Raw genomic sequence first — 72,089 nt, 5'->3', positions numbered from 1 at the left:
TGGTAATGTGGTGACCTAACAATGGTGTTTTTGTGTGACTCCTTTGACTCCAGGACAGGCCTAGTCATATTTCTAGTCTTGGATAATGAAGTTAATTAACTGGAAACAAGCATTCAAAGTCCCTTTGCTTTCTGCCTTGTTTATGTACTATTGTAATGGAGAACTGGACTAGTCAAGTCAAACTTTATAGAAGAACATAAGAACACATAAGAACGTTTATAAACGAGAGGAGGCCATTCGGCCCATCTTGCTCGTTTGGTCATTAAAACTGACTTTAAGCAAGAACTGAAATCTTTCAAACGTAATGTTGTATAAATAAAGGGCTGTTCAGACTAACATAAAATTTAATTGGATTTAGTGCACAAAAAAAAGACAAAATTGTATACAACTTTACTAATTTGTCTACAGAACTAGAACAGGCTCACCACAAGAAATACCTTGATGTTATAGACTCACTGATGTCAGTACCCAGACAGTGTGGGTATGGAATAGGTTACCAAGGTTGGGAAACCAAGCCACTTTGTTGATATAGAATTAATGGGATCCTTTAGGATCGGACTTCATGTTGTAGAAACAAATGGCTATTCAGACTACCATGAACTTTAATTAGATTAAGTCATAAAAAGTTGCTCATCTTCCATAAAAGTAGTACAATAATTTTCTAAGGCAGATGTGCATTCAGAGAAGCAATGAAAATTGTGCCATTTGTGGTTTCTCCTACACAAACAAACAATTTTCAAAATTTAATTAGCCATCCAATGGAAGGAGAGATATAACGCAGCGAGGATTTACCTTTTGGGAGGAAACTGAAATTTCAATTTACATGAATCAGACCAACTTTTACTGAAATAAAAGAAGTGTCTGAAGCCACACAAACACTTGCATTAAGAGTATTAAAACAACAGAAGGGAAGAAAACATGTATTTTGTAATTTATTAATTGAAGCATTATTTACATATTTAGAAGCATGGGTAAGCTATGGGCTACATTGATTTAACATTTTATAATAATTGATCTCAAGAATGTAAAAAATAGGAATAAGAAATGCTGTTTGATCTTTTGTTTTCTTTTTCTTTTTTGGAAGGATTTTTTGGAGGTTCTGGCGAAAATGTGATAGTGATTTCAATAAAAAATATGTATATGTATATATGCATATTTACAAATAAGTTACCTTATAGGCCTACTGCAGGCTGTTATTTATTTTATATATATATATATATATATATATATATATATATATATATATATATATATATATATATATATATATATATAATGCATTTAGGGGCCAACAATAAAGGTAACAGTTAAACAAGCACAGTTTATATTGAATGTTTGTTTTCCTATAGTATGTTAAGTTGTGTGTGAAAAAAGAACATACAAAAATCAATGGAGCATTTGCAAAACCTATTACAGAATTTGAGCATCTAATAGTGTAGCCTACTGTAAAACTTGACTAACCTCAGGGACCAGAATGGGACCAGATACATGTCCCAGATAATACAGTGTGCTAGTTTATAGAGGTAACTACTGTAAAATCAAATACTGTACCTAAAAAAAAGGTTTACATGACATATTTGAACATTTTAAAAAACGGTATTACAGTACATACACTTGGAGTACGATCCAGGTACAGTATACCCTGTAGTTCAAGGATTGTATTCATTTTAATTTTACTCTCCATTATGTAAGTATTTTACTGCAAATGTACCATACCCAAGGGAGATATGCATATTTACACAATATAGTTGATTGGAAACTTAGAAAAGAAAAACCACATGAATTAATGCCAGACTTTGGTTTTAGACAGACAAGATTTCCATAACATGTAGGTTTGTAAAGAGTATCACACTATTCATCTCAATAGGGATTTGGTTGGGACCTCACAATTATGTTGATACAGAATGCAGATATGTAGAGGGACAGGATTAGGCAAGTTTTACTGTGTATTTGGTTACTGTCTTTGAATAACTAAAATGCAATAAAAAGTACAGATATCAATGTATTTTCTTAAACGCTTTGTGCTGACTACACTTGTATTGTCTATGGTTGTGTCTAATTAAGCAATAAGTAATTGAGAGCTCAGTTAGAATGAAAACCAGAAGACACTGGTGTCCCAAGAACCGGGTTTGGGAAGCCCTACACTAGATGTTAGTTACATCTATGGGCCCTATTTTATAGCAAGAACACCACTAAACATCAAGTAAGGGGCAAAAGGCGGGTTGCTTCTCTACAGACTCAGCCTGAACAATACCACAAGTCATTCTGATTATTGCACATGTGAGGAATTTCATTGCAGACTTTGAGATGCATTCTATACCTCACAGTAGTCAGTGAACAGTAGTCCAAGTATTGTGCATATCTAACAATATAGACATACCATACGGGGGGAAAAAAATGAATGTGAACTAAGAATACATACATTTCACTTAAAAAAAAAATACAGTAAACAGTAAAGCATTTAGCAACTAGCGTATCTTTTGACAAATGGCCCTGGAGCACATCTTGAAAGCTTTGCATGGACTGGCTGGTTGCAGAGGATTTGTAGAAGTAATTAGTCATCATATGAATAAGAGGAGCTGACATGGGAATGCAGTCAGACAACAAAAGTTAGTCATGTGAACAGTTCACAGTTTGTGCTAATGGATCCCTCAGGTTTTTTAAAGGCAAGGATTAACATATGATGTGCTCAGTTACACTGCTTCTTTTTTAAAAAGAAAAAAAAACAGCAGCTAGGGAATCACATTCAAGCAATTCAAGTAATAAATCTCACATTTTATGAATGAGTGTGACAGAGACAGAATGATTCTTGGTGATAAATCTCCATCCCGACCTGTGAGGGCGCTGTGTAAAGGGAACAGAGTCCCCTGGACTGGATGGCCTGACAATTAATTCCCAGAGTTATACAGAAGTAGGTCATCTAGAAAGGGGGCAGAGCTACGATACACTAAATCATCGACCCAGAAGGGAAACGACATGGCAGCCGCGGATTGGAGGAGTGGTTGCACTAGTTAACCAAGGGGTCATGACTGACGGTACAAAAGGGGGCATAGCGAAGTGATCTGTTCCTTGTTATGGTGAAACGCTAAACCGGAAGGAGACCTGTATTGTAATCGTGAGTGTTTTGTTTGTTTTTGTCGTGTCTAAAAACTGTTTGCTTGTTGTTATTAGATGGCTAACACGATCCGGAGCTGTCACTAAAGGCCAGCACTAAACCCGGACAACACTGCACCTTATTCAAGAATAACTGTATTTACACCACAAGCACTATAGCACTCACTGTGGACTTGTGTTTGTGTTTTGTGTTACGTGTGGGTGTTTAGGAACGGGACTGTTATTATTTCAGAACTAACCCGTGGATTAAAACAGAGCAATACACACCGCTGTATTGCCTGTTAGCATTGTTATTGTTTGCTGTATTTGTGTCATCAGACCATTGGATTTACGAATAAAATATCATTGCACCTGGATTATCATTTTCTGTCTGTTCATTGATCACTGCTGTATTCCTGCACCAGCACACTGTTAACTATTATTATTATTATTATTATTATTATTATTATTATTATTATTATTATTGTTATTATTATTATTATTTAGTCATTTAGCAGGCGCTTTTATCCAAAGTGACTTACAGAAACTAGGGGGTGAAATATGCATCAACAACTGCTGCTGCAGAGTCTTTAGGTTTACTGCAGGTACTGTACTGTAACTCTTGTCAACAGTATTTCATTTTTTGGTTTTCAAAACATGCATACAGTAAATGTACACAGGGGGTATCTGGTTGGACATGGAGGAACTTCTCCAAGGAAGGTTTTAGGAATTTTAATGGAGCAAGGAGGTGGAATCTACATATATTGACTGTTTTTGTAGAACCCATTACTGTTACAAAATCTCTATGGGAAAAGTAACACATTTTTTTCATATTTTTATATTTTTTTAGACAAAGGTACTGCTAATTTGCCAAAAACAATTACCTAATTTAACCATACTATCAAGATAAGATCCAAATAACTTATTTTGTGCAGCATATTATTGTAACTATTTCAGTCCATTTAGGTAAGCATCTTCAATGCTTACTCCAAATGCATGTATTCTCTGAACTCAGAAAAAGGTTGATGTAGTTCAATCTTTCTGCATCAGAAGGAACCCCATGACTGTGGGTTTACTTTTGGAATTTTCTAGATGTTGGCATTTTGCCCCTAGCACTACCTTTACCTGGCAAACTAACAGACATGTATTGAAACAAAAAGCAACACATTTACTGTTCTATGTATACGGTACTAGCCCAGACTGGCTTAAGATGCTTCCAACTGAACGTCTTACAGAAGCAGCAGATTTTACACTCATGTGACATTGTTGAATTAACAAATTAAAGCATAGCTGGTAACCCTGAACTGCCAAGTACCTGTAAGAATTCAACAGCTTTAAATCACTGTCACATGACTGGAGGAATGAAATGTAATGCTCTCACTGTGCTCCACTCACAGACTAGCACTGCATTTGCGATCAGCTGCGGGGCAGGCAGCGATTGGATAAACTATGGCACCGGGCTGATCCTGAGGAGAAGTTCTCGTAGGACAAAGGGGACGCAGATACGTGAGTACAGCCCCTTACGCTAGAGTGACTAACGCGCCGGAGCAGTGTGTTTTTGCAGAGGACGAGTAAGGGGGAGCTGCAGCCGCAGAGCCAGCAAACACCCTGGAGCACTACTCTCACAGCACTGCACAGATAAGCACCAGCACCTCGGGACTGGGAGAGCAGTTTCGTGCATCAGAATAATAAACGTGAATTGTGTATAATCTGTTTAGGACTGTAACCCGTCGTGTACCCCACTGATAGAGGGGCAGATTTATTCTGTTTTATAAATAAATACGGATGTTTTCGAAAGTCAAGGTCAACTATCACACAGTAGAGCCATCATCAAGACGGCACTATCGCTATTAGAATATTATTTTTTTTACCACTGTTTTCTTTAAAAAAAAAACTTAAAACCTAGATGTACCTTGAACTTGTACTGATTCATTAGGTATCTTTCTGCTGAGTAAAGCCGTTCAAAGAAAATAGTCCTGAATATTTTTTAAAATAAAAAAATAAGGATGACATACAATAAAGAGAAAAACAATTAGTTTTTATTTAGTAAATCGATTTTCATTGCTTATTAATTTGTTATAGTTAGCCTATTTATAATCCGGACATTGCTTAAGGAATGAATGGAGCATGGAGTCTGAACTACCTATACAATCTCATTAAATACCTCTAAAGTGCCTGCTAACTTACCTTGTTTCTACCTTCAGCGAAAGCCTTTCTCTCCTAGTCGTATTAGTCGTATTAGTAATCGTAGTACTAGCACATTTTTATTGGCCTCAACTATTCTCTCAAATACTATAGAAATTATATTTAAAATTATATATTGTATGTGTGAGAAAAGTGACAAAGGCATTGAATGTCATAAGTATTAATATGCTGTTTTAGTTGAACTTACTTTGATATTTTTTAAGCAAGTACACACTGTAATTACAGTGATTGGTGTAATTACATAGATGGAGGGCATTGCAAGATCCATCAATAGACAATTCAGCACTTTTTTGTGTTGTTGGTTCAGTACTTTTGAATATTGATACCGTATATGTATTTGTTATAATGATACTAAATAGGTTTAAAACTGTCTTCTTGGTTTTGGTTTCTCACTGTGCACCTTCAGCATTGACACCCTTTGGGAAAAATCTCACTCTTTGAGATCATCCAACCTTGGCACTTCTGGTATGTGATGACTGAAACAGAAGATGATACAAGCTGACGCATTTTTCTCAAAACATTTTGAAAAAGTCTCCTCCACCACCCCACCTCTTTCATTGCAACTGTAGTTCCATTTCAAATTATGTTAATATTTGCTCCTGAAAACAAACAAAAAAAGAGCTTCTACGTGAAGCTTTTTACTAGTTTTACTGTGGAGTGCAGGTTTCCTCTCTCCACAAACCTTCATTCTCAAAGCTGTTAAAAAAACAAACAAGCAAATAATTGTTGCTACAGGAGATGGGAACATGTATTTATCACTGTTGTTCATTGTTGTTAATTGCCTAATCAGTAACATTGTTATCACAAGCCCCAAAATAATTAACATGAATGTCCTCTAGGCATAAACATGTTTGTTCCTATTAATGCATAATCTATAACAGATCTCATATTTTATAACAGAAGTTACAGATTTATATTTCATCTACATATACTTTGTTTTTATTTTTTTTGTTCAATAAATTTGTTTTACCCTTACAAAACCTACAAAAAACAGACTATAAACTTATATGAGGAGAAATACAGTTGGGGACAAAAGTATTCAAGAAAACATGTTAAATCCAACTATTTAATGAACATTAGGCACTAATTAATATGACAAAAATACCACAGTATGCAATTTTTGGCAATTTTTGGCAGTTTAACAAACAATCTTTATTAAAAATAAATAAATAAAAAACACTTATTTTAAATAAAATATTTGTTCATCACAAAAGTATTGGTATCTTTACATTAGAAGTCTGGAAACGTTTTCTAGAACTAATTAAAAAATATATATTCATTGATTGAAAAACATTACACAGTAATTAAGCTGTATTATAAAGTCAACAGCCAGAAAAAAAATGGTATTTATTTCCAACATCTATTGAAGAACGTTTTGGCAACACAAGATGATGGTCAAGACAAAAGAGGTTGGATTCACGTTTTTAAAAAAAGCACTCATAGCAAACTACAACAAAGAAAATGGCTACAGAACAATATCAAAGAAATGCGGAATACCAAAATCCACTATCACAGCAATAATCAAGTAGTACCACAGAATAAACTCAACTGAAATGCTTGAAAGAAGATGATTAAGTAAAGAAAATTACGAGTACAGCAGATAGGAGAATAATCTGAGCAGCTATAATAAAAAAACAAGAGTAACTGTCAGTGACTTAAAGAAAAATTAAGACGCAGTAGGCATACTAGTGCATGAAAGAACTGTACAAAGGCACTTGAACAAAGAAGAGTTGTATTCACATAGACGTCGCTGCAAACCACTTTTAAAGAAAATTCATAAAACAAACTGTCTAAAATTTGCCAAGGAATATGAACAGGAATCTGAAGCATTCTTCAACAAAATTAATTGGTTCAATGAGACTGAAATATTACTATTCCCCAAAAATGGACCACAATATATTTGGAGAAAAAAAGGGAAAGCCTTCAATGAAGAAAACCTTGTACCTACAGTTAAACCTGGAGGTGGTTCAATCATGATATAGGGGTGTTTCAGTATTCAGGGACTGGAGACATTCACGTGATTGGAGATTGTATACTATACTAAGTGCATATTGGGATTCTGAGTATTCAGGTTATTATTTACTATCTATATCTATATTTACCTACCCCATTAAACTGTATGAGTGTTGTAGGTTTGCACATTTGCTAGAATATGACAATTTAGTTTACTAATTAACATTTCTTGAATCTGAATATTGTGTATGGCACTTGTGGGTTCTATTCATGAAAGGTAAGAGAGTGTTTAGAAACAGGCAGAATAATTCCTAAAAACCTCAAGAATCTTCCAACTTTTTAACCAACAAAACAGGCCTTTAATGAAAATGTCTTTATTCTATATTCGAAGGTACCTGTATCTATGGAATCAAATCTGCCAACACTGGTTCCGACATTGGAGAGGTCAAACAGCATAGTCCATCTCTCTGACAACACAAAGCCATTTAGTTTGAGGGTTGGAGAAACTGAAACTCCACAACCATGTGACACAAACCCTACAAGGTTATTCTCAAGTTGTGTTGATGCATTTAAAATGGTTGTATGGTACGACAACATAATTCTTTTGTTTATTCTTCTAAATTCTGCCACTGTCTAATAAATGAGAAGGGAAACAGAAACATAGATTTAAAAGCATTGTTTATACAACGCCTCTAATAAATCTCTATGTTAACTCCTTACTTTTATAATGTAGCTTATTTTTGCACCCTTTATTTTACATGTAATGATTAAAGCAATTTGGCAGGAAGTGCCTCTTCCTCCTGCTGCTCGTCATTTTAAGCAACCTGTTTGAGTGTTTTAAAAGGAATAAAGTAGTATGGTATTTGAGTTATTTTTTTTTTACTCTATATTCTTAAACAAAAAATCTCTGTGATTTGCATGTCATTGAAGAACATTTGAATGCCTCTAATTTTCACAGCAGTGCAAGTAAATGTCTGCCCTATCTCACAGATTTTACTCCAGCCCTACTTGATATCTACTTGCCATCTCAGTCACAAGCTCCTGTTATCCTAAGTTCAAATGAAGAAAGCAACATCATGGGTAGAGTAATCAGTGAGGAGTCAAATGACTTCAATGAGATTATTACACTTGAACACAAACTTTTGAACCCCGACCATGAAATGGCAGCTCCTACCGACAACTTTGTGGATGAAGTCCAAGCTACTGCCTCTGTTCTACCCCTTTTACATGGGGATGCAAACAACAGTGTTTATTTGGAAAATCCAACTGTCACAGGTAAATAAATCTTGTTATAATGCTTGTGAACAGGCTGGCTGTAGGGGTGACATCAGGCCAGAAAGAAACACAGACAGTACTGGCAGGTGAAACTGAGATGCTGCGGAGCTCAGTGCATTTAATTGTAAAAATAAAAGGTTTAAACAAAAACAGCACATGGCACTCGAGGCCAAAATAAACAGGCAAACAAAACGGACTAACACTAACAAACAGGGTGGACGAAGGCTCAACAAGCAAGTATCGTGCTGATCTAACTCAGCATTTCTAGCAATTGTAATTATTATTCTTTTAAAGCTTACTCCCGGGGGCTCCCGAGTGGCGCATCCAGTAAAAGCACTCGCTAGAGTGCAGGATGCACTCTATAGCCTGGACGTCGCCGGTTCGAGTCCAGGCTATTCCACAGCCAACCGTGGATGGGAGCTCCGAGGGGGCGGCGCTCAATTGGCCGAGCGTCGTCTGGGGGGAGGGAGGGTTAGGTCAGCTAGGGTGTCCTCAGCTCACCGCGCACCAGCGACCCCTGTAGTCTGGCCGGGCGCCTGCGGGCTTGCCTGTAAGCTGCCCAGAGCTGCGTTGTCCTCCAACGCTGTAGCTCTGAGGCGGCTGCACGATGAGTCTGCAGAGTGTAAAGAAGCGGGCGGCTGACGGCACATGCTTCGGAGGACAGCGTGTGTTCATCTTCGCCCCTCCCGAGTCAGCGCAGGGGTGGTAGCGGTGAGCTGAGCCTAAAAATAATTGGGTGCGCGTTGAGCCGAGGACACCCTGGCCGACCTAACCCTCCCTCCCCCCGGGCAGCGCTCGGCCAATTGAGTGCCGCCCCCTGGGAGCTCCTGTCCTTGGTCGGCAAAGGAATAGCCTGGACTCGAACTTGCGACATCCAGACTATAGGGCGCATCATGAACTCTATGCAAGTGCTTTTACTGGATGCGCCGTTTTATTGTAAAATAAAAAGATTTAAGACAAAAACAAAACGGCATGGTGGCCAAAACAGATAGATAACAAGTAGTATGCTGGTTACAAAACCAGCATACATAACAATTGTTATTTTGTTTATTTTTTATTTATTTATTTATTTATTTATTTATATATTTATTTATTTATTTATTTATTAAATTTAGTCGTTGCCAATTATTTTTATAATTTTCTCCCAATTTGGAATGGCCAATTATTTTTAGGCTCAGCTCACCGCTACCACCCCTGCGCTGACTCGGGAGCCTGCAGGTGCCCGGCCAGACTACAGGGGTCGCTGGTGCGCGGTGAGCCAAGGACACCCTGTGTACCGCCCCCTTGGAGCTCCCGTCCACGGTCGGCTGTGGAATAGCCTGGACTCGAACCGGCGACGTCCAGGCTATAGTGCGCATCCTGCACTCCATGCGGAACGCCTTTACCGGATGCGCCACTCGGGAGCCCCCCTAGCAATTGTTATTTGAATTATTTTTAGTTTTTACTCTCCTCTCCACACCCATTCTCCACTCCCGAACACAAAACCACGAGTGAGTGAAACTTGCATCTATATATAAAGTTGTGCCGGAATTCGATTACTAATTAATCATTCACTTGAATCCTAACACGTGAACTAATTTGTGTACTCCCCGTGCTCACATACTATTACATATTGCAGAAATGCTGTCAGCTGAGCCATTAACGGCTCCCAGTCCTCCAGCTTGGGCAATCCTGGCAGCAAAAAGGCTGCCCGTGGCCATGTTGGCAGCAGGGCAATTTCTCCCTCCTGCTGTACCACTGGTAGGGGAAATGCTGCCGGTGGTAATGCTGTCAGCAGATGTGCTGACAGCACCGGGGCTGGCTCCTCCAGCCTGGGCAATCCTTTCTCCCGCTGCACCACTGGCAGCAGAAATGCTGCCAAAGGCGAGGCTGTCAGCAGATGTGCTGACAGCACCAAGCCTGACTCCTTCAGTCGGGGCAATTTCGGCAGCGGAAATGCTGCCAGGGGTATCATTATCAGCGGAAATGCTGGCAATGATACTCCTGTCAGCAGACGTGATGACAGCGCCAAGGCTGGCTCCTCCAACCCTAGCAAATCCCCAGAGTTCAGCAGCAGACAATCTCCAGTGCAAGGATCTGGAAATATCGGCCATTTCATGCTTCTACAAATAATGTCTTATCTTAGCCCCATCTCTGATCTGTCACTGCCACCCTACCTCATGATCCCTAGTGCACCACAATCAAAGCAACATGAGGAAAAATGTTTTCCTCATGAAGGCAGAAAAAAGCTGAAATCTGGCCTTGGGCCCTGGACTATGATCAGTGACATTCCTCCCAGTGGACGCCTCCAGGCATCTGACTGTTTGTGACGTTTTTTTTTAAATGATATTGCATTTTTATTGACCAATAAGGGTTTAACATTTGTGAGGACTTTTTTTAAAAAAAGCTGTCTTCGCATTGAAAAGAATTAAGAAAAACAATCAAAACCCCTTGATTACCCAACGAAATTCAAAGAATCATATTGCTTTTTAGACTGTATGATTTTATATATTAAGTTATGATGTTTACAAGCGGATCTATGGGGTCAATGATTCTGCTTTTCACCGTTACCTCTGGTTTCAAATTGAAAGAAAACTATATGGTTGTTTAAAAAAAACAGAGGCTGTTTTTTAAAATCGTATCTTAAAGCTGAGCAACTTCCCCATTGCTGTTTTTTTGTATTGCTAAAGGTTTCAATGATAAACGAGGGATGATCATGTGTACAGCCCTTTTTAATAGGTTTGTAATAGGTCATTCAAATTTTACAGTTTTAATGATTGTGAAGATGTATTCAAAAAAAAAAAGTCAACACTATGATCAATGAGATAATGTATTATTTCTTGGTTTATACCTAAATAAAGATGTCATGAGATGTTGTCTGTCATCAAATTTCTGATTCAGATTTTTTTTTTTAAAAAGCATATTTGGAAAATCCAGGGTGTGTGGATCTCTCATGTTTATCATTTTACAGATCTTTTGTATAATTAGGACAAGTAAGAAAGGCAAGACATCTCTCAAATGATCATTTGTATTACAATGTGTAGTAATTCAGAGAAAAATGGGAGGATAACTGAATGAAATAAATGGAAACCAATTCAATTTTGTTTTTCTTAATTTTAATAAATGTATAATATACTAAATGTGTTCAGCAATATGAATGCAGACATCTTAATAGAAGGTTGACTGAAAGGGACTTTGTAATTAAACAGTCATGAGTTAGAGTAATGGCCTTACACCTCAAAATGTCATCTGAATGCAAAAGACAAATCACTTCATGTTTGGTATTTCCAAACAAAGCGTTCTTTGAGAAAACAAACAACACATTGCTTGGCATTTAAACTTATGTAAAACAAAATTGTATAATATCAAATTATGTGATTGGCCCTGATAGGTGTAGCCTACAGGTATTTTGAGTTGTGGGAGGCTATGTTGTCTCAGATAGTTAAGAATCTTTTCAGAATATTCCACAAGCCTACAAACATAAAAATGAAAACTTCCAAGTTCGCATTGTGAATGAAACTCAGTGGGGGATAATAAATCATAAAAGCATGGCTCGATTAATTTTACCTGTCCTTTTGATGAACAATCAGCTGGTTACACATACCCCGTGAAACCAACTGATGATGTTTCAATGTTAAAATGAGACAAACAGCTATAATAAAAAGGGCAAACCTTTTTACCTTAGGTATGTAACAGGTTCACAGTGATGTGTGTTGTTTTTGTTTATTTTAGAATTTAAGAAGTACACATTTTGTATTCACTTGTATATTAGGTAGTCCCTCAGAATTACTTCGATATTCAGCCTCCATATAGTTTCCCTAACTAGATACCAGTTTGGTAATTACCTGCATTAAATAGTATTACAGACACCCTTTAATCCCACTTAAAAATACTATGGTACTGTCCAAAACACAAAAACAATAGCTAGGCTACTACTGTATATAATAGGACACTAGTGTGTTTTGGAAAGTACTATAGCATATTTTTATATATGAGGCAACACAGTTCCTCTTTGTTAATCACAATTGTAAATCAATGCATAAAGTATCATTGCAAGTCAATATATATACTGAGTTTACAAAACAGTAGGAACACCTTCCTAATATTGAGTTGCATCCCATTTTGTCCTCAGAACAGCCTCAATTCGTCGGGGCATGGACTCTACAAGGTGTCGAAAGAGTTCCACAGGGATGCTGGCCCATGTTGGCTCCAATGCTTCCCACAGTTGTTTCAAGTTGGCTGGTAGTGGATCTCTACTCCGAATAGCTCGTTCCATCTCATCCCACAGATGCTCAATTGGATTGAGATCTGGTGACTGGGCAGGCCACTGCAGTAAGCTGAATTCACTGTCATGTTTGTGGAACCATTCCTGGACAATCTTAGCCTTGTGGCATGGGGCATTATCCTGCTGAAAAAATCCATTAGCAGATGGATACACTGCTGCCATGAAGGGATGCACCTGATTGGCAATGATGTTCAGATATCCTGTGGCATTCAAACGTTGCTCCACTTTTATCAAGGGGCCCAATGTGTGCCATGAAAACACACCCCACACCATCACACCACCACCACCAGCCTGCAATGTTGACACATGGCATAATGGATGCATGTACTCATGTGGTTTTCTCCATACCCTAGTCCTCCCATCAGCGTGAAACAGCAGGAACTGGGATTCATCAGACCAGGCAATGTTTTTCCAGTCCTCCAGTGTTTTTGTTCCTTAGCCCACTGCAACCGCAGTTTCTTGTGTTGTGCTGAAAGAATTGGAACTCTGTTAGGTCGTCAGCTGCCATACCCCATTCGTGTCAAGGTACGACGAGTTGTGCATTCTTTTATGGGTCTTTCGGCACCAATGTTGTAGTGGACTGTCAGTTGACTAACTGTAGCCCGTCTGTTGCTCTGTACAATTCGTGTCAGCCTACTTTGGCCTCTTTCATCAATGAGCCATTTTCGACCACTGGCCTGCCGTTGGCTGGATGTCCTTTGGGTGGTGGACCATCCTTGATACACATGGGAAACTGTTGAGCGTGAGAAACCCAGCAGCGTTGCAGTTCTTGACACACTCAAACCGGTGCGCCTGGCACCTACTACCATACCCCGTTCTACCATACTAGGCACTTACTGTAAATCTTTTGTCTTGCCCATTTACCCTCTGAATGGCACACATACACAATCCATGTCTCAATTGTGTCAATGCTTAAAAATCCTTCTTTAACCTGTCTCATCTACACTGATTGAAGTGGATTAACAGGTTACATCAATAAGGGATCATAGCTTTCACCTGGATTCACCTCGTCAGTCTATTTCATGGAAAGAGCAGGTGTTCCTAATGTTTTGTACACTCAGTGTGTGTGTGTATATATATATATATATATATATATATATAGATATATAGATAGATAGATAGATAGATAGATAGATAGATAGATAGAGAGATATGTACACTACCGGTCAAAAGTTTTAGAACACCCCCATTTTTCCAGTTTTTATTGAAATTTAAGCAGTTCAAATCCAGTGAATAACCTGAAATGGTACAAAGGTAAGCGGTAAACTGCCAGAGGTTAAAAAAAAAAGTTTAGGTTACCAAAAACTGAAAAATAATGTACATTTCAGAGTATACAAAAAGGCCTTTTTCAGGGAACAAGTAATGGGTTAACAACTTACAGCTGTTCTGCAGCAATGGAAGTAAATTGAGCCTTGAAAGTTGATGCTAACAATTCATACAGGTGTCCCAACTTTTGTTGATTACTTACAAACCCTCTGTCTGTATAAAAGCAGTGTTGGAACAGACTGTGTTACTACACCCTCTTAAGCATTATTTGGACAGTATTGTACTGCAGGAAGTAGTATATTGCTCTCATAATGGTGAGAAAAAGGCAATTAACAAAGGAAGACAGACAGACCATTATAACCCTTAAAAGTGTAGGTCTTTCCTTTAGAGAAATTGCAAAGAAAGCCAAGGTGTCAGTGAGTACAGTTTCCTACACCATCAAAAGGCACTTGGAAACTGGAGGAAACTCTGACAGGAAGAGGTCTGGCAGACCCAAAGCCACAAAAGAATCAGAAGACAAGTTTCTGAGAGTCAACAGCTTGCGTGATAGGCGGCTCACAGGACAACAGCTTCAAGCACAGCTTAACACTGGTCGAAGTAAGCAAGTCTCAGTTTCAACTGTGAAGAGAAGACTTCGAGCTGCAGGTTTGACAGGTCGAGTGGCAGTAAGAAAGCCATTGCTGAGATGGCAAAATAAGAAAAAGAGGCTTGCCTGGGCCATGAAGCACCGCCAGTGGACTACTGAAGACTGGAAGAAGGTCTTATGGACCGATGAATCAAAATTTGAAATCTTCGGTTCATCACGCAGGGTTTTTGAAAGCCGTCGAGTAGGCGAAAGGATGGTTCCTTGGTGTGTGACACCAACTGTCAAACATGGAAGAGGAAGCGTGATGGTCTGGGGCTCTTTTGCTGGATCCAGAGTCGGCGACTTGCACAGTGAGTGGCACCCTGAACCAAAACTGCTACCACAGCATTTTGCAGCGCCATGCAATACCCTCTGGTATACGCCTAGTTGGTCAGGAGTTCATCCTACAGCAAGATAATGTCCCAAAACATACCTCCAGGCTATGTCAGAACTACCTTAGAAGAAAAGAACAAGACGGTAGGCTTCAAATCTGGAATGGCCAGCACAGTCTCCAGAATTAAACCCCATCGAGCTGGTTTGGGATGAACTGGACAGAAGGGTGAAAGCAAAGCAACCTACAAGTGCAACACATTTGTGGGAACTTCTGCAACAGTGTTGGGAAGAACTTTCCGAACAATATTTGATTTCCATTGTAGAAAGAATGCCACGAATGTGTTCGGCTGTTATATCTGCAAAAGGTGGCTACTTTGATGAGTCAAAAATTTAGATTAAATTTTGTTAAACAAAACGATTCCATGATTTCTTTTTTTATCTCCAATTGTTTATTTGTTCTATGCTTTAATTTCAGAGTACATTGAGACATTAAACTGCGTAAATTTCAATAAAAACTGGAAAAATGGAGGTGTTCTAAAACTTTTGACCGGTAGTGTATATATATATATATATATATATATATATATATATATATATATATATATATATATTGTAATAGTCATAAAATTACTAAAAATACTAAAAACACAGACATGAATACCCAATTTTAAAAAACAAATAAACAAAATAATAAAACAAAATTAAATTAAATTAAGATAGGAACACAACAAACGTCCACGTGTCATCAAGCGGAAGGTTAATGCATATGTCCAGCTATCAACAATCATGACTGAAGCCAGGGCAGTATCCTTTTTTTTATTATTATTTATTTATTTTTTTACTTGTAATCTTGTGTATTACAGTATCAATTGTTACCTTGTTTCACCCTCTGCAGAAAATGTGATGTGATCACGAGGAGATCAGCAATCAAGGCAGTCATGCGCCAATTGGGTATTTAAAGTCAGGAATTCATTAATCTGAACAAAGTAAAAAGAAGGGATTATTACTAGTGAGTCGGCATTTAGCTCAGAGGACAGGCGCAGTTCATACAGCTGGGTGAGACAACGTTTTTGTTTGTTTCTGTTTAATATATAAAAACAGGTATTATTTTATACATTAGTTTAATTATACACCGAAATGAACAATGTTTTCGAGTTATGAAAAGGGAATGCACAGAGCTCCTGTTTCTATTTTATCCGCAGTAGTCCTTAAAAGTATGTATAGAATTGACCACAAAAAACAATGTATGTGTTAACTAACAAAATCCATATCGTCTGTTTTCTTATCCTAGATATAGGTCCTCTGGAAAGTACCCTACCTTTCATCTCTCCCCCTGCTACTTTGAAATTGGGCATTTTTTTAGAACAATGTCACTGCGGAGGTGTGTATTGTTGATTACTTTATGTGCCACGGTGGTGCACTCGCAGTTTCCAAGAGAATGCATCTCTGTACAGGGTCTCCAAAGCAGGGAGTGCTGTCCATCACTGAGTGGAGACCCAGGAGATCTCTGCGGCTCCAGCGCTGGACGGGGCCAGTGTGTGCAGGTGAACGCTGACGGGCGGCCCCATGGACCGCAGTACACGCAGGACGGACGGGATGACCGTGAGAGATGGCCACTTGCTTTCTTCAACCGCACCTGTCAATGCAATGGGAACTTCTCCGGGTATAACTGTGGTCGGTGTAAGCACGGGTATGACGGTGAGAACTGTGACCAACTTCTTGTTGCAGGTAAGGAAATGTTTCTGATGGGAGTAGGACTGTCAACATACAAAAATAAATACACGGGAGGGGACTAATTATTATTATTAAACTGGAGGTAAACTAGACTTGCAATCGTACACTTTTGTTTTGTGTATGATCGTAATCTTGGCTTTTTTTGTATGGTACTGGCGCATATTTAAGGTATATTAACTTTGTTTTTAAATGAAAAAAGCAACATGGATTTCCTGCTAAAATTATATATTTTTTGCTATGCCTGCATCACACAGTGGTTAATTTGTTTGTCATTAGTAACTTCTGTCTTTTTAGGGTGTAGGCTAGCTCAGCATGCACCAGATAATTTACCCTTCAGACACCTGTCCAAACTGTCAATTTGACTTCATCAGACAGTCCTACATTTTCAAAGGGCAGTTTGGAATACATACAGTACTGTGTTCTTCTCCCCAAAGTAGTAAAGTATAGAATACACAGTCTACTGATTTGATTTAATATACATTTAGTATCATACTGTGTTTTTTTATTTAAAAGCATTCTTATGTTTTATATTTCTGTTGTGTTTTGGTTTGTTTCACTGTGTAGAAAGCTGAGGCCAAAGTTAGTTCATGGTGTTACTACTACCATGGAAAACATTCGTTGTAGTTTGGGTCTATAAATACATTTGTTACAGTAATAAACTAGCCCTACATTTTTAGAAAATGTCCACCTTTGCTTCATGTTCAAATAATTGATTTAATTTCAACATGTCGTACAATCCATTCACTAAAAATAATACATTCACAAACAATGGATAATTGTGTGTGCCAAGTATAATGATGCTGTATCCTCAAACAAGCAAGCTGACAGGGTAACTGCATGCTCACATCCGTCTCTTCCTCTTTATTGCAGTGAGGAGGAATGTTATGGAACTGAGCGTGGACGAGAAAAGGCGTTTTGTGAGTGCATTAGACCGGGCCAAGCGCACTGTGCAACCCGACTTTGTCATTGCGAGTAGACGTTATCCTGAGATCTTCGGACCAGATGGCAACACTCCACAGTTTGAAAATATTTCAATTTACAATTTCTTTGTGTGGTCTCATTATTACTCTGTCAGCAAAACATTCCTTGGAGCAGGGCAGCAGAGTTTTGGAGGTGTGGATTTTTCACATGAGGGACCAGGCTTTCTCACCTGGCACAGATATCACCTTCTGCAGCTTGAAAGGGATATGCAGGTAAGGTGAAGGCATTCATTCTTCTTTAGATTATTTAAATCAAGACACACTATAAAACAAATATCATATTTCCATTAAAAACACATGCATCCAATTTAAAACAAAAAAAAACACAATTGCAATAGTATAACATCAATGTACTGTACATATGGTCCTTTGTGTAGAATTCTATGGGTGCTTATAGAATTCAACAATTTAAAATGTTTGCCTGGGGTTAGGATTTGTGTTTTATTTTTTTCCCAGTAAAATCATAATAAATGTTGTTGCTGAAAGTGTTGGGGAGGAATTCTGCTTGTCCCACAATATTTTAGCATGCATTTCTAGTGTTGTTGGTTACTTTTGATAATGAAAACAATGTAACGTCACAGAGCAAATCACAGATGGCTGAATAGCTGAGACAGCGCTTGATACAGACTGGCTTGTGTATGTACATCTGCACTCTTATTAATCCTATTCAATGTTTGAACCATACAGGACATGCTGCAGGACCCATCCTTTGGACTCCCCTACTGGAACTTTGCCATTGGCGGGAACAACTGTGATATCTGCACCGATGACTTGCTTGGGGCCAGAAGCAACTTTGTGGCTAACACAATCAGTTCAAACTCTGTCTTCTCTCAGTGGCGAAATCTTTGTGAAAGTGTTGAAGACTATGATACTCTTGGGACTATATGTAACAGTGAGTACTTTTAGTGATGTCTTTGCCTTGAATGTTGGAAGACTAAATTGTATGTGAAAAGCCCTATTAGGAGTGGACTGTCACTTGATATGATGTCTGGTCTATATTGGTACTGTCGGTTTTCAAGTTTTTTTTAATGTATTAGTGTCTTGTAATAAAACATGAATGATTGTGTACTTCCATAGCTAAGCTGCCTTTTCTCTTGAAAGATTCTACAAAGATTGTCTAAGTTTCACCCCTTTTTGAAACCTGTTTTTATAAATGTTCTATTCAAGCTCTGGTTATAGCTTAGGAATCGGGATGGTTACTTTAACTCATTCCTCTCTTTCTTGGTCAAGTCAGTGTGACCTTTTGGATATTTAAACACGTTGCACACAAGATTTGACTAATCCTCTTGTTTTGTTTTGTTTTTTTTACCCAGTTAATCCTCTTATGGTATGCTATAAGAAGTGTTTCTGGTAGAAATATTCATGTGCAGTCCTATTGGTACAAGCGTTTGCCGCAGCTGTAATCCTGCTGGGTACATTGATCAATTGGAATTTAAATTATTGTTGGACAGTGGAATCACACTCGCATTAATGCAGAGAAAAGAATGATACTCCATTATTACCTATCTGCTGAAGGAAATATATTCAAAACCACTGTATTCGTCCCATCCCTTATATATATATATATATATATATATATATATATATATATATATATATATATATATTAAAACTGCCTAAGTAATTATGAATACCCATTTTTCACAAAAAAAAAAATCACTAGGAATGTTTCCTTTAATATATATTCTATAGGAAGAATGTCTGTTTGTTCAAAATTATACTGACACTAATTCTGTAGAATATATGATTACACTTTATAACGGCATATTCTGCTTTTAGTCCACAGTGTAGTCAATTTAAACCCGCTTTCCATGGATCAATATCCAATACTGCTAGTGTCATTAAATACACATTGAACAGAACTGTCAAGTGTACATTTTGACCGCCTATGTTATCTATTTTAAGCATGTAACTATAATGGCACATGTTTGTTTTTAGTTTTTGTTTCTTTTAAGGCAGTTGTCTGGGAGTACAATAACACATTTTTGCTCCAACAGACACAGAGGGAGGACCTATTCAAAGAAATCCAGGTGGGAATGTTGCCAGGCCCATGGTGCAGCGCCTCCCTGAACCACAAGATGTCTCTGCATCTTTAGAAGTGGGCCTGTTTGACACATCGCCTTTCTATTCCACTTCATCAGAGAGCTTCCGAAATACTGTAGAGGGTGAGTGAATTGTGCAATACCACACAATTGAGTCTTTTATTTTGTTTGTCTTTTTATGTTTCCTACACAAGTTTGTTGTGAACACAATTTTTTTTCTGCATGCAGCTAAAAAACTATTTTAATAACACCTGAGCTGTACACTGCCTAGTGTCCATGTTAAGTATGTGGTCAGGAATATTTGTGTTTATAGCACAATATTAAATGGTATCTTTTTTGTGCAAAAAGGATTGTGAAACACCTACATCTTTTAGTGTATATAAAAATAATCTTAAAAGGCTTTTACTGCCATTCTGTGCTATAGTATTGATATATTCAGCTTTAATACCAACCTATCATAAAGAGAATGCTTTTTGATGGATAAATCTTTGTGATATTTCATTTTTTTTTTTTTCTTTTTTCAGGATACAGTACACCTTCAGGGAATTATGATCCACTGGTCCGCAGCTTGCATAACCTGGCTCACCTGTTTCTGAATGGAACTGGAGGACAAACCCATGTGTCACCCAATGATCCCATCTTTGTCTTGTTGCATACTTTTACTGATGCAATTTTCGATGAGTGGTTGAGAAGGCATAATCCCGGTATTGTAATCTCCTTTTAAAATCTATATTAAGCAAATTATCTTGTGAAACACTTTAATTAAAATAATCAGCAAGCAGTTTATCTGAAACATGTTGTGGTGTTTAACTGCATTCTGCTGCAGTCTTTCCTTGTATTAATCTCACAATACAATTTCCTGTAATAAGTGATGCAGAGCTCAGTTTGGATGCCATTTCCTTTTCTACCCCTGCCTACACAACCAGCTCTCAAGAAAAGATGTGCTAGGGTGAAGCACTGTAGCTGGTTACTACGATACTATACTACTATATTAAATCAGATGAGCACAGCATTTGAAAAAGTGAATTATCATATGCAGTTTTGGTGCTAATTAGATTTGCATGGATTTTCACACGCAAAAGAGAGATGGGGGGGCCCAATATTGATGTCTTTTCTTTTCTTGGAACTTTTTTGAAACTGAGCCCCTACTCTTTTGTGTTAGCCAAGAATATGCTCAGTCTTAAAGATAATTTGTCTTCTGTCGCACTAACCCAAATATTTCAGTAACTAAATGCTGGCTTGGTTTCAGATGTGACTGCTTACCCTTTGGAAAATGCTCCAATTGGTCACAACAGGCAGTATAACATGGTTCCGTTTTGGCCTCCAGTAACCAATGTTGAGATGTTTGTAACTTCTGATAACCTCGGGTACTCGTATGAGGTTCAGTGGCCAGGTAAGTCTTTTGGAGAGACTGGCAATAACTTACTTTAATTGACTTACTTTAAAAGTGTGTGAAGTATGTTATTAATATGTGCAAATTTAAATGATACCCATTTTCAACATTATTATTATTATATATTTTTTTTATTATCTTTCATCCTTTTTACATTGTATGCTGCCCCTCCCATTTTAGCCCATAGTTAGAAACATTGTCCTTAACCCAAACTGTCTGAATAAGTATACATTCTCCATGTAATAGTTTTGAGAGGCTACTGGTTGACTTCTTTAACCCTTTGTCTACAGGTCGTCCTTATACCATGACTGAGATAATAACCATCGCAATTGTAGCAGCGCTGATTTTGGTTGCAATCATTTTTGCTGCTACCACATGTGCTGTGCGTGCAAGATCGTACAGCCATGGTAAAAATGAAGCTCGACAACCCCTACTGGCAGAACACTATCGACGCTACTCTGAGGATCATGAAAGAATTCAAGAAAAAACACAGTCTGTTGTGTAAATGAGGGGCAAAACACTGTGAAAGGATAGTTGTTTTTCACTTCTAAATATTATATATATATATATATATATATATATATATATATATATATATATATATATATATATATACTTTAAATGGCTGGGCACTTTTGATAACTAACTTGCTGTTTTTTTCACATTTCCAATGTGTTTTTGTTTCAGGTGCATTTACACAGTATAGTCACAATAGTTCTTTTCACTTTTAAATGGATTTGGGTGGCTTCTTAAGTACTTCTAACATTGGTTTTTGATCCTAAAGGAGTGCCTATGTGTGAAAGAGAGCTATTTCCTTAAAAACAAATGATCAGCCAGAAGGTGTTTACCTTTTCATGCAAATTATGCAATTAACTGAGAGAAGAACATAATGTATCAATTACTCAGATAAGCAAGTGTGTTGGCTAAACTTGTAAATTAAAAACAAATGTAATCTTTAAGTGGAACTCCTGTAAGCAGCCTTCCTCTCTGAAGTTTCTGAATTACAGTAGTGTGTGAAGCCCATCTAAATCGCATTCTAGAACCTGGTAGTCCTGAAGTTTGTTACATATCTTACAAATGGTCATCTGTTTTTGAAACATGTAATCCTTTACCTCTAATGTGGTACAGTGTATAACAATAGTAAAGCATATCTAATGAATGGTAAAACAAACATACACAAGTTAAATTCATGTGGTTTTAAACCACTATTTATAAACACAGGTATCAAAATGTCAGTAGTGTCATAGCTGAGCATGTGAAGCCCATACTGCCTGCAAGAGAATCATGTTAGAACCTCCTTTTTCTCCTAAATAGTCTCCTGTTTTGGGCAAAACACAAATAACTACACTCCATCCAAAATACTTTAAATATGGAATGTTTCCCAGCAAACAGCATATGTGCGCTCATGTAATAAGCAATATGACTAATTGTGACAAGAATGGCTGAGTGGGTGACGTCAGACCAGAAGACAGGAACACAAACGACAGAGAGATGTGGAGTTTGGTGGAGCTGAGCGAATGCTTTCGCTCAGCATTTAATGAATAAACAGACAGAAAATAAACGTTTGTAACAAAACACAAAAACAGGACACGGCACTTGCGCCAAAATAAACAGACATACAAAACGACTAACCACTAAACAGACGGTGCAGGACAGACGAACAAACACGGTGAGTGAAAACACTTATCTTTACGATTTTACTTTACTTTTACTTTATAATACCCTCCGTCTCCTAACCCGTTCTCCACTCACCGAACACCAACCTTTACACACAACACGTAACATATAACACACACAGGGGGGGCACTTTGCCACATATACCCCCCCTTGTGCAACGCACACATGGCCTCAACGGCCACCTCCCCCCTTAAATACCCAGCAGTCCAGGCAAAAGTCTCGGGCTGGGAAGGGAGGCTTCAGTGGGCCCATGGCTGGAAATGCTGTCAGCTCCCCTGCCGGTAGTGGCACGGCTGACAGCATGCTGGTCCCGTCCTGCAGCGAAAAAGCTGCGGGGGCAGGTGGTCCCCCGACCTCCCCCTTCTTCATAGCCGGCAGCTCCCTCCTGTGGGGCTCCGGCCACAAGAACTCCTGCAGCGAAACTGCTGCTGGGGAAAGTGGTCTCCAGACCTCCTCCCCCTTCTTCGTGGCCGGCAGCTCCCCTTTCTGGGGCTCCGGCCACCGTACTCCCTGCGGAGGTACGGGCAGCAGAGGCAGCTCCAGCTCCTCTGCTCCTGGCGGTGGTGGAGGCAGAGGCAGCTCCAGCTCCTCTGCTCCTGGCGGTGGTGGAGGCAGAGGCAGCTCCTGCTCCTCTGCTCCTTGCAGTGGTGGTGGCGGAGGCAGAGGCAGCTCCTGCTCCTCTGCTCCTGGAGATGGTGGAGGCAGAGGCAGCTCCTGCTCCTCTGCTCCTTGCGGTGGTGGTGGCGGAGGCAGCGGCAGCTCCTGCTCCTCTGCTCCTTGCGGTGGTGGTGGCAGAGGCAGAGGCAGCTCCTGCTCCTCCCCCTCGGGTGGTGGTGGAGGCAGAGGCAGCTCCTGCTCCTCTCCCTCGGGTGGTGGTGGAGGCGCTGCCGGCTCCTCCGACAGCGGGGGTAGGGCTGGTGGCGCTGCCGGCTCCTCCGACAGCGGGGGTAGAGCTGGTGGCGGGCGTCTCCGCTGGGCTCCCTTCAGCAGCAAAAACAGCGGCTGCTGTGGATCCTGAGCTTCACGCCCTCGTCCCTCCCAAAAAAAAATAGGGGTTTGGGCCTTCAGCTCCTCCCCTCCGGACACAGGACGCACCGACTCCTCCCTCTCGGGCCGTGGACGCACCGACTCCTCCCTCTCGGGCCGTGGACGCACCGACTCCTCCCTTTTGGGCCGTGGACGCACCGACTCCTCCCTTTTGGGCCGTGGACGCACCGACTCCTCCCTTTTGGGCCGTGGACGCACCGACTCCTCCCTCTTGGGACGTGGACGCACCGACTCCTCCCTCTTGGGACGTGGACGCACCGACTCCTCCCTCTTGGGCTGTGGACGTTCGGGCTCCTCCCACTCAGGCGCAGGACGTTCGGGCTCCTCCCACTCAGGCGCAGGACGTTCGGGCTCCTCCTCCCCTGGCTCCTGCTCTGGGCAGTCCTCGTCCTCATGCCCATATGCAATGCACATGGTGCACCACCTTGGCTCCCTCTGCTTCCTCCTCATTTTTCCCCCTCTCTGCCTCCTTCTGCTCACCTTCCTCCTTTGGGCTGGTTCCTCCTCCTCTTCCTGGAAGGGGCAGACAGCCACCGTGTGCCAATACACCCCGCAGGCAAGGCACCAACCTTGGTCCTCCAACCTGCCGAGGAGATCCTCCAGCTCACTGCAGCAGTCTCTCCAGTTCCAGCCTTCCATTTTTTTTTATTTATTTATTTTTTTTTATTTACTTTTCCACAAAAAAAAACTGCGGTTCCCGCTCTGGCCTGAGCCCTGGAGGCGCTGTTGTCCTGGTTCTGACACCACGTGTGACAAGAATGGCTGAGTGGGTGACGTCAGACCAGAAGACAGGAACACAAACGACAGAGAGATGTGGAGTTTGGTGGAGCTGAGCGAATGCTTTCGCTCAGCATTTAATGAATAAACAGACAGAAAATAAACGTTTGTAACAAAACACAAAAACAGGACACGGCACTTGCGCCAAAATAAACAGACATACTAAACAGACGGTGCAGGACAGACGAACAAACACGGTGAGTGAAAACACTTATCTTTACGATTTTACTTTACTTTTACTTTATAATACCCTCCGTCTCCTAACCCGTTCTCCACTCACCGAACACCAACATTTACACACAACACGTAACATATAACACACACAGGGGGGGCACTTTGCCACACTAATGATAACTCATTAATAGTTTGGAATGATTAATACCTGTGCCCAAATGCGCTCACAAAATGCTGTAGTCTCTGCAGAAATATTATATTGAGAAATAAAGCAACCTGATATTGGTATAGCAAAATTAATATACTGTGAAAGAAACAAATTAAGTGTCTTAAAACTGAATGATGACAATAATGTATTCTGAGTATTAAATGTTGCCTTTTCTCCTTTCAAGCTTTAGGAAAAGAATGACAGCACAACACCATTCACCTTTATCTGTATGGTGGCAATGTGTCTATTCATATTCCAGTTTCCTCAGTTCCACAGCTGAGTTTATTATGTTTAATTCAAGGCTATCAGTAATAACAGACTCAACCTTCAAGTCCAAGCAAAGTTTCTTTATTGTGGTGTGTGTCTTCTAGTACGGGCCAAGTGCTGTAATCATTAAACTACGTTAATTTGTCACTTGTTTCTCATAGGAATGTTTCTCTGTGATTGTGAATAACCTTTAGTTCATATTTGAGCTGGCCATAAGCAATTATTTCAGTGGTATCTCCCCATAAAGATGGATCTCTTTATGCTCAATCCAGCTCAATCCAGCTCTTGGCTGTGACAGTACCCTGTCATATTCAAATAAGCACCCATAAAAATAGTGGTATCATCTGAAATACCCACAATACAGATATCAACCATCTGCATTATGGAGCATGTGATATTACACATTTTATACAACATTGTGTAAATGGGCATTCTGACTGTTAATTAAGTGTGAGGCAGATTGTTAGAGATCTTGGACTTTCTAATGGGTGTGTGCATAACATTATTGTGACATATCCAACTGTGGCAAAGTGGTTAAGTGGATACAGGTGCAGGAGTGATGCAGTGCGTGATTAAACAGACAGAGAGAGTTAGAATCCAGTTGGAAAGGGGTTTTATTGTATCCAAGTCTGGTGACCAAATAATAAGACCCCGGCAATACATAACAATGTATATTGCATGGAGTAAATAACAACAGGTTGCAGTCTCAAACAATAAACACAAATATCCACCCCACAATAATACCAACACTGTCACCAGTCCTGGGTGCGTGCAGTAGAGCTCATGGTGGGTGATACAGTTTATTAGTGACAGTAGTGCAGTACTGTTCCGGCTTTGTGCTGGCCCTTGGCGACAGCTCTGGAATCATGTTAGCCGTCTAGTAATTTACAAAACGACAATTACAAAGAAACAAACAAAACACTCACAATACGTTATTTCTCATGGGGTCTCTCACATGGAGTCCTTACAGGTTCAAAACTCAAACCAAAGCGAAGGAACAGATTGCGTTTTTCCGCCCCCTTTTATGCCATCACACATGACCGCTTGGTAAATGAGTGCAACCGCCCCTCCAATCTGCGAATGCCATGTCGTTTCAATGCGTTAATGCAACGGAGTCCCGCCCCCTTTCTAGCTGGTGACTTCCCTTGAACACTGGGAAAGAACTGTCAGGCCAGCTCGTCCAGGTAACTCTGTTCTCGCTGCTTCGCACCCTCACAGGTCAGGAGGGAGATTTACTACCAAGAATCATTGTATTTCTGTCACACCAGCCCATGACAAAGTCTTGTGGACATTGGCAGCTCTGCAAACATGAGCCAACATACAGCACATGCTCTGCAAAGGCTGGGCTACAACAGGCGAGTGACCCCACGGAAAGCCCTGCTCACCCATGTAAATGTATAACATGGGAAGCACTGGGCCTGGCAGATGTTAGACAGACCATTCTGATCTCAGATCAGTCCCACTTCCAACAATTCAATTCGAACAGGTGCATTTGGGGTTAAAGGCAACAGTAAAGCATGATGGCTGCAGCTTCATGTTCTGGAGTCTGATTTGGTTCAGTGGAAAGACCGAGTTGGTGTTCAATTGAAGGACGTCTCAATTCAGCATGTTATTCTTCAGAACCATCTCAAGCCATTGTTCCATCAAGGGGCTTTGCAGCTTACATTGCACCTTCTGCAGGACGATGGCACCACATGCCATACATCGGGAAACTCGACCACTACCTGCCAATGTAAATGAACTGCAGTCCAAACTCATCAAACTATGGCAAAATCTGGACCAGAGTGTAATACAGAATCTCATTGATTCCATGCCTGCAGGGTTTCAGGCCCTGCATGATGAAACAGGCCAAGCTATCAAATACTGATGTGTTTGTTTCTGCTCAGTTTTGTACTTATGTTGTGTTGCAGTTTGATAAATGTCACCTCTGTTTCAAGACTGCTCATTTTAATATGGCAGGGGACTGTATGTATTAAAAATAATGTTTCAGAGTCAGTCACCTAATTAAAGCTGGAACTGAAAGCTCTTCCAATCACATATTTTAAGTTTAACCAATAACCAATTTGGGTCAAAATTATATTATGCAAACTGCCAACAGGAAAAAATATAATTGCATTTCTGGTCCCGTATTTATGGAATTAGAACATATGGGGGCTGACGTAAGGATAGGCATAGTGCAAATAATTGCGGCTGCAAAATCCAAATTGCCTAGCGACCAGGCAATTATTTTGCACTGCGACCAATGTAAGCTTAATAGCAATGCAAATTACTCAACACACACACAAATAATGATCTGCAATCATGTTAATGAGGGTCACATTGAGCGCCACCTGTGCATCAGGCTATTTAGTGACCACAGCCCAGAGGTGAGGTGAGTTAGGAGTACAGAGAGCAGTAGGAGCTGTATGAGATTCGTGGAGCACAGAAATCAAACCAAACAAAAAAATATGTCAGAGGAATGGCAGCAAAGTCCTCTTGGTGCACAGAAAATAAAATAAAAGTAGTCTGAGGTCACTCAGCATGACATTTATTTGGAAAAGACTCAGCCAGCATCAGTTATGCTACCAAAGAGGCCATATGGTCCTCTATAGTGGAGAAATGCAATGCTGTCTGTGTTACCAGGAGGACAGTGAACCAGGTGATAAAAAGGTGAAATTCAGCTATTAGGTCTAGCATGACCTGCAAAGTGAGATGATAACACCTTACCTTCCCAAACAAAGTGACCCTGGGTTTGAATATGCGGGGTCTTCTCTGTCTCTCCCTTCTTCTCCGAATGTTTTACTGCCTGTCCTCAACAAGAGCCAAGCATCGCTGCATCAGAAAGTGTACCACAGCAGCCATCCTGAGGCCAATGACAGGTCTCTAAAGGTGTGTGGTTTTATACAGCTCTTCATTACTCGCTTCTACAATGGTTTGCACTTTGTAAGAGGAGGTACAAAGTTTTTGGAGGGTCAACAATTGCTCAAGTGTAAGGCAAAATCTCATTATAATCCCTGCCCAATTCCTTGATCTTTTCTTCTTTTGAATACATTTAAATATAATTGAAATGGATTAATGATGGCAAAGTGCTAATTTGATAGCGGGTGCAGAACGGCAGGTGAAAAACATTCTTTACATATGCTACACTTTTAGTGGCTGCTAAAATTCCACTTTACGGCACCAAAACACGGTTTGTGCATGCAAAAAAATATTGGTGTTTTGCAGCCACAAATCGCACCATAAACATGCTTTTCAGAAGTGGCAGATGTATCCCTAATAAAACAGTACAATTCCACTTCAGGTTTAATCGGTAAAATAAAAGAAGAGTCTGGGTGGTATTCTAATTGGTTTCATTAACAATTTAGAACAGAGGCTTGACTTAAATCAAAGTTTATACCGACATAATTTTGTTTTTATCCAGGCCAGGTTGGAATAAAGATGAGATAGAAGGGCCAACAACTTTAATTTAGTTAAGCACATTTATCGCTAGGAAAACCCATTTTTGTTGAATGAACATTTTTAATATGTGTTACTTCATGTAAATTTGTGTATTTAAATTGCTTAAGAAAATACTTTAAAACAAGCAATGCCATGAAAGAAAATATTAGAATATTAAATAATTTGGAAAATAATTACCCCTTTTATTTAGACAAAGAACAGGTTTAAGTTTGTTGATTTTGATTTTGATTTTGAGACAAAACATCTGAATCATTCTGCAATTAAAAGCAATATATTAGAGATCAAAATATATTTTTTACATGATTTTACAAAACCAGTTAACCAGCAGGTATTTCCTAGACATAACAATATTCAGAGGTCCATTTGCACAGGTTGTTGTACATTTCACAAGTATAACCTCTAATTAGTATGTCAGACTATGCAAGCATGTACTTGCAATTAAAACATCTTCACATTGCATAAACAATCATTTACAATTTACAGTTTGGGCATCACACACTACCAAATAGGCTTGATACAGGTTTGGAGTATTTCAACAAATATGAAGTAAGACGGTCTAACAAAGTCTGAGTAACATTTAAAACTATGTGAAGGCATGTTTAAACATTAATAACTCTGAGGTAATAATTGCTAATTCACCAAACTGGAGCAAGATCTGCGAGGAGTAAGCCCTGGGACTTGACCGGAGGGTCGTGGGTTCGATCCCAGGTGGGGGACACTGCTGCTGTACCCTTGAGCAAGGTACTTTACCTAGATTGCTCTAGTAAAAACCCAACTGTATAAATGGGTAATTGTATGTAAAAATAATGTGATATTATTATTCTTAGTTTATTTAGCAGACGCCTTTATCCAAGGCAACGTACAGAGACTAGGGTGTGTGAACTAAGCATCAGTTGCAGAGTCACTTACAACAACGTCTCACCCAAAAGGAGGTTAAGTGACTTACTCAGGGTCACACAATGAGTCAGTGGCAGAGCTGGGATTTGAGGACTCTCTAGTTACAAGCGCTTTTCTTTAACCGCTGGACCACACAGCCTCCTGCAAAGGGGCCAGAGAGGAACACTGGCATAAGTGAAAGTAAGTTATTAGTAAAGAATGCAGGGTTCCCCCTGGCTCAGGGAGAGCAAGTATGCTGGCCCCAAGGGGAACAAGTGACAGAAAATGGAGATTTGAGAAAATGCAGGGTTACCCCTGGCTCTCGGAGGTCGAGGCCAGCTCGGCTGGGCCTAAGGTTGGGAAGTGATCGTCACTTGCCCCCAAAAGAGGATCCCCAGCTCCCTGCATCTGCACCAACAATGCAAAATATAAAAATAAAAATAAGGGTTAGTAAAGAAACATAGGATAATTAGTGGCAATCAATTTTTTATTTAATTTTTTTAAAAAATATTAATGACTAATCTCACCCGTTCAATGGATAGGACCTCCCCTTTGATTGGGAGGAAACCTCTGGTGATTCAGCAGAGAGATAGCCCCCACTCCAGGCATACTAGCAATATTCTGTTGGGCCGAATAAATATCAAGAAGCATGGATGTCAAGTCTCAAGGTTTACCCATGAAATGTTTTTTTTCACAATTTTGAGTCTCACGGCCATGCAATGGATTCTCACGTTTGTGCATAAGTTTGTTATTGTTTGCGAGGTTGCAAAACCCTTTATACATGGTACAGCGGTTGTGGCAGAGCAGGGCTCTGCCCTTAGAAATACTGGCAGGGAAGGAGTTAAATTCTCCTCCCTGCCCAGGTTGATTGCTTCAGGTGGGAGCAATCCACCAATTAATTATTCAATTATTACTCAGCCACCTGGCATAAAAGGAGGCCTCAGCCTCCCAGTTCTAGAGAGAGAGTTCTAGAAGGAGTAGAGTGTTTTTGTGTGTGCTGTGTTGTTAGTTTTTGTAAACCAGTGAAGGCAACGCCCAGCCTGGAAGCCTTATTTGTAAGTTTTGTTTTGTGTTTATTATTTTGTGTTTAAAACCTTTTTGTCTGGCCCTTGTGCTGATTTATTTTGAATTTTTGTTTATTAAAAACTTTATTTTGAACTTTAAACTGTCTCTGAGCCTCAACCTCGGTCATTCCTTGTCACAGCGGTAAATCTAATACAACTGTCCAAGCATATTATTTCTTTTATTTGGGGGGGGGGTCACCATGAAGAGGTGTACATTGCCATTGTATATTCCTGTAGCTGCTACGCAAACTCCCCCCTTACTCCAAAGATAGAATTGCCTTGTTGTCGCAAACTGACGGTTTGTCTGCGCAAGCCTTCTATGTTTCTGTATACAACACGTCATTACTCGGTCAGAGTCAAATGAGAGGCTGTCAGACTGTCTCTGTCTCGTTCATGCAAAAATGACCATATAAATAAAAGAGAAATGGACATCAATGGGAATGTAATTATTAAAGTTGAAAAATAAAATGTTCTTTGTGATGCCAGTGTCAGTGGTTATAAAGACAATACAAAGAAATACGCCATATGGTAAGAAATAACAGTATAATTGGAAATTGATGGTATGTCTATCTCTTTATTTCACCTTAATTTTGGTCAAAGTGATGGGGAGCGCCACACACTGGTTTTGTATTTCTGTAAAATGACACTTCTTTGTTTTAACAATGTTGACCAATAATAATAATAATCACATTCACACACTAACTGAAGATCGTATTAAAACTGAAAATCAATAAAAAATATATATTAAACTAATTTTCTCAGTATTTACAAAGAAATATGTGTAGATGTATTCTTTTTGAATGATTTACATATTAAACCAGATCACATATAAACATTAACAGTTTAGGGTGTGGTGTACCCAGACTATTTCTTTGTTTTATTTATTTTATTTTGTCTCCACAAAAGGAGCAAAAGCAGACAGTATTTTCTTTTCATGACTAGCTACAGTTGGTTGAAGGGTGAAGGGGATATTCGATTTTGCTTGCAGAATGCCGTGACGGCAGACCAGCCAGTTACGTTGGAGGAGCGGGTTGATGGGGCGAGGGTGGCGGCCATATAGTTTTGTGCGGAAGCGAGGAGATTACAAAGAAAACTTTAGTTTGGTATCCGATCACTGAATGGAGGAACAGTCAGGGCGAAAGGATGAGCCGAGGGAACCAGACATCTGAACCAGGGAATCTGTAGGCGAAAAAGAGCATTATTAGTTATACCTGGAAGCTGGCTGGCTTGCAAGATGAAATTATTGGTAACTGAAATGCAGATGAGGCGGCGCAGGTGTTGCATAATGAGGGGGGGGAAGAAAAATGGCCTTTATTAATAATATGTACGGTAATTTGATTATCACAGAAGAATAAGATGGATTTTTTCCGCCATGTTGGGCCCCGTAGATAGACTGAATGACTATAGGGCATAGTTTTGAGGAGGGCTGTGGATTTCTTCTCAGGGGATAGAGACTAGATTTCCAGCCGATGGAGGAAGCGTCCATATGGAGTGAGAGGTCATGGTGGGCAGAAATGAAATCATCGTAATAGAGGGAAAGGCCGTTCCAGGGCTGCAGGAGGGAGGACCACATCCTGATGCCTTTCTGAGCTTCAGATAATACATTGATGTGGGCGTTGAGATTTTGAACTGTCGTGGAGAGAGCATGGAGAGGGGATATGAAAATCCTGCCTTGAAGAATGATGCGAATTGACCCAAGAGTGAAAGAAGGTCCCATTTTGAAATAGTGTGGTTGATTTGGAATGATTGAATGAGTGCATGGATACGTTCCAGTCTGCTGGGAGGAAGACAGGCTTCGAAATTGAGTGTACAAGGTTTTCCAAGGAATTCAAGGGGGTGGACTGGACCAATGTTTTTTCCTCTGAAAGGAATTTTATGTGAGGAATGACCAGCAGTGCATAAATGCAGTCGCTGCTAGAATCCAAAGAGAGAGAAAACTGCGATGGGTGAGTATTCATTTTATGCTTAAATTTATATTTAGCAATTAAGTATGAGTCTGCAGAGCTGTGTGGCATATGCAAACGGAAAAAAATCAGACAGAGAATGAGTGGTCGACCCGGGGCTTGGCTCAATTGATAGATTGGCTTGATTAACTAGGGAGAAGCCCCTGCACCTGCTCCCCGAACAACACCCAATGGTTACAATACAAATACAGTTATAATCTTTACATAGAGTTTGTCCTACTGTACCTAATTAAAGTTTTACAAGATGAAGCAGAGACATACAGTCTTGTGTTCACACAGAATACACCCTCCTACATGTGGTCAACTGTGAATTCCAGACCGGAACTTTTCACAAAGGCAATACATTTTTATTCCATTAGGTCATGAGTGCTATTTCCTTCAAATTACTGTGGCTTGTTGACATTTTATAGTATACCGGTATGTCTGTGTTCTTTTAAAACAAACACAATGTGTATGAATGCAGTTTCCTGCATTTTTAATGCAAATATAGTACAACAGTCATGGCAAATATAGTACAACAGTTCAGAATGCATAGTGTACTGTACAATACATTGCAAATATTAACAAATCTATCAAATAATTAGGAGCTACAACCTGGTCTCAACAATTTGGGCACATGCACTAACACAGACCACATTCTTAGTGAATTTACAGTGACAGAATTTTGGCATGAAATTAAATGTCATGTTTCAACAAGTATCTTAAGTGCTTCCAAAAGTTATGCACATTAGTGGTACCGGCTGCAACTTTGTTATGTGTGTTGATCTGATAATTGTACAAATGCCACCCTAAACTTACATTGCCCATCTGAATCCCAAACCTAGAGTAAAAGTAATACTTAAAGCTATATCATTTTGTACAAATTGTCAAACAATTTTACTCATTTTTATTTTGAACAAAACGTTGTTTTTTTTTTGGTGATAACTGTTAGTTGAAAATGTAAAATACACAATGGAAACTGAAGGAAAATAAAATAAAAATAAAAAAACACAAATACAGAACTTTACACATATACATATATTCAGCTGATCCTTATTAAAAGGTATGATCAAAAAAACATTTGTTGAACATTTTGTATGTGGACGTTTTGAATGACAGCTTTTTATAATTTTTGATACTGATTTTATGTGTCAGTCTATTAATATTCTAATTTTACTCCTCTCTTTATTAATTGTATGTTTTTCTTTCACTGTATTTTTGTTGCTTTTGATTACCGTATTGAATTGTTCCTTAATAACTCATTTTACTCTCAATCTTACAATTTTTTTTGTACTCTGCGTGTTTAATTTGACTGTATTCTTGTTGTTGATTTTATTGTATTGTAAAGCACTTTGGGACACTGTGTGAAAGGCACTATATAAATAAATACACTTTATAAATCAGGACGGTAACCAGTGAGAAAATTCAAGCTCTTTTTATCCTGGTCACTAGCAAAGTGGCAAAAGTTTTCAAACCCAGACTTTTCTCCATTAAGGTGCATTAGGACCTGACAGATTCGGGAGTTCTGCTGGTATTACAAGATATGGATTTTTGCTACAAAATGTAACGACTAACAACAGTAAACAGGTGAACTCATCAGTATATATCAGTGTGGCAAAGTGGTAAGTGGAACGTGCAGGAGCAGTGCAGTAATCCAACAAGAAACGACAGACAAAAAAAGGTTGTGAAAAGTTTTCTGTTTATTTTAATCCAGGGGTCTGATGACCAAACAGAGACAAACAATGATAGCTGGCAAAACACAACGATGTGTATCGCACAGTTAATGGTTGCAGTCCTGTTTACAATAAACAATTATCCCACAAGAACAATAATCCCAATGCAAATACCCAAACACAAACATAGTCACCTCTCCCAGTGAGTGCTGTAGTGCTGGTCGTGAATTTACAATGTTATTTTAGTGAACAGTCGTGTGTTGTTGTCCGGGTTTTGTGCTGGCCGTGGGCGACAGGTCATGATTGTGTTTAGCCATCCATTCTATTAGTACACAAGACAAATAAGACGATATAGACAGACTGACAAAAAACAAGCAAAACACTCACGTTCTCTTTAAACACAGAAATACCTGTCCCTTCGGTTCAGTTTCAAAACCATAACAAAGGAACAGATTACAATTCTCCATCCCCCTTATATGCTGTCACGCATGACCCTTGGTAAACGAATGCAGCTGCCTTTACAATCTGCGGCTGCTACATTGTTTCCCTTCCAGGTCAATACATTCTTGCAACGGAGTCTCGCCATTTTCCAGACTGACTGACTTCCCAACCTGGGGAAAGAACTGTCAGGCCAGCCCGTCCAAAGAACTCTGTCCTCGCTGGTTAGCGCCCTCACAGGTCAGGAGGGAGATTTACAACCAAGATTCATTATATTTCTGTCACAGTCAGCAAGAAGCGTATTGTTATATTATTAAATGTTATATTATTAATAATTAACCACTTCAACTCCAGGTACCAGATTTTGAAAAAAATAATAATAATGTTTTCAAACCTGTAATTGCTATAAAATGTTAACATATGATGAATAAAACACAAATAAATGACCTAAACTGTGTTTTTCATTAACCCGTTATGCTCCTGTGTACTACATACCCATGTTCAGTATAGAGATATAAACACATTTTTTTTAACAATGAAAACAAAAATGCTGCTAATAATGCTAATAACAATAACAATCAGTAAACAGTAATTATCAAATAAAAATCAAACATCAAAATGTGTGCCATTATCTACTTGCTCTATGCCATTTATTGAAATGTTCAATACAACAGAACCTGGGGTTGCCTTCGCAACCACTGTACATTTTTCTTGTGTCTTTTTATTTTCATTTTCGTAGCAGACCCTGCATCTTTTTTGCAGTCTCTGCTTCCCTTGTGTTGGAGGGATAGTCACAAATGCGTGTACAGGGCTACTTTGCACAGGCACTGTGATGGATCTGGCTGCCGCAGACGCCTGCTTTATTGCCTTGTACCCAGTGCTGTGTTTTGATAGTATTTCGTCACAGCACTGCCATTTCAAACCAAACAGCTTCCTGTTTGCAGCTGGCTTACCTGTATAGCTGCATGCTCTTTTGTTGGTACAGTTTGTACTGTTCTTGGCTCCACATCCTCTTCATCATCTTCGCTGACGTATAAGTCAACATCACTGTTGCTGGTATTGAAACCCTCCGAACCAACTTCACTCCCGTTGCTCATTATGGAAAGACCATGTACGTTGCCAGGTTTAGCTTTCGCTAAAATGTATATAAACTACAACTAAACAAGTAAAACTAATAATAAAACAAAAAATAATTAAAACACTATATATATACTTGTAAAAGTTGAATGGCTTCCTGCACTATATCTCAGTCTTCTAAACGCCCACAGGTAGATTGGAGTCGCTACATGACACGCAATTGGATACAAATGTCACCTGACATTCCCCCAACTTTCATTACACATTCCACAGTAACAGTACTGCCTTAGAGAATGAAACCTGAAACGCTAGACTGAGAAACGGATCATAGAATGTCACTGCCAGGATCCTTACCAGATGTACAAAATGTGAACACACCACCCCCGTCTTGCCCAGCTTAACTGGCTACTTGTAAATTTCAGGATTACTTTCAAAACTCTCCTGCTCACCCACAATGCCCTTCAATCTGAATTGTGTCAATATTTTCTCCAGGACATGCACCAATGTGAATAGTTGTTTTTTTGAACACCAATCGCAAACTTTGAATTATATAACACCCAATAATTTACACAAAAGATCAAAGTAAAATCTATACAAAAAAGTGTGACTTAACGACTCAGAATAAACTCCAAAGGGGTTCGTAGGCTTCGGTCCTGTTTTTTTTTTCTTTACGGCTCATGCAATGGTGGGAGGTTGCACTACGTCTGCCTTTTCTTAACCATGTTTCCACATGTGGTTCTGGATTCCACTTTTGAGCAGGAGGGCCAAGCAGTGACACAAATATAAGATGAGACACTGTTCTGATGTGTAGTCTGTTCCTCGATTCTGACATTATAATGTTCATTTTACTGAATCCTCTCTCACAGTCTGCATTACTTACAGGTAGCGTGTAAACCACCCTGAATAGTTTTTTCAGTTTTGCAGAAATGTTTCTTTTTCCAGTTGATTTGTATTCCACAAACACTTGATGAGTTTCATTTCAATCCAGATTGAATTGTATTGCCAGATATTTTATGTTTTTCTCACCATGGTGCACATCATGCTCACTGTCAGTGGTTCCCATGACACAATCTATGTCCTGCAGCAGTCATTTGTTTAAGTCATCCTGGGCATTAGTCGTTGTTTCATGTTGACGACAACTGACTGAATCACCTGATCACAGACTGAAATTTGCCACCTTCCTTTAACTCCACTCATTTAAACAAGCCTTTGTTCAGTCCAGTCTTCGCCTCTTCTTGTTCCCCAGGACTTGTTTTGTAACTTTCTACTCTCTTGATGTACATTTTTAAGTATTCTTGGCCTTTTGCTACGTGACACTTTTTGTGCTTGTAAAGCTTCTGACAGATTCTTGAGTTCAAACAATAAATCACACATTAAAGCCAACATAAGAACAACGATTTTGCTAGTTAACTTGTCAGCAAGTCCCTTGAATTTATTTCGCTCAACAGACTTCATTGCAGCGTTTTTGGCTTCTGTAGTGAAGTGGTGATTGAGAGCAGTATATGATGTCCAAACTGCAGAAACACATCGGTAAGCGACCTGACGAACCCCTAATATTCTGCCTATCTTCTTTACCTCCGTCGATAACAAATTTGCACATTGCTCCAGCTGATTCACATTTTTTGGTGACTGGCTGTACAAAGCATGCAGTGTGGTCATGAAGCACTCAAAATGATTCACTCCTCCACCAACACTGGCAAGGACATCGTTGATAGACAGCTCAAGCCAGTGATTTAACAGTGCCAAATTGTAATGTTCGGAAATTCTTCTTTTAAAAGAGCAGCAACGCCAGAGTGCCTGCCCAACATCACACTTGCTCCGTCCGATCCTAATCCAATTAGGACCGATTTTAGATCATTTTTGCTATAGCCATTACTTTCCATACATGCAATTAAAGCATTGGAAATAGTTTCAGACTTTTGATCCGCTAATTCCACAAGCTCAAGAAAGAACGTAAATATTTCCTCTAAGGGGTCATCATCATCTTGGTTGTCATTGGTTGGTATATGTACACATAGATAAACTATCAATGCAGACTCATTGCTTACTGATGTAGATTCGTCAATCAATATAGATAATTTAGATTGACATTTCTTCAGATGTTCAAGTAATTTGGATTTCATTTCCAGAGAAACATGCTTAATAATGTCAGCACATGTCACATGACTATGAAAGACGTTACCCATTTTTAGTCAATTTGCAGACTGCAAGTCTACTAAATCTGTATGATCTAAAAATGGCCGATCATTCTTTGCAATGTAATATGCCTTACGCAAAATTCTGGAGGTGACATCAACATTGCTGGTACTTTGATCAGAAAGGAGATTTTCTAATGTTTTTGATTGCACATCTTTCATAATTCTCTGAGCATTCAGATGGGCTAAACTTGATTTATGGTCATGATTGCTGTTGAAGTCTTGTGTTGTTTCCTAACGGGCTTATACTACAAATCACCCACTGAGGGGCTAATGTAACACCCTTACTAAACAGTACATTTAAATGCTTTGCATCACGACAATCTTTGCAGCCTAGAGAAACTTTCGAAAAAAAAAAAATCCATGCATACTTGGTTTTGTAATCCATATACTGTTTTGAGCTCCTGCAAACAATGTAATCCTCAACTGAAATATCAATACTTGCGGAGGAATTGCTTGGCTGCTGATTCCATTTGGAGCTGCTGGTATCGACTTCATTTTCATCTTCGGTTGTATCGAAACTTTCACAATGGTCTGTTGTTGTCGGCGATGTTTTTTGTTCATCAGAAAGTTTCGATTGCTTCAGAAGGCTGTAAAATGAACCTATGCTGGTTTGTTGCAGTATTCCTCTTTTCATTTTAACGATTATTCAGTTACTGTGCGCGGGTAGTGCAGTACAGTGACCCCAAAACAGTTTCCGGGGGAAATGGAGTAGTGGTTAGGGCTCTGGACTCTTGACCGGAAGGTTGTGGGTTCAATCCCCAGTGGGAGACACTGCTGTTGTACCCTTGAGCAAGGTACTTTACCTAGATTGCTCCAGTAAACACCCAACTCTATAAATGGGCAATTGTATGTAAAGTGAAATAATGTATAATGTGATATCTTGTAACAATTGTAAGTCGCCCTGGATAAGGGCGTCTGCTAAGAAATAAATAATAATAATAATAGTAATAAATATATTCTATTGTGTATAGGTAACTTGCACAGGCAGTGAACAAACTCTGAAGGTGCCATAAGCCTCGTAAATACCTATTTCCTGTGAATTGACCCTGCCAGGACTCCTTTTCCCTGCCATGACTCCAGACAGGGAAATTCATGGTATCGATAGGCTGATGCAAGTAGTAGGGCGAGTAGGGTTTTTTTGCATCAATAGTAAAACTTATTACTTAAAATATATTCTTGAAATTTAAGCAGTTCAAGTCCAGTGAATAACCTGAAATGGTACAAAGGTAAGCGGTAAACTGCCAGAGGTTAAAAAAAAAAGTTTAGGTTACCAAAAACTGAAAAATAATGTACATTTCAGAGTATACAAAAAGGCCTTTTTCAGGGAACAAGTAATGGGTTAACAACTTACAGCTGTTCTGCAGCAATGGAAGTAAATTGAGCCTTGAAAGTTGATGCTAACAATTCATACAGGTGTCCCAACTTTTGTTGATTACTTACAAACCCTCTGTCTGTATAAAAGCAGTGTTGGAACAGACTGTGTTACTACACCCTCTTAAGCATTATTTGGACAGTATTGTACTGCAGGAAGTAGTATATTGCTCTCATAATGGTGAGAAAAAGGCAATTAACAAAGGAAGACAGACAGACCATTATAACCCTTAAAAGTGTAGGTCTTTCCTTTAGAGAAATTGCAAAGAAAGCCAAGGTGTCTGTGAGTACAGTTTCCTACATCATCAAAAGGCACTTGGAAACTGGAGGAAACTCTGACAGGAAGAGGTCTGGCAGACCCAAAGCCACAACAGAATCAGAAGACAAGTTTCTGAGAGTCAACAGGTTGCGTGATAGGTGGCTCACAGGACAACAGCTTCAAGCACAGCTTAACACTGGTCGAAGTAAGCAAGTTTCAGTTTCAACTGTGAAGAGAAGACTTCGAGCTGCAGGTTTGACAGGTCGAGTGGCAGTAAGAAAGCCATTGCTGAGATGGCAAAATAAGAAACAGAGGCTTGCCTGGGCCATGAAGCACCGCCAGTGGACTACTGAAGACTGGAAGAAGGTCTTATGGACCGATGAATCAAAATTTGAAATCTTCGGTTCATCACGCAGGGTTTTTGAAAGCCGTTGAGTAGGCGAAAGGATGGTTCCTTGGTGTGTGACACCAACTGTCAAACATGGAGGAGGAAGCGTGATGGTCTGGGGCTCTTTTGCTGGATCCACAGTCGGCGACTTGCACAGAGTGAGTGGCACCCTGAACCAAAACTGCTACCCCAGCATTTTGCAGCGCCATGCAATACCCTCTGGTATACACCTAGTTGGTCAGGGGTTCATCCTACAGCAAGATAATGACCCAAAACATACCTCCAGGCTATGTCAGAACTACTTTAGAAGAAAAGAACAAGATGGTAGGCTTCAAATCATGGAATGGCCAGCACACTCCAGACTTAAACCCCATCAAGCTGGTTTGGGATGAACTGGACAGAAGGGTGAAAGCAAAGCAACCTACAAGTGCAACACATTTGTGGGAACTTTTGCAACAGTGTTGGGAAGAACTTTCCGAACAATATTTGATTTCCATTGTAGAAAGAATGCCACGAGTGTGTTCGGCTGTTATATCTGCAAAAGGTGGCTACTTTGATGAGTCAAAAATTTAGATTAAATTTTGTTAAACAAAACGATTCCATGATTTCTTTTTTTATCTCCAATTGTTTATTTGCTCTATGCTTTAATTTCAGAGTACATTGAGACATTAAACTGCGTAAATTTCAATAAAAACTGGAAAAATGGAGGTGTTCTAAAACCGGTAGTGTATATATATATATATATATATATATATATATATATATATATATATATATATATATATATATATATATATAATTTATTTCTTTTCAGACGCCCTTATCCAGGGTGACTTACAATTGTTACAAGATATCCCATTATACATTATTTCACATTATACCGATATCACATTATTTTACATACAATTACCCATTTATACAGTTGGGTTTTTACTGGAGCAATCTAGGTAAAATACCTTGCTCAAGGGTACAACAGCAGTGTCCCCCACTGGGGATTGAACCCACAACCCTCCAGTCAAGTGTCCAGAGCCCTAACCACTACTCCACACTATTTTTTTTTAAATATATTTTTTATACTGCCAAAATTGTAGCCTTATTAATAATTGATGTGTATCTTAAATTTTAGTACATTTTCTCTCTTCTTTTGCGTGCAATATCTCCTTTTTCCAACAGGTGGCACTGCACTTGTCCTGTTGTGCTCACTGAATGACAACTGGCCTATACTTTACAGTCATTTTGACCATCAGGATTTTCCACTTTCCCATATTAAATAAGTTGTGTTGAAAATCTCCCTTTGTTTAAGTTATACAGTATAGATTAAGGACCCCCTATTGTAAGAATATAAATACATACATATTTTGGGTAATACAAATAAAACTACACTGTATCAATGTTGTTTGGAATGTTGATTACAATACGATTTTATAAATTACATTAACTGTTTGTTTTCTTTTTTTTCGTTCTCTTTTTTTTTGCAGCATGAAACATGATGGAAATTTTGGGTTTACTCTTAGTTGAATTACGGTAAATGGGCGTGTCCTGCTGGTCCACCTGCCTGTCGGGTTTAAAGTTTCAACAGATCAGGAAGCGCAATGAATTGTCTGCTGCTGCTACATAATGAAGCAACTAACCTCTGTACCCAAACAAAGGTGATTTCTTACCACCACCAGCAGCAACAGTCACAGCCGTAAAACCAACAAGAAAGAGCTAATTCGAGGACAAACACCTGGAGCTCTCCAGGGTCTCCAGCAAGGTGTAGCAGCCAGATTTGAAATTGTATGTTTTTGTTTTGTTTTTCTATTTTAAATCCAGCTGGATACAAAACATAGTATCTTCCTTTATGTAGTCGTTAAATGTTTTATTTTTACTGTTGGAATGAAGTATTGATTTTGAACAAGTACTTATTATAATTTAAGCTGCTCTGTACAATTTTTGAAGGATGGTATTGCAACAATTGCATTTATTGGAGGCACATCGCAACATTTTTTAAATTATTTTTGAAAGAGTTGGTGTTTTTTTCAACAATGGAAGATACCGTTTTACCAGATTTTAAGGACATCGAGACAAAGCTGGGGCGCAAAGTTCCTGAAAGTCTTGTCAGATCATTCAAAGAAGAGCGTCAGGAGACAAGGGACGAAATACCTGCTTTATCAACTACCTTAGTTAACGTGTCTGAGTCGAGTGCATTGAAAAGGCTGGAAATCAAGATGCAAGTTTTAAAACAAGAGATGGTAAGTACTAATAATTAGCCTTCAAGTGCTGAAGTCAGTGCGTTTCCTTGCAAAAATCAGCTGTTTACAGTAGCAGAAAATTACTTTGTCCTGCACTTTGAACAGTCTTGCCATAAAATTCAATTGCAGCTGTCAGTCAGTATTTATGTTTAACTAAATAGTACAAAGCAGTTTTATTGCGTTTGTTATAGTATATAATGGCAATGGTGTCGCAGTCTAACAGTACCATTTATCTTGTTTAATGCCTGTGGTACTGTAGTCTAGTTTTGGTGTAATTAAATGTTAATTTAATCAGTACTACAATAGGGTCTGTGTTGATGTAGGTTTTATAAATTATCTAGGTGGGGATAGTTGTCTATATATTTAAAAAAAAGAAAAGAAAATCAGGATAAGATGTAAATGTCCTGAACACTTAACTTGCATAGATATGAGATATGAGATGAAGGACTGCTTATATTCACCTGTAAGAGAAAGTTAACACACACACATATAAACTGTGACACATTAACAAGAACAGTAAACATGCTTCAAGGTTAGATTGCAGCCTTTTCTGTTCGCTTTGTAGTCAATTAAAAGTGTAGTGACCTGTGACATCATTGACAGATTATGTAAGTGTTATGTGAGACCTGGTTAAATATGGTAACCCAAGTTGACTCAATATGTGAATGAGGTTTTTATTTACTGAACCTTGCGATTTGAAGTGATAGTCAGTAATATCCTTTGTATCTGTTAAGAATTAAAAGCCTAGCAAAGGAGACATTTTAAGTTTCTGTTTTGTTCAAAATGTTATCTTTTTTTTAAATAGAAATGAAGAAATTGATTGTCCAAGCATGTCTGTTTATTTGAATCAAAATGTTGGTTTAGCAGCTATTCACTTACAATAATTGTGGGTTGGGTTACTTATTGGGTTGGCAATGGAGTTCTGTATGGTGTTTTGAACTGTTCAGTTACTGATTTGGTTCCTGCTGTCAGGTGTCATCATTTGAAATTAGTTCTTGTGTAGTACATTTTATAAACGCAATATAATGTACATAATACAGTAGGTAAGCTTGGTAAATAGCAGACATACTTGGTAAAGTGAAGAAACCTTTTTTTAAAGGTAGCCCAATTCCTGTGACTACCACATTTTTGACTGTGTGAAAAGAAGGTAATGCATGGTTGTAGTTTGGGGATGGGTGCCTGTGCAGTATCCACTCTAGTCTCCTTTACTGTTGGTCACATTTGACCGTTTTAACATTGCAAAAAGAATGGGAAAAGGAAACAAAGGATTTCCCCTTCTAACCTCTTTGCTTACTTTAATTTTCACAATAATAGTATTGTAACTAGATTGAATGTCAGTCATTTTAAGCATGTTAACCCGCAAACATGCAACAAATACTTCTGATGACATATAGCTGTTTCCTGCAATTAGTACTGATGTCAGCTAACTTTGACTATGGGATTAGTTGAATAAAAAAAAAATAAAAAAATGTTAAAAAAAACTCCTGCGAGACAAGTGATTCAAATTTGTTGCTCTACCATTGTAGAATTAAGATATGCATTGTAACAATATTTGTATTGTAACTCTGTAACGCAAAAGGGACGAGAGAAGGTCAGATTATTGAACTACTATGTAGTGCCTTGTTTTGAAACTCAAGCAGCAGCCATAGCCTATGGCCTTACCCATTTGTAGTTAGATTGGTCCTGTCTTTTTATGGTGTACAGTAATTCAGCTAATCAGTAAAGCCTTTGCATGAAGAAATGTAATTTTGTTCTTAATTGCCTTTGGCAAACCTCATCATTAGACCTGTAGAACAGAAAGTGCTACAACCTTAAATGGTAAAGCTGTGATAACCTTTTATTACACAAGTAGTGACAGCTGTGTAGTAGTCCACAATATGTTTTTCATGTCTTCTCATTGACTGATGATGTAAAATGAATTAGACATCACTCATTTTTGATGCAGACATCAGCTAACATAACAGTTGTTTTAAAATGTCTCCTCATTAGCACGATTACCAAGGTTGTAACAATGTTTTGAGTATATGTGTTTGAAAAATCTATATGGTCCTGCCAAATAAACTTAACTGCCCTAAAAATAAGTGCTGATGATACAGTGCTTTTGAAGATTTCAAATGTATTTTCAAGAACTGAAAACTTGGGCTGATGCACATTCACTGCCTCGGTATTGATTATTCATTGTGGGCACCTGATTCTGTGCATCCTATGCCACCCTATCATTTATAATATTGAAAATTCAATTTACATTATGTAATTCAACCCCTAGTGCTCCTGGGTGCATTGTACTCAATGATATGCTTTTATCTAACACCATCGGTAATGCATTTCCTGAACTGTTTAACCTGAAATGTTTTCCTCAATGGGATTACACAAAGGTTGTTCAAAGGTAGAAACAGCTGTGGTAGTAAAATAGACAAAACATTTACAATAAGAGGGCTGATAGTAGGTGTTGAGGTGCCAGGCGTGACAGCACATCCTGACTTTTATGCCAGATTAAAGAATGGGCACTTATCTCTCCAAAGCAAAATAAAGATGTTGCAAACTCCTGTTGAATCGTTGACGGTGGCAGCTATTCATCATGATTATTTCAATATAGGAAGTGTAGTAAGATCTGGGCAATTTATTCAGTTTACCAAAGATATTACATTGTTAAGACTGGACTTTTTTCCATTGTCATGCATGACTTATTCCAGTATAACTTTATACCCATAACGTCTCTTTAGTATATTTCTATTTAAACATGCTGTCATAATGCTACTGTACAGTAACATCAAAGGCTGGACGCTACTTGGTCGCTTTTGTAAAGAGTGAGGCGGATGTTGTTCGACTCCCGTCCTCTTGATTTTGTGTCTTAAAGAATCTGTCTAAATTGTTGTTTTGAAACATTGAAAAGCCTTGGATTTTCTTGTTTAATGTGTCAGGCCCATTTCTTTGTCTCATTACAACAATTTCGCCTAGGGCTGTTTCTGAAGTTAGTTTCTTTCTGTTGCAGCTTGTTCAGAACTCATAATGTCAGTGCATTACCCCTATTTAACCTAAGCCCTACTGTAGGTTAACAGTCAAATTGGAACCTCTTTTTGAATTCTATAACTTGCCTAAGAACAACAGAACAAACAAAAACTGTTAATGGTCTCTGGGCGTGCTTACTGTAGGCTCTATTGTTAGTTCTACACAACATATTGCTGCCTTGGAATCCACTGAAGTGTTTTTACTGTCTCAGACCCAGGAAAGAGAATAATATGTTGCCAGTATAGCATAAGCTAAGGGGAGCATAAGTTATCACACATGTTTGGATTTTTGTCTCTGTTTCATCCTTGTTACTGTTTGTGCCTTCAAACAAGAATGAATAAAGGCTATTTATTAGAATGTATTCAGTGTGTCTGAGAACAGTGACAAGAATGGATATACTGTGAAATGCAGCAGTGATTAGATTCAGCATATGTGCAAATATATAGACTTGAGCTATATTCATAAGAGAACACTGAACACATTATAAGCTGAACTGGCATAATAGCTGTGTCACTAAGCCCGATGTCCGGAACACATTGTATTGAGTACATCAGCCACCATCTGTGCTAATGCTTTTTGACACCAGCCGGCCATTTGTCAAAATGTTGTCCATGTATTGGCAAGTCAACTCTGTTGGGGATATTACTGTGTGTGTTAACAGAATGTAAAAACGTGAGTAGAACAACCACAAATCCCGACTGAGTCAGTAGGAAGACATCTAACACGCAATAGCATGCTGGTTGTATTTAGCAAATAGTTAATCCTTTGAGTAGTGAGTTCTAAAATGCACTGCCGGTCCTATGGGAGTGAGTTTTCTTTTCTATCTTCAGCATGCGCTTGGGGACCAGAGAGCAGCGAACGTACCGGTACGTTCATACGACTCAAAAGTTTAATGTAGACCTCCATTTAGAATATACTGCGTATTGGAGCCAAAGAACAAAGGATTAATTCAATTTGGTGATGCAAATTTATTCTAAAGCCACACATGAGTATATAGTACCCCCCACCCCCTTTAGATTACACAATATTATAGTGCTTGTGTGTAATAATATCCAAGTGTTCCCTCAAAAAATGCTAGTATGAAATTAACCCTTTGCGGTCCATTTATTCAGCACGTCTCAGGTGCATCAGGTCCAATTTATTTTCACACGCACAGTTTGTTTTAGACGCGCTGTTTAAAAGTATTTTTTTTCACAGTAAAACAGGTTAAAAGGCACTGCATATCAACAGGACACCCAGTACTGCATCTCCAGCCCAGCCCCACCCCTTGTTCGCTGTATTTTTCACATATGTCTTCATAGTCGTGCATACCGATAAATCATCTCCTGATCACTCGTTTTATCACCAAACTCCTCAATAATGCAACCCAAGTCATTATTTTATTTCTATAACATCTCAAAAAGCTCTGCAAATGTCTGTGATATTCTTTGAGCGCTGGATGCAGAAGCAGCTATCTTCTTTGTTTTATGGCCGTGTTATCTCTGTGGTGCTGGGGCTATATGTATTGCTCAGAACCGGCCCCCTTTTTTTGTGGCTTCTCTCAGCTCCTATTGGTCTCACTCGGCTATTGAATGGTTTTCTCTGCTTTTTCCAGAGAAAAAACGACTAGAGACCTATGTTTTACGTATGATGTCGGACAGGAAAGGGAAAATTGTAATGTCGACCCTGGTCCGACATAGGACCACAAAGGGTTAATAACTATCCTTCCTCAGTGGTCTGCTCTGAAGATTAGTTTTACAATTATTGAATGGATTTGTGTAACATAATGTATTGCTGGGTTTTATTCCAGTCAATGTGATGGAGCTCAACAGTGTCAGATCTAAATACCGCTATCATTTACATTTTAATTAAAATATACCCTTTATAGGGTGCCTGAGTGAATCACCTGGTAAAAGCATGGCCGCATGGTTTACTGGTTGATTAATACAGCCAGGGGAACACAGGTTCGTGTCGTGGCTGTGCAAAGTCTTTGCTGGGATTCCGGAGGGAGCGCCACATTGGCCTTTGATGCTCCTGCAGGTTAGGGAGACAAAACCGGATCACTCCTCATCACTCTACAGCTCGGGTGGACACCTGTAGGGCTGGCCTTTGTTCTCCAGAGGCCGGTAGCTTGCTGGTAATTCCTGGGTGTAAAAGAGGAATGTGGCTTGGTAGTGGGTTAGGAGGACGTCCACTGAACCGTTATTCTGAGCTGTGTGGGGAATTGCAGCAGGAAGGGTGAAAAAAAATATTAGACATTTTAAATTGGGAAGAAAATTGGGGGTAAAATTATTGGGCACTGTGACAAGGAGAACCCTGTCGCAGGTTTTTGCGCGGATGTGTGCAGCTGGGATGCATAACAGGAGACGCATTGCTAGGCTACCAATTGAGCAGTTAAGCTCACCCAGAACTGAGGTGATCGGGAGGTCCGGATTGGCTGTGGGGAGGCTGCGTGCAGCTCAAAAGGCATCTGCGCCAAGGGTCGACGTGACTGTACCGCAATGCTACACAGAGGGGCACTTTGTTTACATTCAGGAGGAGAGTGTCCGCTCGGCAGGATAACTACTACGGAACTCGAGACTCTGCTCAGCCAGGACAGTCGCAATGACCACAAGTCGCTGAGAGGCCAGGACTTCGGGAGCAACAGTAGTAGGTTAGTTTAAGGGATGTCGATCCCAATCAGTACTCTGTAGAGAGGGTAACGTAGTGTAATAGGTTCCTGGAGTGGGACTTCTCTTTTAGTGAGACTAGCGCTTGCCTTGTTTAGCTTTCTTTCTTTATTAAATCTGACACTATGGCTACCATTGCTGGTACCCTAGTGGCAGCACGTGTGTGTGTGTGTGTTAATAAAATCTGCACGCCTGTACGCCGTGTCAACACCCATTGCTCTGTGTCTGTTTTATTATTCAGGGACGACCCACACACGTAACACGACTCCCTGTTACAGGCACTAAAATATGAAATCAATATATATATATATATATATATATATATATATATATATATATCAGTGCCTTGCAAAAGTATTCAGAACCCTGACCAATTCTCTCATATTGCTGAATTACAAATGGTACATTGAAATTTCGTTCTGTTTGATATTTTATTTTAAAACACTGAAACTCAAAATCAATTATTGTAAGGTGACATTGGTTTTATGTTGGGGAATATTTTTAAGAAAAATAAAAAACTGAAATATCTTGCTTGCATAAGTATTCAACCCCTGTGCTGTGGAAGCTCCCAGTTTACACCAATGAAAGAAATTGCCCTAACGAGGACACAGTTACCTTACCATTGGCCTCTACCTGTGAACCATTAAAGTTGCTGTCACATTTTCTGGATAAAAACCCCACTGTTGAAGGATCATTGGTCAGGCTGTGAATCTGAAGGAAAATGAAGACCAAAGAGCATTCTACAGAAGTTAGAGATAAAGTAATACAAATGCATAGATTAGGGAAAGGGTACAAAATAATATCCAAGTGTTTGGATATCCCAGTGAGCACAGTTGGATCAATAATCAGGAAGTGGAAGCTGCATCACACCACCCAGGCACTGCCAAGAAAAGGCCGTCCCTCAAAACTCAGCGCTCGGACAATAAGGAGACTTGTGAGAGAAGCCACAGAGAGGCCAACAATCACTTTGAAGGAGCTACAGAGTTCAGTGGCTGGGAGTGGAGTAATGGTGCACCAGTCAACTATATCAAGAGCTCTGCATAACACTGGCCTGTATGGGAGGGTAGCAAGAAAGAAGCCGTTACTCAAAAAGTACCATCTGAAAGCACATCTGGAGTTTGCCAGAAAGCATGAGAGTGACCCAGCTGCAATATGGGAAAAGTTTTTGTGGTCAGATGAGACCAAGATAGAGCTTTTTGGCCAAAACTCAAAGCGCTATGTGTGGCGCAAACCTAACACTGCCCATGCCTCAAGACACACCATCCCTACAGTGAAGTATGGTGGTGGCAGCATCATGCTGTGGGGATGCTTCTCATCAGCAGGGACTGGGCATCTTGTTAAAATTGAAGTTAGAATGGATGGAGCAAAATACAGGGAAATACTGCAAGAGAACCTGCTTAAGTCGGCTAAAAAACTGAAGTTTGGGAGGAAATTCACCTTTCAACAGGACAATAATCCCAAACACAAGGCCAAAGCAACATTGGAGTGGCTCAAGAACAAAAAGGTGAATATCCTACAGTGGCCCAGTCAAAGTCCTGATCTCAATCCCATTGAGAATCTCTGGCACTATTTGAAAATTGCGGTCCACAAGCGTCGTCCAACCAACCTGAACAACCTGGAGCAAATCTGCCAAGAAGAATGGGCCAAAATCACTCCGACACTGTGTGCAAAGCTGGTACATACTTACCCCAAAAGACTTAAAGCTGTTATTGCAGCGAAAGGTGGCTCTACCAAATATTAATGTGTTGGGGTTGAATACTTATGCAAGCAAGATATTTTTATTGTTATATTCTTAAATATTTCCCAACATAAAACCAATGTCACCTTTACAATAATTGATTTTGAGTTTCAGTGTTTTAAAATAAAATATCAAACAGAACGAAATTTCAATGTACCATTTGTAATTCAGTAATATGAGAGAATTGGTCAGGGGTCTGATTACTTTTGCAAGGCACTGTATGTATGTATGTATGTATGAATGTGTGTGTGTGTGTGTGTGTGTGTGTGTATGTATGTATGTATGTGTATATATATATATATATATAATATATAAAATGTAAGGTATAAACCACGATGGGCCGTGCCTTTAACCACCCCAGAAGTGGTATATCATCGGAACTGCATGGCCCGAAGTGGTTTACTCCACTTATAACATGACTACCTGTCATTTGTGGGAATAGAAATAATTTAAAATCTTTAAAACACATTTAAATTAAGACAAAACCAGAAACTTTTATTGTGTATACATCCGTAGTGTAATACCGTCCCAAATTAAATGTCATTTAATTCACTGTTCGCTTATTAAAAATAAATTGCACATGTTAGTTTATTGTGAATTTCTGCATCGAAAGTGCCATCTCACTAGAAACTGGAGGACTGAGCACAAGCTGTGATGATGTGCGGAGTTTCAAATGACACTAAGTAAGCAAGGGGAGCGGCTGCGATGGAGAATGAAGCCGGATCTTGAAGTGAGTTTGTGAACTCGTTATATGTGAGGCACACATATTCTAGTATGTATTCATCCTTTTGGATCTCAAAATATGTTTTTTGTTAGTTGTCGGACACCCTCGCGTTCAAGTCATGCTAGATGAAGTTGACAATCGAACCAGACTTTACGCACCAATCCGACCGCGGTGTTAGGGGACATTACCTCAGTTTCCCGCAGATGCTTAAAATCTGGGCCGGTAATTCGGGGGGTGGTGTCTGGCCTTGTCGTTACCTGCTTTTCTAAGAGTTTTCCTGACTGACAGGAATACACTATTGCTGGTTTTAAACTCGCTGTCAGCAGAGATGTTAAAACTTCTACTGTTAAAATATGTATTTAGTCCAGCTCAGCGTTATAAAACTGGAGACTAAATAGGTGAAATCCACTCATTTTTGGCAGTGGTTTTGTAACTAATAACAAATAAAATGGCATTTTGTCGTGGAATTTATAATGTAGTGGTGCATAGTGATTTATTCTGTATGAAGCGGCTCATTAGTATGCAAGTTGTGCTATACGCTATATATATATATATATATATATATATATATATATATATATATATATATATATGCACAGTCATGTGATGCGGTTTAACCAATCAGAGGTTGTTATTTTTCCAAGCCGTCGGTTTACCGGTTTTGCAGTTTACCACAGTTTAGGTACATTACAGTATTGATACTGCTCCTGTTATTCTACACCGCAAATATCGTAATTACGGTATACAACTTAATGCTGTGTTCGTGTTCCTGTGAACAACGTGAAGGAACTGGTCATTTTCATAATATGAACATCTTTTTATTCAACGGCCTGTACAAAACAAGTCTCAGTACTACTCAGCTTTCTCTCCATGCCTCACACTTGAACATTCCATCCACTTGTGTTTTTAATCAGAATTGGACAACTGCTTATCAGATTCTGAAAAAAACTTGGTTGAGTCAGTCTGTAGCAATACTAGTGCATGATAATCTGTGGGATAAATGGAGATGCCTGATTTGATATTTATTTTATATGAGAATTCATAAATGTATTGTAAGAAAGTTGCTGCTTCTGTCCTGGACATCTTTGAAATGAAGGTTTTTCATCGCAATTGGGTTTTTCTGGTAAAATATTACAAATAAACCAGTACTTCAATGTAAACCCAATACATTCTTTGAGATTTTTAATTACTGCAAAGCCCATAAGACCTATATTTTGACACAGTTACTGCTGCAGTAAAACGGTTGAAACAGCCATGCTAGTTTTGAGTGCTGGCCTGTGGGAGGAAGACCCCCTGCTGAGTCACGAAGACCATTTTAACACAGGTGGTGCTCCTTAGAGGTCCCATTCAAGTAATGAGAAAACACAACCCCTTTTGGGCTCTGATATTTAAAGAGATCGAAACTTAGGGTGGTACTGCTGCAGGCTAAAAGACCCTCCCTCCCCCAAAGCAATTCAGAAACATTATCTGTGTCCCCCATCCCACAGATTCGCAGCAGGGGATTAAAATCAACCAATACCATAGCACTCAGTCTCCAGCAGCTGTGAACCATTAACACACTAATATAATATCCATACTGTAGAAGAGAAGTTTGAAAGTCACATGTTTTCTTTGTAAGCAATTTTGAAAATGCATATGATTATAATAATTGTATTGTATCCTTATTTCATTTACAGGGTAATCTAACGTGTTTTCAAAGTAAGCTAAAATAATTACAAACCAAGGGATTTTAATGTCTTTAAAGGTTGTTATAAGCGGCAAGGTCAATAGTGCAACTTTTAATATATGTTGTGCTTTGATTGAGTGCATCATGTATAATGAATGAAAAATGTGCATCTGGAGTCAAACATATGATTCACATGCCAACTAAGATGAAATATATCAAATCTAACTGACTGCCATTCTTGTATTTTACTAGTTGAACTCTGTAACAAAAGAGCCTGGAGGGGCCATATTAACTTTTTCTAAATAAAATAAAAATAAAAACATGTTAAAAGCCTTGAAAGATTAATTTAATCATTGATACTGCACCTTATCTGTTTCTTGCTAATTCTATAACATAAGCAGTTATCCAAAAAAAAAAAATCACCTAAGTGGTCAATGCTTCAGAATATCGCTGAAGGGCTTTGTACATTTTGGTGAAAGTTTGATGTTAGAAAAATATTTGATAAAAATTGAGGTGTGAACAGAACAGGCAATAATTCTACGGAGTAAAATAAATAACTGTCAAAAATACTTGTGTGCATAAAGAAATGTGTACCTGTAAAATACATTTGTAGACTAGTAAAAACATTCAGTGCAGTCGTAAAATAAATGTGTTGTAAAAAATACATTTGTTTCCTTTTTTTTTTAATTTAGTCGGTGCTAATGGTTTTTACCCTGGTTTTCTCCCCAATTTGGAATGCCCAATTATTATTTTTTATCCCGGTTCACCGCTGCAACCCCCCGGCAACTCGGGAAACGGAGGCTGAAACATGCGTCCTTCAAAACGTGTTCCTGCCAATCCGTCATTTTTCACATTGCGGATCCACAGCGAAGCCATCAGACCTATAGTGCCGGAGGACAACACAGATCTGATGGCTCCACTGCAGACCCGCAGGCACCCTATCGGTCACAGGGGTCACTGGGGCGTGGTGAACTGTGGATTGCCCCACCGACCTAATACCTCCCTACCTATAACTTTCAATAGTTTGCCAGTATCAGAATTATCCCAGGTGGTAGATTAAAAGGAAATGGTTTAGGTGGTTGAAAAACCTCTGATCTGACTAAAAATGCTCCCCTAGATTCGTAGCCCTTCTATAGGCGAACCTATGAGAATCTTGAAAGACGTTGGCTAGTCTTAAATAGTTGAACAAAATGTGCCAATAAGAATTGACAATCGATTTCATCCTCATGGCAAACGATTGAAAGTTATAGGTAGGTATAGAATGTTAAGGTAGAATAACCTGACAAATGGGTGTTGTTCCTGTATCTTGGATGTCTCACTATTATTATTATTATTAATAATAATAATAATAATAATAATAATTTGCGTTTTACAAAAAACTTGTCGGCCTGCTCAGTGCACTATTTCAAATGCTATATTCATGATAGTGATGTTTGTTTAGTTGCCGTTTATTTTACTTATTTGTTTTCCTTCGTAACACATTTGAGTAAAACGTGTTTCATGCATAGAGGCAATTAAAAACAACAGATATAAAAACTATTAATATACATTCCAATAATAAAACGGTGGAACAGTACATGTCCAGCTGAGTTTAAATGCAGCTCTCCCTACACTTGCACTAGACTGCAAGCGGCAACCTGCGCATGTGTTTAAATACTCATCGATCACATCGGCATTCGGCTGTGGCATCCTGAGCTTCACATACAAGTTTTTTTGTGAGCATAAAATAACTTTCAAAAATGAGTTGTACTTGTATTTCTGAGTTGTACTTGTATATTTGGATGCAAATGTATTTTTTACAAACTTACAAATTTATTTTACGACTACATGGAAATTTTTTACAGGTACAAATCTTTTTTACACACACAAGCATTTTTGACATTCACTCCATATAATTCCTAACCCCTCTTTATGGTGGCAATGTCTTACATTCAAACCAAATTCCCATGGTTTCCCAGACCCTGATTAGCACTAATCTTCCACAACCTTTGCTGAAGTAAGATAGTCAGGATCTGTGAAACCAGTATATGGACTGTCAACGTGTGTAATCAGAACCACCACTGGTGATCTTGTGAACTAGGAATGTGTCCATGCTCACAGTCTTGTCTCACATTTGTCACTGTCATACTCTTATGGCAGTAGCCAGTTTGCACATGTAAATTGATATTTACATCATTGTTCACTTTTAAAAACTAATTTAGAGGACTATGTAAATCTGGGGTGGAGCCAAAAGAAATGTTAAGGTTTTAATGCCAAACTGAGATATAAAATGATAGTAGTGATTTAACTGAAACAAGTTATTTTTAGTTTTTTATTTATTTATTTATTTATTTATTTATTTATTCATTTATTTATTTAGTATTAATTTTTTATGCTCAACTTAGTTTGTGTGAAGAGGTTTAAAAACAAGCAATCAAAGTATAATATTCCTGACAAGGCCACTGTGCAGCACAGGTGGTGGAGTCAAGACAAAAAAACAGTCATGTGCCTGCTCTTGTTTGATTGTTTACAGTACAAATAACTGGGTGACTTACCAAACTGAGGATACCCTTCGAAATGTTAAGAATGAAATATTGAAGTGTTGGGCCTTGCTGACCTTGTATCTTTTCTCATTCAAATGACAGGCTCATCTCAGGGCGATAGACATCAAGCTGATGCACCAGTTGCTCTCTATTAACGAAGGCATCGAGTCAATCAAGTGGGTGATGGAAGAGAAGGGCGCCATAGCAAGCAGAGAGAGCAGCTTAGCCGGCAGTCTTTACAGTCTGTCAGAGAGCCAGGACACGTCCCTCCGAGGGAGCTGCAGCAGCTTACAGGATGGTAGTGACGGACTTGATGGCATCTCGGTTGGCAGCTATCTTGACACCTTGGCGGACGATGTTCCAGGCCATACTTCCCCATCGGACCTAGATCACTTCTCGGACGGACCAATAAAAGATTCTCTTGATAGGCCTTCTTTGTATAAAGACACTAAAATCGATTCTGATGAGTACTACTGTTTTGGGTTGTGAAGGAGCTGAAATAAAGGGAACCGAAGATTGACAAACTTATGCTAACTCTCATCAGATCCTGTTTTTTAATGTTACTGATCTTGCTGCTCTTTTTTTTTATTTGTTTTATTTCTGGTCTGTAACAGCCTTTATATGTATGTGATGTATTATAGAAACACAAGCCATTTGACAAGTTTTGTTTAATTCCTCTGTGTCCAGCAAATTAAGCTGATGTGTGGGTGTGCAGCTGTGAAGGAAACCAATGTTTATGCCAGTATATTGTACTGTATTTTAAAACATGATATCTGGAACTAAAATAGTTTCTCAGTAAGCTTGCCTTGACTTTTAGAAAGTCTGTTTCGCTGCATGGTTCTTTTCAACTTAACAGTGTATTTGTGGTCAGAGTCATGGCTTCAAAGCATGTTAGTCAGTAGGGGAAGCTGCTAGTTAATTAATAGCAGGAACAGAGGCCTTGGAGGGGTGGTGGCAAATTCACCCTGCAGGTGAAATGGGCAAGGATATCATGCTTTAAATAAAATACCAACTTGATATTCTTCCAAAAACTGCACATTTTAGCACATGTAGCAAATGTGAATAGCGCAAACATTTACAGATGTGCTAGACTGTCTCCCAACTTTGGTTTGTAAATAATCTTTTATAGAACAGAATTAAACTTGTGCAAGTGGATATTGTCACACAGATTTTTGTCTGTCATTATGAATACTGATTTACTGATTTATCATTTTTTTTTTTTTTTTTAATTCTGGGAAACTAAGTGGGGAGCAGAGTGCAAAAATAAAATCTTGACTGTTGTCTGCGAAGACTCCGTTATACTGCACGTTTATTTTTGTTAAACCAATATTTTTAATTTATTGTTTTGATTTATTATATAATAGCTTATAATGGATAGCTTTAAAAAAAAAAAAAAAAAAAAAAACCAATAAATAATATATTAATTGGTGATTTTTGTGAAACGACTTGATTTTGTATATTTAAAACATTTTTGAAAAACAATATTTATATTCACAGAATTATGTTAATTATTTTTTTTTTTTTTTTTTAAAGAAGGACAGATAAACAACTGATTTCCATGTGGTAGCCAAGGCACACATGGGAAGTACTGGTTCTTTACATCTGTCTAGAATAAAGTGTCTCTTATGAATACATGCTTTGAGTAGGGTGCAAAACACTTGCATAATCAGTATTGTAACTATAGAAACAGATGGCTACTTATGTCTGTAGCAACTGGAGACAGTTTTTCTTAAACTTTCTCTCAACCATACTTTACCACACTTATGTACTGACTGGAATTTTATTTAATTATTCCATTACGGTGTATTGTTTTCGTTGTCAACAGCAAAGAATGTGTGGACATAGGAGTCAAGCATTTTTAATTGGTAAACAGAAATTTGGTCTCCAGGCCACACAGTGGAGAAATTAATGCAATGTGTAAATATAAAATCCTTACAAAAGGATTTACGTTACTGATAAATTGTTGTCCAGGCAGTACTGTTGCGTGAGGCTAGACAAACTACAAGTGTACGCCAGATGAATGTGTTAATTAGCATTACATTATTTAACTGTCTTTTGGTGTCCACGGGTGAAAATCTCTAAGTGGAGCGGTTTTAGCAACCAGAACTGGTGACCCAGTTGCTAAAAAGTTTAATGTAACAGAAGCAGTACTGTACTGTTAAGATGTTACCCTGCTGCTGTACTGTTAACACACAGGTTAGTTTTTACTGAATATTTTGTTCTCAAGTGCTTGCAAAAAAAGAATAAAAATTACTAACATGATCAGTCCATTTTAATCAAAGTCAGAAGAAAAGTGATCCAGATTTTCTTCAGATTTAACTAAATACAACAAAGACAGAGTCATCTTGCTTCCCTGCTTGTGAATTAATGAAGCCTGAATTAATTTGAAGCAATAATGATCTTGCACTGAGATGTGTCATTTTACCTCCTACTCCAAGATGCATTGGACATGTTACAAATATTAGAGATGTGTCCAGATATGTAGGTATTCAATGTAATGCCATGGAGCCTACAAATGGAAGTTGCATATTGCAAGATTAAATAAAGAAAGATACACTTACTGTAAATCTCTTCACACATTTTTATTACAATATTAAATAGTTGATAGTATACTCCGACTGCCAGGGAATTAATGGAATTTCAAGTTTATAATCACAGTGAATGTTCCTAGAGAGCTGCACAGAGATACTGTTCAATGCCAACAAATTAATGCTGAGTAACAATCGCATTCCTCAATCCAAGCAGTCTGGGCAGCCAGACAGTGATGGCACTGTTTGCTGTACAGTCAGGGCCCCTTGTTTACCATGTTGTTCGCTTTTAGAACATAATGGTTCATGAACCTTGCTTTTCAATAAGTTCCCAAGAGTCCAGGTTTTCTGCTTCATATAGTTTTAAAGTTATCCCACGTTAAATAAATTATTGCAACCAAACATATAATATTCAATAGTCATGATTGTGTAATTTTCCCCAAAAAACTAAGTTCAACTGAAGGTATCACAATCATTTGTGGTTAAAAAAGAGTAATCTAAAGGCTATGCCAATCACACATACATTTTCAGATCACTCTGAAATACGCAAATGCGGTATATGCAAACAAACCAAACCACACGTGAATGCACTTGAATGTTTGTTCCAATCCCTTTTCACAACACCTTGTGGTGCATGATTTGGTAGTTGTGTTCTAATATAAATTTGCATTTATCCTAACAACTGATATTTTTATTCAAAACAAACATTACACAGTAAAACATCTGCTAAACATAACGAGAAGCCTGGTTACTAAATATTTCTGTCCTGTAGACTTGCAAAATGCAAATTCCATCAAACCTAATTCATCCTAATAAGTCATGTATACTGTATTGGTTTGCCTAGATAGAGATTCAAGGCAGCACCTGTATTTCAGTTAAGGGGCTGCGTAGAGGGGGAGCTGGGGTGCAGCAGACATCTAGTCTTACGCAAATCCATCAAGGGGATTATTCTCTCAGTTTGCTCGGGTATTATTTCCATGAGCATTTTGCTGGTTTGTATTTGAATCAAGTGAAAAAATATGTTATGAATAAAAGATTGATTTCCTTTAAAACATTTCTGAAGATTTAAATGGAAATTCCTTGTTTCAGAGAAATCCAGTTCAAATGTTCTATCTCTTGCTCACAGACAATGCATGATTCAAATTCAAGTGTTTGTTTTTTTGCATAAACCCAAACTGTTTAAACTGTATACATAACTTTTTTTTTTTTTTTTTTTTTTTTAATCTTTCCAATATTATTTGTTCTATGTTAGCTGCCCCAATGGAATACTCGTGTCCTTATTTACTGACTCAATATTTTGGAATAAAATATGTATTGGAAAAATAATATCTTTAGACAAGCCATCTGTATGATTCAATACGTGGTCTGTCACTACTGACTTGATTGTATTGCCATGGTTTACTTGTTTAATATAGAAACAGTAAGATAATGGTGCAAGGTTTTCATGCTCATTATAATCACAGGGAGCTCCATTTCTGCTTTCCATTATAAGAAACCTTTTAACTCAATCAAGCTAGCCCAGCCTGCTCATAAGGTGTTGTACATAGCAACAGTGACACTTCAGTCATTGTGAATATTTTAGTTTCATCCTCAGAAAAGGTATTTGTTAACATTTTTTAATGTCCAAACAGCTAAAATACCTCTAGTAGTTTAAAAGTAAGTTCGCCCAGGGCGCTGGAATCTTTTAATTAGGGTTCAATGGGTAATTTGGAATTGGAGACATTTTTTTTAGAACTGAATCTATAGGTCCAGGTAGCAGGTGTACATATACCAAATATATATATATATATATATATATATATATATATATATATATATATATATATGTTGACTATTGATTGCATTTAATTACTGCACATATTATTTTAACTAGTGATTCTCAGCATTAGGAAAGATGACTTTTATTGAACCACACAGACCTTTGTTCACCATTCCAACAAGCCTAGCGGAAACTGCTTCCCATCGGTACTAGTGAGATGTCCTTTCGACTTTTTACATTTTTGTTCAATTTATCCTGTCAGATGGGATCATATCATTGCAGGGCTGTTGTCCAAACAGCTCTGCTTCAGGCCTATCATATTCTCTAAATATCCTTTCTGGAAGATAAAAGAGAAAGAACATACCAAGTAAACAAGGAGAATGTGCTTAATGAATGACATCGGAGCTGAAAAGAACCAGGTTGTGGACCTGAAGGGATAGTGGAATTCACATCATACAGAAACTGTTGCTGGAGCTCGGAGGCAATGAACAATGAATTCTTCATTCAATAATGCCTCAATTATTTCTCTCGGGGAAAATGATTTCACTGACCTGTAATTTTTAAAAAAAAAATCTTTCAGTTAGATTCTCCAACAAATTAGACACATTGCTGGGCTGGTGCCATTGACTTGGAAACCAATACGATGCAGTACTATGCAACTAGGAGTGGGTACACACACACTTCCGAATAGGTGAGAATAGAAGGAAATGCTATCCACATGTAAAAGAGTTTTCAAAGGTGACAATCATTTGATCTGGGGTTCTGCATGTATAGGCAGCATATTTAAAAGTTTAATACATTGCACCCACACCAGAACCAGGCAGACATAGAGATACTGCTCCCCCAGAGCCAGACTCAGCACATAGTGATCTGGGGATGCAGAGTTGCCTGGTTCTGGTGTAGATTATTTTTATTATTTATTCATTAGCAGATGCACTTACCCAGAGCGACTTACAATTGTATACAAAAAATACATATCAAGAATTACAGTACAATTAAGAGCAAAATACAAAATACAGTCCTGACATCCATAGGAGGCAGGGGAGCGTAGACGATGTACAGCCAGTCTTCTTTTTCTAGTGAAGGCCGAGCAGAGAGGCCGGGTGGGGGTGTAGTGAGAGATGAGGGTCTGGAGGTAGCTGGGTGCAGTCTGGTCAGTCGGTAGGCGAGTACAAGAGTCTTGAACTGGATGCTAGCGGTGATCGGGAGTCAGTGTAGTGAGCGGAGCAGTGGAGTAGCGTGGCAGAGAGAACACCAGACAAGCAGCGGAGTTCTGGATGAGCTGGAGCGGACGGGTGGCGGGAGAGTACCAGGGCCTGGATGAGGAGTAGTGATGAGGAAGGGTCGGATTCTTTGTATGTTGCTCAGGAAGAATTGGCAGGTGCGTGCTAGAGTGGAGATGTGCTGGAAGTAGGAGAGGCAGGGGTCCAGGATTACTCTGAGGTTCTTGGCTGAGGAGGAGGGAAAGTGCGTGGTAGATTCCAGAGGAATGGAGATAGACAGATCAGAGGATGGGGAAGATGAGGAGGGGAAGAAAAGGTCAGATTTAGAGAGGCTGAGTTTGAGGTGATGCAAGTGCATCCAGGAGGAGATATCAGAGAGACAGGTAGACATACGGGAGGGTATGGTGAGGTGAGAGGGGTGCGAAGGAGAGGAAGATCTGAGCATCATCAGCATAGAAATGGTATGAGAAACCAGAGGATGCGATGAGGGGTCCCAGGGAGTGGGTGTAGAGAGAGAACAGGAGAGGACCCAAGACTGATCCTTGGGGGACTCCTGTTGAGAGAGGGTGAGGTGTGGAGGTTGAGCCGCGCCAGGTTACCTGGTAGGTGCGGTCGGAGAGGTTGGAGGAGAACCAGGCCAGAGTAGTGCCAGAGATTCCCAGGTCAGCGAGAGAGGATAGGAGAATAGAGTGATCGACAGTGTCAAAGGCAGCAGAGAGATCGAAGAGAATTAGAACAGAGGAGAGAGAGGCAGCACGGGCAGTACAATATATTACTAACATTAAACTATATTAATGTATCAATGAAAAATAATATTTTTCATATACAACACAGCATGGGAAAAAAAGAAGAAAAACATAGACATATGCTGCCACATTAAAAAACATGACCTTAAAATTGAATATCAAACATTGCTTCACATTTGCTACAGTACTAAGCAGTACAAAAGACAATTTTTGTAAGAACTTGTGCATTCATAGGTGAACATTCAGATTAGTTACATAACGTAATTTGAAACAAGAACTCTAATTGAACTTCACCTACATTTTTGTATACCGTCTCCTGTTTCAAATAGAGAGAAACATTTATTTTTAAATATTGATTCTGCATCATTGTGACAGGATGACTGACGATGTGACGTCAGGCCAGAAGCAGGAAGGAAAACAAATAAGTACTGCAGGGCAGAAGACGCTTGCGGCGCCGTTTATTAACACAAAAATAAAATAAAACGATTAAACAAAAACACACTGCTCACAGAGCGAAACAAAAGATTTAAACAAAACAAATCACAAATACTAAATACAACCCTAAGGTCCGCCTGGGCAGTAGCCTTCACAGAATTGAAAAGTTATACAAAAATACATTGTGGATAAAGTGGTTAGGGCTCTGGACTCTTGACCGGAGGGTTGTGGGTTCAATCCCCAGTGGGGGACACTGCTGATGTACCCTTGAGCAAGGTACTTTACATACATTGCTCCAGTAAAAAAAAACAACTGTATAAATGGGTAATTGTATGTAAAAATAATGTGATATCTTGTAACAACTGCAAGTCGCCCTGGATAACGGCATCTGCTAAGAAATAAATAATAATAATAATAATAATAATAATAATAATAATAATAATAATAATAATAATAATAATAATAATAAAATTATACAGATCTCTCTGCTGCTTAATGTTAGTTTATATTTTCTGGATTTTCTCAACGTTTATTACTCGTAAACTAAACGGAGGCGTTTACAAGTTTAAGGGTGGGCACCTTGCTTAGACAATACTTTCCAAGGCTATTGGGTAGGTTGCAGAGGCCTTGTGCAGTGATGCCCTTGGATTACTTTCTGTGTGGCCACCTGAATCAGTTATGCACACTGCAAAAACCATGAACATTGACGCATTTTGATGAAAAAATTAAAACAGAATGTGCAAACATTGCACTCAACATTCTCGACAGTTTCCAAACTAACTGGAATCAAAGAATCAGGTGCCGACCAGTGGTGGAGCTCAGGTCAAATGTTATATTGTTGTTTTTTTTTTACTTCATATGGTGTGTTCTTTACTTTGTTTATGTTAAATCGATTAAAAACAGCTATTTACCAAATATTTTCTACTTGATTTGACAACAAACCACAAATAATCTAACCACTGTACTACTGATGTTATAATATGACTTTGACAGAACCCTTTCCTGTGGTATAAATGGTAGTTGCCTCACCAGGCACCAGGCATCTGAAATGCACACCTAAAGAGCTTATATTTCTTGTAACAGGAGACTTCTTTGTTTCCAGCCCCAACTCAGTATATTGTCAGGCAGTGTGATTAGTCAGCTTTTAAAGCTTCTATCTCTTCTAAGGCGTACACTTAGGTAAAAACTAGTTATGTATGTTTTCTATGATGCCTGAAAATGTTCAAACCTTTAATATATATATATATATATATATATATATATATATATATATATATATATATATATATATATATATATATTATTTGATTACTTTGATTAACATTAATTAACAATAAGTACTCACTGTGAAAATGTGACTATTAAATATACAGTAATGCTGAACCTAATGTAAATGTAAAATCATGTAAAATCATTGATTAAGTTATTTGCTTATTACGTGTCTAAATGACTCTGTATTGAAAGAGTCTTGATGTGATTCTCAGGACTCAAGCACTTTTTATGAAAAAGCCTCTGGTCCTCAAGAAACTAATAACAGAATAACAGAAGAATTCCAACAGCAGAATTATAAATGATATTCACCTGTTGTGCATTGACCAAACATATCGAATTATTAAGCTGCTTACAAAATCACCTTCATTGAATCATAATTGAGATTTGTATGTGCAGTATACCTTTCTGCACTTTTTTGTAGATTTAAAGCATGTTAAAATAATGTTAACATCTTTAAATTATAAAAGCAGCTGGAAGCCTTTCATTCATTATTAACCTCTTCTTGTTTTCTTAGTTAGGCAACATTTTAGCCATGCGTTCTTTTTTATTTAATTAGTGGATATATATCCTTGTTACAATGGCAACTGTACTCAGAAAAGGAAAATCTACTATTGTAACCCCCTATCTTTCACTATATCTTAAGTAAATTATAAAATACATTTTAAACATTACTTCATGACCTTTGACACAAACACCTGATAGTTGAGTGATTGAGATAATTATTCTTCTGAAGACAAATTGACCCCATATTACTGCTAACTTAAAGGACATAACATATTTAAGGGCCTTGATAATTTGCAATAGTACTAACGGATAGAGCTGTCATGAAGCACATTTTTTAGCAATTGACAGTTGAATAGTTTTTATGTGTTTGCTTCAATAATCTTCTGCAATTTATAGAGAATCACTCTCTGAACTGGATACAAACTGAATACAGACCAAGTAAGAGTATCGGGCTAGGCACATACAGTCAAATTATGTTAAAATGAAAGGCAAAGGGTTTTGTGCAGGGGTTCAACACAGCTCTGCTCTCTCTGCTCCCCAGATGGAGCTTATTTTAGCACACCAGATAACACATTAGGCTCTGGACCAGGCAAGCCTAGTGCAATCCTCCTTTATGGCTATGTGTATTACGTTAAGGATGCTGGCACATACCCAACAGTTTCTATAACATTCATGAATCACTGGAAGGATTCAGATTACTTATTACTTATTTATTTTCTTTTGAATACGTTTATTTAATATTTTCCTTGACACAAGTGCTATGAATATAAATGAGATGATAACAGTAACTTTAGTTTCTTTCCTCAGGAAATGAGTGAGCTGCTGCTAGAGGTTAAAGAGGGACAGCAAATCTTGAAATACTGCGCAAACCATTTTCTTTTACAAAACCATTTTACCATAGGAAAAAGTACCAGATACTGTAAATGGCAAAATGAAGAAGTCTGAGTCTGTTTGCATTGTATGTGACAAGGACATTGATAATCAAGGCAGCTGTGTTTTGTACATCATTTTCATCCCACATAGCTTTACAACTGCTAATTCAGAGGAACTTAGTGCTTACTTAGTAGATACACTGCATCTTGACTCTAACCACACAACAGTAGTAGGTCAGGATATCATTAAGACGCTTGTGGAGAATGGCATTGATTTCAATTGTGTGTGCCTTTGTAATAGACAATGTAACAGAGGGACAAACACTAGCTGTTTACATCTATGCTTAGTTGTATTTTTTTTTAGGTTGATAGGCTCCAGTGGCATATACGATGTTATATCATTTATTAATAATTTGACGGTATCTGTGGTTTTAAATCTTCATTTCAGGTCTGCAGTTAACGTTTCTCCCATGTTTAATAACCTGGGATTAAAGGCAGCAAAATAGGCTATGGGAATTACACAGTCATTGTAATTAATGTGTCAACATACATTTTAAAGGTTTTTAAATGTTGCTGAATATGTCATTCAAGGTTGTTTTAAAAAAATCTATTTTGTCTGCTTGTTTCCTTTTTTTGCAGCCAACACAGACCATTTTAAATGACTCTTGTTTCCAGAAAAAGTTTGTTTCATTTTTAAAGATTGTTTCTCGACTCAAGTTCCAATGTTATAATGTACTCGTACATCCTCAGACAGTCCAGGATATATGAAGATTACGAGGCAGGTATATGCAACACTTTCAGCTATGTTAATATATATGGATGACAATATATAAGCACTGGTTCGAGTATCTGAAAAATTATACAAAAATGTCGACCCTGACAGACCCCAACCTATTGGATGCAACCTGGAATTACCTGGACAATATGGTTTCGGGATAGAATAAAGACCAGGACAGACCCAAACAATGTTCATTGTAAAAATGGATATAGATTGGCCACTTCACTATTTTACATGTGTGTGTTTGTGGTTGTTCTAAACCTTTTTTCTTTGAAGTAATAGCCCTTTTAAGTATGTTAGAGGGTACTTGAGTGGCTTTCTAAACATTTTTCACTGTTAAAAACAAACACTTTGAAACATAGAAAACAATCCTTCACAGCCAATTAGGCCTGATTTTATGTTTGTATGTAGAAACATTAGTAGGAATAATCTTGGACTGAAATACATTAAATCCCTTTTATCTTTTGCCAAAAACAACTTGATGAACTAGGGCAGCTTCAGCAGTTATTGTCTCTTTCATCTAGTTGGCTGGGTGATGGTAGTGTCATCAATGGTACAGTTGTGCAAATCCGTGTTTTGAGCTCGGTGGATTGTATTCTGAGACAGTAAAGCAGGGAGTTTTTACCTTTTTGAAAGGCCTTTTTTGATATTTTCTGCAGTACTGTAGTTATTTCTTTAAGGAGCTAGTAGCTTCAAACGACAACCACTTTGAACTTTCTCCTACATTTCTGTATTTTGCAATCGTTCTACGTAGTTCTGAGTGCTGTTGCTCAAATACAGTTACACTTTTACTTGCATTGTACTTGTTAGGTTAGTCACAATAGCAACTGGTGGAATTTGCATTGGATTTGTAGAGCAACATCAGTGAGGCACTAATTGAAATGAGAAACTTTCAGTGACCTTGATAAGGAGCTGGTAACTTTTCAAAACACACACACAAAAATGAATTATACCTTTCGATATGTAAGTGATTCAAATACAAATAAAAACTTTAATGTTTAACTAAACGTGTGACTTTAGCGAATGTTTGTTTGCTTGTGATTGTTCCTGAGATCAATGGAGCAACGCAACAGATTTTTTGAAGAATTTTTTGTTGTTATGTGTTAATTATTTCTCAATCAAATAACAAATGAGGGACATAAATTTCATTTGCACACTATGTTTGCTGTAATAGACAGTAAGATGGTAAATGATGTAAGAAAAAGTAATAGATAATGATAGAGAGCACAAATAATACAGTTTTAAAAAGGTAATACAATAAATAAATATTACGTAAATAATACAAGGATAAGAATGATGTGACCATTAAAGTTCAGTAAATGCTGAGTTTTACTAGTACGGTAGTTATATTGCTTTATTAATTTCATAATAACATCCACCAACAATTTAAGTTTATGCTGTCAATATACTATAAACCTCTCACAGCGCCCTAGCCAGTCATGTTAATAGAGCGTTCATATTGTGAGGTGCCCACTAAGCTCAGAATCTTGGAACTATTAATAGGGTACTAGTGTCTTAATGTGATCCAGTAAGCATTACAAATATATATAGTCAAGCAAAAATATTATATTTCTATATAGTCTTTTGACTGGTTGCACTAGCCAACAGCTGATGTTATTCATACTTTAGGTGTATGTAATAATGGTCTGGGATGTTTCTTGTTATTTAGCTTTACAGTAATTTTAGATCAAAATCAATAATATGTACAAGAAGCAAATGCTACCCTAACTGTAGGGGGGACAATCTCTCTAAAATATCACTTTCAGCACCTGCTTATAAAAGATTTTCCTTTCTCTGTGAAACCATACCAGGCTTTGCTAGTGATGTAATCTCCTGGGAACAGACATAATTTTTTTTTTTTTTTCACCAACACGTTTTTTGTAAAACAAAAGCCATGTTATTTGATCACATGGAGGACCGTGACTATACCCTTTGTTTCTCACATGTGATCATTCCTGATACCATCGCTGTTTGATGCATGATGTAATCACTATATATGTGATAGCAAACACCAGACAAGAAAGTAATTTAACTGAACCAAGCTCAGAAAAAAGACAACGATTTCATTTGTTACTGAGGCCTACATGCATGTTACAAGATTCTACCATGTTTTGCTTTGAAGCAGTATGATACATTCTGTTTGGGACCAGCAATGTATTTTTTCTACTTTTGGATACAGGAATACCAGTAAACAAACTGAAATCTCATACTATGGTGGTGATGTCATCATATGAGGTACTTTTGTATGGTAGCTCTGTTGTGTTTTATTTGGATCACTGGTTGATATTTGTTTTTGTGTGCAATGAATTCCAGATAAAATGATGTAATTCATCTTCAACTGAAATGTCCCACTTCAAAAATGTTTTGATAGCTGTTTCCAATTCCATGTGTTTGCCAGACACTTCTCATACATAGCTACCTAGTTTTTCTGTAAAATATTTTCCAAGTTATAGATTATCTCTAGAGTATTAGATTGTTATGTGATTGTGTGTTTATAGAAGTTCATTGTTGTACTTTAAAGCATAACAAAGTGTAATAATGCACTAGTGAAATCATGGTAAAATGCTGGCAAGCATGGGAAAACATTGTGACAGAGAGAGCCCTGTCGCTGGTTCCTGCACAAAGGTGTGCAGCTGGGACACAGAAAAGAAGACTCGTTGCTGGGCAACCAATTGAGCAGTTAGGCTAGCCCAGCACTGAGCTGATCGGGAGGTCTGGATTGGCTGGGGGGCGTGCCCGGGGAGTGAAAACTTGCACTTGTTGACATCTAGGAGGAGAGCGTCCGCCGCGCAGCATTACTACAGAACCCTTCAGCTGCCAGACGGTGCTGCTGAAGGCATTGCCCAGCCGAGGCCACTTGAAGAGGCTGGAGTCGCTGTGAGCATGCTGGGACTCCGGGAGCCCAGAAGTAGGTTAGGGGAGGTTGATCCCAAACAGTGTAGAGAGGGTTTGCGTAGAGTAGTAGGTTCCTGGAATGGGACGTTTCTTTTAGTGAGACTAGCGTTCGCCTTGTGTGGCAAACTTTTATTTTTAGCTTTGTTTTGTTTTCTTTATTAAATGTGACACTAGGGCTACCATTGGTGGTACCCTAGTGTCAGCACTTGTGTAAATTAAATCTGTGCAACTGTGTGGAATGTCAACACCTAATGCTCTGTGTCTGCCTCAGTATTGTTCAGTGACGACCCCCCACACGTAACAAGCATGGTAGCAGAGGAATTACTGTGCAATAATAAAATTGTATGAGAGCTGTATTATTATATTTAATATTATTATATACTTTACCATGACACTAATACCCAATTTGCTTACCTAATGACATCTAGGTCTAAATCACCACTTATTTAATTATCATTAAACTATTCGTCGCCATTTCTTATTTTATACTTTTCTGTACATATAGTCGTTCTTATATGTCATGGTCATCAACTATTCTGCATACTGATATAGCTCTAATTTTGAATTTACAGCTAAAAAAAGAAATTCATATATGTACATTGGATTGCATCTATATTCATTATAAATAGTTTAGCACAGGGACCTGTGAAGTGGACTTTGAAAACATGTCTGAAGTTCAGCTCAGGGGTTTATTCACCTGCATACACTATGGGGTTAATGCTGCTTGGTTTAGCCGCTCACAACTTGGCTTGTATAACGAGAACTTTGCCACCAACAGCACTGTTAGTATAATTGACAAACAACATTGCTAATATGTGACAAGTTTAAAGAAACACAGTAATCTAATCTAATCACCAGTTAATTCAATATTTCCTTTTGGTTCCCAAAATGTCAACTTTGCGTCATTTTTGGAGTAACACGGCATTTGTTTTGATGATTCATGCCACATTCTATTAGTGGATGTACTTTACATAAGCCTATTCAAAAGCACTAAGCACAGCTCAACAGCACCCCATATTTAGTAATACATCCATACAGTTTTATATTTGCTTTGAGATAAATCCATAGTTTAATATTTACATTGTGATACAAGTGCATACTTTTTATTTCCTCTAAGAACAAACGTACAGTTCTGCATGTGGCAAAGGAAACACAGGTATTTAACTTCATGTCTTTGCACAGTGATTGTATAGCTATGGCCAAAAGTTTTGCCTCACTCAGGATTTTAGGACTGAGATCATTAAAAAAAAATATATATATAGATATTTTATTTAACATCATGTAATCAAAGAAACTACAAAAGGATATTGCAAAAGTCTACCGGCAGCCATAATAGTAGTACAGTATTTCACGTTAGTTTTGGAAATGTCACATTTTTGTCAGTTTTTCATTAAGAATATGGAAAACTACAAAGCTGTATGTAATTCAATATTTCACCGTAACATTATACAACAGTTTTCATTCGACTTTATGAAGCAAAATTAGTTTAGTCTATAGGGTGATAAAAAAAACTTTTGGCCAAAGCTGTATATAGAGTATTGAATCTAGGGGTAGACCATAAGACTACAGTCCCTCCGTCTTTATGTTGGGTGTGTTTTATTAATCATGGGCCTACTCACAAAACAGTTTTTTAAGTGTTTATCTTTAAAACAAACTATTATAGTAACAGAAGCAGCAACAAGGGCAGTCTGCAAATTATAATGAGTGTCCCACAGTACTGCTTGTTTATTTACTAGAGCATGGAACATATTTACCCTAGGCATTAGTTTTTCAAAGGGAGAAAAAAAAAACTAAAATACAAAACTAAAATCAAACTGCAGTAAGCCTAATATAATCGAAGGCCTCTTGCACACTCTCAGGTTGTTTGTTTTTAATTTATAACTGTATCCCCATGTTTCTTCACATTCCTTTATAGCTAACCTTTTTTTTTTACACTATAGTATACTTTACCATACCAGACCCTTTCGCGGTTTGTTTACATTCCTCTATGCTTTAAGTTTCAGGGACACAAGCTTCCCCCCCCCCCCCCCCTTTGAAACCTGCTTGTCACTTTGTCCTTGTGATCATCAAACAATACAAGGTTTTGCTATACTGATAAGATTTTACAGGAAATACCTGTAGGATGTTTTAGCAATGAGGTCACCTTCTGAAATATGCAAATCTGTTTTTAAACAGAACACATTCTAGGGCTTTAAACTTAATGCTTACTAAAAAAATGGAATGGTAAAATCCCTGCTGAATTTAGAAATGTTCCTGCTTTGCAAACGTTGTTGATCTCTGGTACATTTTATACTGTTATGTAAGTTTGTAATTATCTTGCTGTGCTCAGTTGTGTGCTACAATGATGTAGGTTTGTTGTTGATGACTTTGTTTTTGTTGTACCATGTTCTTTGTCAGTGCTCTGTTATAAAACAGATCCTTATCTAAATGGGACCCCCCTCCCCACCTCCCCCTTTGTATCAGACCATCTATTGAAACTGACATGGCCCACAACAATCTACACAACCAGTTTAAAACCAGCGCTGGCCACTGTTGGAATTTATTACTGGACAGTCTGCAAAGATTTTTTTTTCTTTCTTTTGTGTACCATCAGGCTTTACTGTGATTTCTGTTAAATAATGTAACAAAAGTTTTGATTAGACATACAACATTTTACTGACTTTGTTTGTTTGGACAAAAGATGGAAACAGCAGGGGACTTAGACATCTTAGAAGGTACAAAAGCACCCAATAAACAAAAGCGGTGATAAAGATAACTCATGTTTTTATTTCTTTTTTTTAATATGTTATTCCATGATACTATTTTGTACTTTTTAAAAGCTGCATAAGGATATTGCAGCCATAATTACAATGTAATCATAGGGCTAGTAAGCCTTAAATGAAAAGTAGATATTTGTAACTCAGAAAAATCAAATACCAAAGATAAGAATCTTTGACTGAATTGAGCACTTGATCTGCAGTACTTACTGAAACACTTACATACTTAATTCCTTTTTCACTGTATCGCATCGCCTTCTCTCAGACTCACCATCCATTGACGCACCTCACCATGCTTGACGGTTGAGTTATGACCTTGCTGGTAGACGGCTGACGAAAGCCTGAGAAATACAAATACAACAGTACAGTAGTTAAGGTTAGGTCAGATCAATGTTGTTTATAGTTCAAATAGTTGTACACTGGCCTGATTTTAAGCTGGGAAAACATTACCATTGTGGGAAATTATACTCATATTTTATGCACTCAATAAAACTCAGAATTGATGATGTTTGATTGAATCGCAAATATCATACAGAAAAACAAATATTGACTGTAATGGGGAATGTTGAACACAATTTACACCTTAATAAATGGCATTCCAACATTTTTGCAACCTAAAACCTTTAATTAATAAATTAGGAAATGTTGTTTTCATTTAACTTAATTGCCATCTTCTTATAATACACAACTCACAAGTATGGCTTTTGGAAAGTGCCAAATAACAAAACAAACAACTGCTAAAACAATGTTTTTTGTCATTATAAATAATAGTGTTTTTTTAAAGCTGCTATGGTTATAATTAAAATTGAACCCTACAAGCTAAAGCCTTTATTATCCAACCCTCTAATATCTGTACTCTTCTTCTGAATAAGAATAATGTTGTGATTTGAGTCATAAATGGCAGTAAACAAAGTACTAATATATATATATATATATATATATATATATATATATATATATATATATATATATATTAAATGGCAATTATTTAGTGTTTACTTTGCCAGTGATTCAGATCCATGACTTCAAAGTTCCTGTTCCTTTCATTAAATTTGAAACATCTTCATTAGCAAAGTCTGGAATAATCCTTGTGCGTATCAACTGTTATTTCCCCCTACTGTGCATCACTGACCTTTGGGTTCATGACCTCTACCCTTGCTTTGAAAAGCAATCAGCTGTGAGTTTGGATGGCTGGTCTGGAAGGGTCATCTCGTGTAAACACTTGAGTTGCCTTGAATCTGAATGGCAGGATGCTTCAACCTACATGGTTTTTTTTTTTCTCCTCTCTCTTTAGCTGTGTTGTTTTCTGCCGGGAGGTCTCTGATTACTTAAGCACTCGTTTCTGCCGCAGTGGGGTTTGACACCTGTCTGTGCTGACACCCAGGATGCTTCTGATTTGGCTAGCTTAACAATCTGCCATTGTGCAGCAGAGAAAAGCTGCTTAATAACCTGTTACTGATAGGCCTCCAGGAGCAACTGGCTCCTTTCAGGCAGGAGTGTGGGGAAATGTGCTTTGCCAGATTATAAGGTGTTCTGGACATAACCTTTTAATGTTTATAGTGCTTCATGGCCTTTTAAAATCAGAAAAGGGAACGTTATTAATCTGAATAACCATGGGGTTTGTACAGCTGGATCTGCAAAATGTAGATTTTCTTTAAAGGCTAAAGGCTACAGTTGTAAATGCATTGTCAGAGATCAGTTGTGGACTGTCCTTGTCAGTTAGCATTGTAAAATCTTTAGTTAAT

At 38.3% G+C, this 72,089-nt stretch overlaps 2 protein-coding genes across 2 annotated transcripts; both read left to right on the top strand.

Moving 5' to 3' along the window:
• Positions 1–15,992: 15,992 nt before the first annotated feature.
• On the top strand, positions 15,993–23,084 carry LOC117420963 (5,6-dihydroxyindole-2-carboxylic acid oxidase-like). Its single transcript, XM_034034772.3, has 8 exons — positions 15,993–16,070; positions 16,306–16,742; positions 17,619–17,941; positions 18,416–18,620; positions 19,726–19,893; positions 20,295–20,474; positions 21,020–21,163; positions 21,454–23,084. Exons 2-8 carry the CDS (start codon positions 16,382–16,384, stop codon positions 21,666–21,668), a joined length of 1,596 nt encoding a protein of 531 aa, XP_033890663.2. The 5' UTR covers positions 15,993–16,070; positions 16,306–16,381; the 3' UTR covers positions 21,669–23,084.
• An 18,508-nt stretch (positions 23,085–41,592) lies between these two features.
• On the top strand, positions 41,593–55,865 carry LOC117421490 (leucine rich adaptor protein 1-like). The gene is made up of 2 exons (XM_034035964.3): positions 41,593–42,269; positions 54,679–55,865. Exons 1-2 carry the CDS (start codon positions 42,063–42,065, stop codon positions 55,063–55,065), a joined length of 594 nt encoding a protein of 197 aa, XP_033891855.3. The 5' UTR covers positions 41,593–42,062; the 3' UTR covers positions 55,066–55,865.
• Positions 55,866–72,089: the final 16,224 nt, after the last annotated feature.

The sequence above is a fragment of the Acipenser ruthenus genome, chromosome 1 (assembly GCF_902713425.1).
Source record: "Acipenser ruthenus chromosome 1, fAciRut3.2 maternal haplotype, whole genome shotgun sequence".
NCBI classification, from domain to species: domain Eukaryota; kingdom Metazoa; phylum Chordata; class Actinopteri; order Acipenseriformes; family Acipenseridae; genus Acipenser; species Acipenser ruthenus.
This window is presented reverse-complemented; position numbering and strand designations above follow the sequence as displayed.

Bases quoted from the DNA above. Each gene is read 5' to 3' on its own strand.
- LOC117420963 (XM_034034772.3), top strand. From the start codon at position 16,382: ATGTCACTGCGGAGGTGTGTATTGTTGATTACTTTATGTGCCACGGTG. The intron at 19,894-20,294 runs GTGAGTGAATTG...TTCTTTTTTCAG, and splicing joins CTTCCGAAATACTGTAGAGG to GATACAGTACACCTTCAGGG. The intron at 20,475-21,019 runs GTATTGTAATCT...GCTTGGTTTCAG, and splicing joins GTTGAGAAGGCATAATCCCG to ATGTGACTGCTTACCCTTTG.
- LOC117421490 (XM_034035964.3), top strand. From the start codon at position 42,063: ATGGAAGATACCGTTTTACCAGATTTTAAGGACATCGAGACAAAGCTG. The intron at 42,270-54,678 runs GTAAGTACTAAT...TTCAAATGACAG, and splicing joins AAGTTTTAAAACAAGAGATG to GCTCATCTCAGGGCGATAGA.